Here is a 72,089-nt window from a genome sequence, read left to right on the forward strand (position 1 = left end):
GGGATACTGATCTCTGTGCAGTGATGTAATACTGATCTCTGTGCAGTGATGGGATACTGATCTCTGTGCAGTGATGTAATACTGATCTCTGTGCAGTGATGTAATACTGATCTCTGTGCAGTGATCTAATACTGATCTCTGTGCAGTGATGTAATACTGATCTCTGTGCAGTGATGTAATACTGATCTCTGTGCAGTGATGAGATACTGATCTCTGTGCAGTGATGTAATACTGATCTCTGTGCAGTGATGGGATACTGATCTCTGTGCAGTGATGTAATACTGATCTCTGTGCAGTGATGGGATACTGATCTCTGTGCAGTGATGGGATACTGGGCTCTGTGCAGTGATGGGATACTGATCTCTGTGCAGTGATCTAATACTGATCTCTGTGCAGTGATGTAATACTGATCTCTGTGCAGTGATGTAATACTGATCTCTGTGCAGTGATGAGATACTGATCTCTGTGCAGTGATGTAATACTGATCTCTGTGCAGTGATGGGATACTGATCTCTGTGCAGTGATGTAATACTGATCTCTGTGCAGTGATGTAATACTGATCTCTGTGCAGTAATGGGATACTGATCTCTGTGCAGTGATGGGATACTGATCTCTGTGCAGTGATGGGATACTGATCTCTGTGCAGTGATGTAATACTGATCTCTGTGCAGTAATGGGATACTGATCTCTGTGCAGTGATGTAATACTGATCTCTTTGCAGTGATGAGATACTGATCTCTGTGCAGTGATGTAATACTGATCTCTGTGCAGTGATGTAATACTGATCTCTGTGCAGTAATGGGATACTGATTTCTGTGCAATGATGTAATACTGATCTCTGTGCAGTGATGGGATACTGATCTCTGTGCAGTGATGGGATACTGATCTCTGAGCAGTGATGGGACACTGGGCTCTGTGCAGTGATGGGTTCCTGATCTCTGTGCAGTGATGGGATACTGAACTTTGTGCAGTTTTGGGATACTGATCTCTGTGCAGTAATGGGTTACTGATGTCTGTGCAGTGATGGGATACTCTACTCTGTGCAGTGAGGGGATACTGGGCTCTGTGCAGTGATGGGATACTGATCTCTGTGCACTGATGGGATACTGATCTCTGTGCAGTGATGGGATACTGATCTCTGTGCAGTGAAGGGATACTGATCTCTGTGCAGTGAAGGGATACTGAACTTTGTGCAGTGATGAGATACTGACTTCTGTGCAGTGATGGGTTCCTAACCTCTGTGCAGTGATGTGATACTGATCTCTGTGCACTGATGGGATACTGATCTCTGCGAAGTGAAGGGATACTGGGCTCTGTGCAGTGATGGGATACTGACCTCTGTGCAGTGATGGGATACTGAACTTTGTGCAGTGATGAGATACTGACCTCTGTGCAGTGTTGGGATACTGATCTCCGTGCAGTGATGGGTTACTGATCTCTGTGCAGTGATGGGATACTGATCTCTGTGCAGTGATGGGATTCTGATCTCTGTGTGGGGCTGGGATACTGGGCTCTGTGCAGCGATGGGATACTGGGCTCTGTGCAGTGATGGGATACTGGGCTCTGTGCAGTGATGGGTTACTGATCTCTGTGCAGTGATGGGATACTGATCTCTGTGCAGTGATGGGATACTGAACTCTGTGCAGTGAGGGGATTCTGGGCTCTGTGCAGTAATGGGATACTGATCTCTGTGCAGTGATGGGATACTGATCTCTGGGCAGTTTTGGATACTGGGCTCTGTGCATTGATGGGAGACTGATCTCTGTGCAGTGATGTAATACTGATCTCTGTGCAGTGATGGGATACTGATCTCTGTGCAGTGATGTAATGCTGATCTCTGTGCAGTGATGGGATACTGATCTCTGTGCAGTGATGGGATACTGATCTCTGGGCAGTTGTGGGATACTGGGCTCTGTGCATTGATGGGAGACTGATCTCTGTGCAGTGATGTAATACTGATCTCTGTGCAGTGATGGGATACTGATCTCTGTGCAGTGATGTAATACTGATCTCTGTGCAGTGATGTGACACTGATCTCTGTGCAGTAATGGGATACTGGGCTCTGTGCAGTGATGTAATACTGATCTCTGTGCAGTGATCTAATACTGATCTCTGTGCAGTAATGGGATACTGATCTCTGTGCAGTGATGTAATCCTGATCTCTGTGCAGTAATGGGATACTGATCTCTGTGCAGTGATGGGATACTGATCTCTGTGCAGTGATGTAATACTGATCTCTGTGCAGTGATGGGATACTGATCTCTGTGCAGTGATGGGATACTGATCTCTGTGCAGTGATGTAATACTGATCTCTGTGCAGTGATGAGATACTGATCTCTGTGCAGTGATGTAATACTGATCTCTGTGCAGTGATGGGATACTGATCTCTGTGCAGTGATGGGACACTGGGCTCTGTGCAGTGATGGTTTACTGATCTATGTGCAGTGATGGGTTACTGATCTCTGTGCAGTGATGGGATATTGACCTCTGTGCAGTGATGGGATTCTGAACTCTGTGTGGGGATGGGATACTGGGCTCTGTGCACTGATGGGATACTGATCTCTGTGCAGTGATGGGATACTGATCTCTGGGCAGTTGTGGGATACTGGGCTCTGTGCATTGATGGGATACTGATCTCTGTGCAGTGATGTAATACTGATCTCTGTGCAGTAATGGGATACTGATCTCTGTGCAGTGATGTAATACAGATCTCTGTGCAGTTATGGGATACTGATCTCTGTGCAGTGATCTAATACTGATCTCTGTGCAGTGATGTAATACTGATCTCTGTGCAGTGATGGGATACTGATCTCTGTGCAGTGATGTAATACTGATCTCTGTGCAGTGATGGGATACTGATCTCTGTGCAGTGATCTAATACTGATCTCTGTGCAGTAATGGGATACTGATCTCTGTGCAGTGATGTAATACTGATCTCTGTGCAGTGATGTAATACTGATCTCTGTGCAGTAATGGGATACTGATCTCTGTGCAGTTTTGGGATACTGATCTCTGTGCAGTGATGTAATACTGATCTCTGTGCAGTGATGTAATACTGATCTCTGTGCAGTGATGGGATACTGATCTCTGTGCAGTGATGTAATACTGATCTCTGTGCAGTGATGGGATACTGATCTCTGTGCAGTGATGTAATACTGATCTCTGTGCAGTGATGTAATACTGATCTCTGTGCAGTGATGTAATACTGATCTCTGTGCAGTGATGGGATACTGGGCTCTGTGCAGTGATGGGATACTGATCTCTGTGCAGTGATCTAATACTGATCTCTGTGCAGTGATGTAATACTGATCTCTGTGCAGTGATGGGATACTGATCTCTGTGCAGTGATGTAATACTGATCTCTGTGCAGTGATGTAATACTGATCTCTGTGCAGTGATGGGATACTGATCTCTGTGCAGTGATGTGATACTGATCTCTGTGCAGTGATGTAATGCTGATCTCTGTGCAGTGATGGGATACTGGGCTCTGTGCAGTGATGGGATACTGATCTCTGTGCAGTGATCTAATACTGATCTCTGTGCAGTGATGTAATACTGATCTCTGTGCAGTGATGGGATACTGATCTCTGTGCAGTGATGGGATACTGATCTCTGTGCAGTGATGTAATACTGACCTCTGTGCAGTAATGGGATACTGATCTCTGTGCAGTGAAGGGATACTGATCTCTGTGCAGTGAAGGGATACTGAACTTTGTGCAGTGATGAGATACTGACTTCTGTGCAGTGATGGGTTCCTAACCTCTGTGCAGTGATGTGATACTGATCTCTGTGCACTGATGGGATACTGATCTCTGCGAAGTGAAGGGATACTGGGCTCTGTGCAGTGATGGGATACTGACCTCTGTGCAGTGATGGGATACTGAACTTTGTGCAGTGATGAGATACTGACCTCTGTGCAGTGTTGGGATACTGATCTCCGTGCAGTGATGGGTTACTGATCTCTGTGCAGTGATGGGATACTGATCTCTGTGCAGTGATGGGATTCTGATCTCTGTGTGGGGCTGGGATACTGGGCTCTGTGCAGCGATGGGATACTGGGCTCTGTGCAGTGATGGGATACTGGGCTCTGTGCAGTGATGGGTTACTGATCTCTGTGCAGTGATGGGATACTGATCTCTGTGCAGTGATGGGATACTGAACTCTGTGCAGTGAGGGGATTCTGGGCTCTGTGCAGTAATGGGATACTGATCTCTGTGCAGTGATGGGATACTGATCTCTGGGCAGTTTTGGATACTGGGCTCTGTGCATTGATGGGAGACTGATCTCTGTGCAGTGATGTAATACTGATCTCTGTGCAGTGATGGGATACTGATCTCTGTGCAGTGATGTAATGCTGATCTCTGTGCAGTGATGGGATACTGATCTCTGTGCAGTGATGGGATACTGATCTCTGGGCAGTTGTGGGATACTGGGCTCTGTGCATTGATGGGAGACTGATCTCTGTGCAGTGATGTAATACTGATCTCTGTGCAGTGATGGGATACTGATCTCTGTGCAGTGATGTAATACTGATCTCTGTGCAGTGATGTGACACTGATCTCTGTGCAGTAATGGGATACTGGGCTCTGTGCAGTGATGTAATACTGATCTCTGTGCAGTGATCTAATACTGATCTCTGTGCAGTAATGGGATACTGATCTCTGTGCAGTGATGTAATCCTGATCTCTGTGCAGTAATGGGATACTGATCTCTGTGCAGTGATGGGATACTGATCTCTGTGCAGTGATGGGATACTGATCTCTGTGCAGTGATGTAATACTGATCTCTGTGCAGTGATGGGATACTGATCTCTGTGCAGTGATGGGATACTGATCTCTGTGCAGTGATGTAATACTGATCTCTGTGCAGTGATGAGATACTGATCTCTGTGCAGTGATGTAATACTGATCTCTGTGCAGTGATGGAATACTGATCTCTGTGCAGTGATGGGACACTGGGCTCTGTGCAGTGATGGTTTACTGATCTATGTGCAGTGATGGGTTACTGATCTCTGTGCAGTGATGGGATATTGACCTCTGTGCAGTGATGGGATTCTGAACTCTGTGTGGGGATGGGATACTGGGCTCTGTGCACTGATGGGATACTGATCTCTGTGCAGTGATGGGATACTGATCTCTGGGCAGTTGTGGGATACTGGGCTCTGTGCATTGATGGGATACTGATCTCTGTGCAGTGATGTAATACTGATCTCTGTGCAGTAATGGGATACTGATCTCTGTGCAGTGATGTAATACAGATCTCTGTGCAGTTATGGGATACTGATCTCTGTGCAGTGATCTAATACTGATCTCTGTGCAGTGATGTAATACTGATCTCTGTGCAGTGATGGGATACTGATCTCTGTGCAGTGATGTAATACTGATCTCTGTGCAGTGATGGGATACTGATCTCTGTGCAGTGATCTAATACTGATCTCTGTGCAGTAATGGGATACTGATCTCTGTGCAGTGATGTAATACTGATCTCTGTGCAGTGATGTAATACTGATCTCTGTGCAGTAATGGGATACTGATCTCTGTGCAGTGATGGGATACTGATCTCTGTGCAGTGATGTAATACTGATCTCTGTGCAGTGATGTAATACTGATCTCTGTGCAGTGATGGGATACTGATCTCTGTGCAGTGATGTAATACTGATCTCTGTGCAGTGATGGGATACTGATCTCTGTGCAGTGATGTAATACTGATCTCTGTGCAGTGATGTAATACTGATCTCTGTGCAGTGATGTAATACTGATCTCTGTGCAGTGATGGGATACTGGGCTCTGTGCAGTGATGGGATACTGATCTCTGTGCAGTGATGTAATACTGATCTCTGTGCAGTGATGTAATACTGATCTCTGTGCAGTGATGGGATACTGATCTCTGTGCAGTGATGTGATACTGATCTCTGTGCAGTGATGTAATGCTGATCTCTGTGCAGTGATGGGATACTGATCTCTGTGCAGTGATGGGATACTGATCTCTGTGCAGTGATGTAATACTGACCTCTGTGCAGTAATGGGATACTGATCTCTGTGCAGTGATGTAGTACTGATCTCTGTGCAGTGATGAGATACTGATCTCTGTGCAGTGATGGGATACTGATCTCTGAGCAGTGATGTAATACTGATCTCTGTGCAGTGATGTAATACTGATCTCTGTGCAGTAATGGGATACTGATCTCTGTGCAGTGATGTAATACTGATCTCTGTGCAGTGATGTAATACTGATCTCTGTGCAGTAATGGGATACTGATCTCTGTGCAGTGATGTAATACTGATCACTGTGCAGTGATGTAATACTGATCTCTGTGCAGTGATGTAATACTGATCTCTGTGCAGTAATGGGATACTGATCTCTGTGCAGTGATGTAATACTGATCTCTGTGCAGTGATGGGATACTGATCTCTGTGCAGTGATGGGATACTGATCTCTGAGCAGTGATGGGACACTGGGCTCTGTGCAGTGATGGGTTCCTGATCTCTGTGCAGTGATGGGATACTGAACTTTGTGCAGTTTTGGGATACTGATCTCTGTGCAGTGATGGGTTACTGACCTCTGTGCAGTGGTGGGATACCGAGCTCTGTGCAGTTTTGGGATACTGATCTCTGTGCAGTGATGGGATACTGAACTCTGTGCAGTGAGTGGATTCTGGGCTCTGTGCAGTAATGGGATACTGATCTCTGTGCAGTGATGGGATACTGATCTCTGGGCAGTTGTGGGATACTGGGCTCTGTGCATTGATGGGATACTGATCTCTGTGCAGTGATGTAATACTGATCTCTGTGCAGTAATGGGATACTGATCTCTGTGCAGTGATGGGATACTGATCTCTGTGCAGTGATGTAATACTGATCTCTGTGCAGTGATGAGATACTGATCTCTGTGCAGTGATGTAATACTGATCTCTGTGCAGTGATGTAATACTGATCTCTGTGCAGTAATGGGATACTGATCTCTGTGCAGTGATGTAATACTGATCTCTGTGCAGTGATGGGATACTGATCTCTGTGCAGTGATGGGATACTGATCTCTGAGCAGTGATGGGACACTGGGCTCTGTGCAGTGATGGGTTCCTGATCTCTGTGCAGTGATGGGATACTGAACTTTGTGCAGTTTTGGGATACTGATCTCTGTGCAGTGATGGGTTACTGACCTCTGTGCAGTGGTGGGATACCGAGCTCTGTGCAGTTTTGGGATACTGATCTCTGTGCAGTGATGGGATACTGAACTCTGTGCAGTGAGTGGATTCTGGGCTCTGTGCAGTAATGGGATACTGATCTCTGTGCAGTGATGGGATACTGATCTCTGGGCAGTTGTGGGATACTGGGCTCTGTGCATTGATGGGATACTGATCTCTGTGCAGTGATGTAATACTGATCTCTGTGCAGTAATGGGATACTGATCTCTGTGCAGTGATGGGATACTGATCTCTGTGCAGTGATGGGATACTGATCTCTGTGCAGTGATGTAATACTGATCTCTGTGCAGTAATGGGATACTGATCTCTGTGCAGTGATGTAATACTGATCTCTGTGCACTGATGGGATACTGATCTCTGTGCAGTGATCTAATACTGATCTCTGTGCAGTGATGTCATACTGATCTCTGTGCAGTGATGGGATACTGATCTCTGTGCAGTGATCTAATACTGATCTCTGTGCAGTGATGGGATACTAATCTCTGTGCAGTGATCTAATACTGATCTCAGTGCAGTGATGTAATACTGATCTCTGTGCAGTGATGGGATACTGATCTCTGTGCAGTGATGTAATACTGATCTCTGTGCAGTGATGTAATACTGATCTCTGTGCAGTGATGAGATACTGATCTCTGTGCAGTGATCTAATACTGATCTCTGTGCCGTAATGGGATACTGATCTCTATGCAGTGATGTAATACTGATCTCTGTGCAGTGATGTAATACTGATCTCTGTGCAGTAATGGGTACTGATCTCTGTGCAGTGATGGGATACTGATCTCTGTGCAGTGATGGGATACTGATCTCTGTGCAGTGATGTAATACTGATCTCTGTGCAGTAATGGGATACTGATCTCTGTGCAGTGATGGGATACTGATCTCTGTGCAGTGATGTAATACTGATCTCTTTGCAGTGATGAGATACTGATCTCTGTGCAGTGATGTAATACTGATCTCTGTGCAGTGATGTAATACTGATCTCTGTGCAGTAATGGGATACTGATCTCTGTGCAGTGATGTAATACTGATCTCTGTGCAGTGATGGGATACTGGTCTCTGAGCAGTGATGGGACACTGATCTCTGTGCAGTGATGGGATACTGAACTTTGTGCAGTTTTGGGATACTGATCTCTGTGCAGTAATGGGTTACTGATCTCTGTGCAGTGATGGGATACTCTACTCTGTGCAGTGAGGGGATACTGGGCTCTGTGCAGTGATGGGATACTGATCTCTGTGCACTGATGGGATACTGATCTCTGTGCAGTGATGGGATACTGATCTCTGTGCAGTGAAGGGATACTGATCTCTGTGCAGTGAAGGGATACTGAACTTTGTGCAGTGATGAGATACTGACTTCTGTGCAGTGATGGGTTCCTAACCTCTGTGCAGTGATGTGATACTGATCTCTGTGCACTGATGGGATACTGATCTCTGTGCCGTGAAGGGATACTGGGCTCTGTGCAGTGATGGGATACTGACCTCTGTGCAGTGATGGGATACTGAACTTTGTGCAGTGATGAGATACTGACCTCTGTGCAGTGTTGGGATACTGATCTCCGTGCAGTGATGGGTTACTGATCTCTGTGCAGTGATGGCATACTGATCTCTGTGCAGTGATGGGATTCTGATCTCTGTGTGGGGCTGGGATACTGGGCTCTGTGCAGCGATGGGATACTGATCTCTGTTCACTGATGGGATATTGATCTCTGTGCAGTGATGGGATACTGGGCTCTGTGCAGTGATGGAATACTGGGCTCTGTGCAGTGATGGGTTACTAACATCTGTGCAGTGATGGGATACTGACCTCTGTGCAGTGATGGGATACTGATCACTGTGCACTGATGGGATATTGATCTCTGTGCAGTGATGGGATACTGGGCTCTGTGCAGTGATGGGATACTGGGCTCTGTGCAGTGATGGGTTACTGATCTCTGTGCAGTGATGGGATACTGATCTCTGTGCAGTGATGGGATACTGAACTCTGTGCAGTGAGGGGATTCTGGGCTCTGTGCAGTAATGGGATACTGATCTCTGTGCAGTGATGGGATACTGATCTCTGGGCAGTTGTGGGATACTGGGCTCTGTGCATTGATGGGAGACTGATCTCTGTGCAGTGATGTAATACTGATCTCTGTGCAGTGATGGGATACTGATCTCTGTGCAGTGATGTAATGCTGATCTCTGTGCAGTGATGGGATACTGATCTCTGTGCAGTGATGGGATACTGATCTCTGGGCAGTTGTGGGATACTGGGCTCTGTGCATTGATGGGAGACTGATCTCTGTGCAGTGATGTAATACTGATCTCTGTGCAGTGATGGGATACTGATCTCTGTGCAGTGATGTAATACTGATCTCTGTGCAGTGATCTAATACTGATCTCTGTGCAGTAATGGGATACTGGGCTCTGTGCAGTGATGTAATACTGATCTCTGTGCAGTGATCTAATACTGATCTCTGTGCAGTAATGGGATACTGATCTCTGTGCAGTGATGTAATCCTGATCTCTGTGCAGTAATGGGATACTGATCTCTGTGCAGTGATGGGATACTGATCTCTGTGCAGTGATGGGATACTGATCTCTGTGCAGTGATGTAATACTGATCTCTGTGCAGTAATGGGATACTGATCTCTGTGCAGTGATGGGATACTGATCTCTGTGCAGTGATGTAATACTGATCTCTGTGCAATGATGAGATACTGATCTCTGTGCAGTGATGTAATACTGATCTCTGTGCAGTGATGGGATACTGATCTCTGTGCAGTGATGGGACACTGGGCTCTGTGCAGTGATGGTTTACTGATCTATGTGCAGTGATGGGTTACTGATCTCTGTGCAGTGATGGGATATTGACCTCTGTGCAGTGATGGGATTCTGAACTCTGTGCAGTGATGGGATACTGGGCTCTGTGCACTGATGGGATACTGATCTCTGTGCAGTGATGGGATACTGAACTCTGTGCAGTAAGGGGATTCTGGGCTCTGTGCAGTAATGGGATACTGATCTCTGTGCAGTGATGGGATACTGATCTCTGGGCAGTTGTGGGATACTGGGCTCTGTGCATTGATGGGATACTGATCTCTGTGCAGTGATGTAATACTGATCTCTGTGCAGTAATGGGATACTGATCTCTGTGCAGTGATGTAATACTGATCTCTGTGCAGTGATGTAATACTGATCTCTGTGCAGTGATGGGATACTGATCTCTGTGCAGTGATGTAATACTGATCTCTGTGCAGTGATGGGATACTGATCTCTGTGCAGTGATCTAATACTGATCTCTGTGCAGTAATGGGATACTGATCTCTGTGCAGTGATGTAATACTGATCTCTGTGCAGTGATGTAATACTGATCTCTGTGCAGTAATGGGATACTGATCTCTGTGCAGTGATGTAATACTGATCTCTGTGCAGTGATGTAATACTGATCTCTGTGCAGTGATCTAATACTGATCTCTGTGCAGTGATGGGATACTGATCTCTGTGCAGTGATCTAATACTGATATCTGTGCAGTGATGTAATACTGATCTCTGTGCAGTGATGGGATACTGATCTCTGTGCAGTGATGTAATACTGATCTCTGTGCAGTGATGTAATACTGATCTCTGTGCAGTGATGGGATACTGATCTCTGTGCAGTGATGTGAAACTGATCTCTGTGCAGTGATGTAATACTGATCTCTGTGCAGTGATGGGATACTGGGCTCTGTGCAGTGATGGGATACTGATCTCTGTGCAGTGATGTAATACTGATCTCTGTGCAGTGATGTAATACTGATCTCTGTGCAGTGATGGGATACTGATCTCTGAGCAGTGATGGGACACTGGGCTCTGTGCAGCGATGGGATACTGATCTCTGTGCAGTGATGGGTTACTGATTTCTGTGCAGTGATGGGATACTGAACTCTGTGTGGGGATGGGATACTGGGCTCTGTGCAGCGATGGGATACTGATCTCTGTTCACTGATGGGATATTGATCTCAGTGCAGTGATGGGATACTGGGCTCTGTGCAGTGATGGAATACTGGGCTCTGTGCAGTGATGGGTTACTAACATCTGTGCAGTGATGGGATACTGACCTCTGTGCAGTGATGGGATACTGATCACTGTGCACTGATGGGATATTGATCTCTGTGCAGTGATGGGATACTGGGCTCTGTGCAGTGATGGGATACTGGGCTCTGTGCAGTGATGGGTTACTGATCTCTTTGCAGTGATGGGATACTGATCTCTGTGCAGTGATGGGATACTGAACTCTGTGCAGTGAGGGGATTCTGGGCTCTGTGCAGTAATGGGATACTGATCTCTGTGCAGTGATGGGATACTGATCTCTGGGCAGTTGTGGGATACTGGGCTCTGTGCATTGATGGGAGACTGATCTCTGTGCAGTGATGTAATACTGATCTCTGTGCAGTGATGGGATACTGATCTCTGTGCAGTGATGTAATGCTGATCTCTGTGCAGTGATGGGATACTGATCTCTGTGCAGTGATGGGATACTGATCTCTGGGCAGTTGTGGGATACTGGGCTCTGTGCATTGATGGGAGACTGATCTCTGTGCAGTGATGTAATACTGATCTCTGTGCAGTGATGGGATACTGATCTCTGTGCAGTGATGTAATACTGATCTCTGTGCAGTGATCTAATACTGATCTCTGTGCAGTAATGGGATACTGATCTCTGTGCAGTGATGTAATCCTGATCTCTGTGCAGTAATGGGATACTGATCTCTGTGCAGTGATGGGATACTGATCTCTGTGCAGTGATGGGATACTGATCTCTGTGCAGTGATGTAATACTGATCTCTGTGCAGTAATGGGATACTGATCTCTGTGCAGTGATGGGATACTGATCTCTGTGCAGTGATGTAATACTGATCTCTGTGCAGTGATGGGATACTGATCTCTGTGCAGTGATGGGCCACTGGGCTCTGTGCAGTGATGGTTTACTGATCTATGTGCAGTGATGGGTTACTGATCTCTGTGCAGTGATGGGATATTGACCTCTGTGCAGTGATGTAATACTGATCTCTGTGCAGTGATGTAATACTGATCTCTGTGCAGTAATGGGATACTGATCTCTGTGCAGTGATGGGATACTGATCTCTGTGCAGTGATGTAATACTGATCTCTGTGCAGTGATGTAATACTGATCTCTGTGCAGTGATGGGATACTGATCTCTGTGCAGTGATGTAATACTGATCTCTGTGCAGTGATGGGATACTGATCTCTGTGCAGTGATGTAATGCTGATCTCTGTGCAGTGATGGGATACTGATCTCTGTGCAGTGATGTAATACTGATCTCTGTGCAGTGATGTAATACTGATCTCTGTGCAGTGATGGGATACTGATCTCTGTGCAGTGATGTGATACTGATCTCTGTGCAGTGATGTAATACTGATCTCTGTGCAGTGATGGGATACTGGGCTCTGTGCAGTGATGGGATACTGATCTCTGTGCAGTGATCTAATACTGATCTCTGTGCAGTGATGTAATACTGATCTCTGTGCAGTGATGGGATACTGATCTCTGTGCAGTGATGGGATACTGATCTCTGTGCAGTGATGTAATACTGACCTCTGTGCAGTAATGCGATACTGATCTCTGTGCAGTGATGGGATACTGATCTCTGTGCAGTGATGTAATACTGATCTCTGTGCAGTGATGAGATACTGATCTCTGTGCAGTGATGTAATACTGATCTCTGTGCAGTGATGTAATACTGATCTCTGTGCAGTAATGGGATACTGATCTCTGTGCAGTGATGTAATACTGATCTCTGTGCAGTGATGGGATACTGATCTCTGTGCAGTGATGGGATACTGATCTCTGAGCAGTGATGGGACACTGGGCTCTGTGCAGTGATGGGTTCCTGATCTCTGTGCAGTGATGGGATACTGAACTTTGTGCAGTTTTGGGATACTGATCTCTGTGCAGTGATGGGTTACTGATCTCTGTGCAGTGATGGGATACTCTACTCTGTGCAGTGAGGGGATACTGGGCTCTGTGCAGTGATGGGATACTGATCTCTGTGCACTGATGGGATACTGATCTCGGTGCAGTGATGGGATACTGATCTCTGTGCAGTGAAGGGATACTGATCTGTGTGCAGTGAAGGGATACTGAACTTTGTGCAGTGATGAGATACTGACTTCTGTGCAGTGATGGGTTCCTAACCTCTGTGCAGTGATGTGATACTGATCTCTGTGCACTGATGGGATACTGATCTCTGTGCAGTGAAGGGATACTGGGCTCTGTGCAGTGATGGGATACTGACCTCTGTGCAGTGATGGGATACTGAACTTTGTGCAGTGATGAGATACTGACCTCTGTGCAGTGTTGGGATACTGATCTCCGTGCAGTGATGGGTTACTGATCTCTGTGCAGTGATGGGATACTGATCTCTGTGCAGTGATGGGATTCTGATCTCTGTGTGGGGCTGGGATACTGGGCTCTGTGCAGCGATGGGATACTGATCTCTGTGCAGTGATGGGTTACTGATCCCTGTGCAGTGATGGGATACTGAACTCTGTGTGGGGATGGGATACTGGGCTCTGTGCAGCGATGGGATACTGATCTCTGTTCACTGATGGGATATTGATCTCTGTGCAGTGATGGGATACTGGGCTCTGTGCAGTGATGGGTTACTAACCTCTGTGCAGTGATGGGATACTGACCTCTGTGCAGTGATGGGATACTGATCACTGTGCACTGATGGGATATTGATCTCTGTACAGTGATGGGATACTGGCCTCTGTGCAGTGATGGGATACTGGGCTCTGTGCAGTGATGGGTTACTAACCTCTGTGCAGTGATGTGATACTGATCTCTGTGCACTGATGGGATACCGAGCTCTGTGCAGTTTTGGGATACTGATCTCTGTGCAGTGATGGGATACTGATCTCTGTGCAGTGATGGGATACTGATCTCTGGGCAGTTGTGGGATACTGGGCTCTGTGCATTGATGGGAGACTGATCTCTGTGCAGTGATGTAATACTGATCTCTGTGCAGTGATGGGATACTGATCTCTGTGCAGTGATGTAATACTGATCTCTGTGCAGTGATGTGATACTGATCTCTGTGCAGTAATGGGATACTGGGCTCTGTGCAGTGATGTAATACTGATATCTGTGCAGTGATCTAATACTGATCTCTGTGCAGTAATGGGATACTGATCTCTGTGCAGTGATGTAATCCTGATCTCTGTGCAGTAATGGGATACTGATCTCTGTGCAGTGATGGGATACTGATCTCTGTGCAGTGATGGGATACTGATCTCTGTGCAGTGATGTAATACTGATCTCTGTGCAGTAATGGGATACTGATCTCTGTGCAGTGATGGGATACTGATCTCTGTGCAGTGATGTAATACTGATCTCTGTGCAGTGATGAGATACTGATCTCTGTGCAGTGATGTAATACTGATCTCTGTGCAGTGATGGGATACTGATCTCTGTGCAGTGATGGGACACTGGGCTCTGTGCAGTGATGGTTTACTGATCTATGTGCAGTGGTGGGTTACTGATCTCTGTGCAGTGATGGGATATTGACCTCTGTGCAGTGATGGGATTCTGAACTCTGTGTGGGGATGGATTACTGGGCTCTGTGCACTGATGGGATACTGATCTCTGTGCAGTGATGGGATACTGAACTCTGTGCAGTAAGGGGATTCTGGGCTCTGTGCAGTAATGGGATACTGATCTCTGTGCAGTGATGGGATACTGATCTCTGGGCAGTTGTGGGATACTGGGCTCTGTGCATTGATGGGATACTGATCTCTGAGCAGTGATGTAATACTGATCTCTGTGCAGTAATGGGATACTGATCTCTGTGCAGTGATGGTATACAGATCTCTGTGCAGTTATGGGATACTGATCGCTGTGCAGTGATCTAATACTGATCTCTGTGCAGTGATGTAATACTGATCTCTGTGCAGTGATGGGATACTGATCTCTGTGCAGTGATGTAATACTGATCTCTGTGCAGTGATGGGATACTGATCTCTGTGCAGTGATCTAATACTGATCTCTGTGCAGTAATGGGATACTGATCTCTGTGCAGTGATGTAATACTGATCTCTGTGCAGTGATGTAATACTGATCTCTGTGCAGTAATGGGATACAGATCTCTGTGCAGTGATGGGATACTGATCTCTGTGCAGTGATGTAATACTGATCTCTGTGCAGTGATGTAATACTGATCTCTGTGCAGTGATGGGATACTGATCTCTGTGCAGTGATGTAATACTGATCTCTGTGCAGTGATGGGATACTGATCTCTGTGCAGTGATGTAATACTGATCTCTGTGCAGTGATGTAATACTGATCTCTGTGCAGTGATGGGATACTGGGCTCTGTGCAGTGATGGGATACTGATCTCTGTGCAGTGATCTAATACTGATCTCTGTGCAGTGATGTAATACTGATCTCTGTGCAGTGATGGGATACTGATCTCTGTGCAGTGATGTAATACTGATCTCTGTGCAGTGATGTAATACTGATCTCTGTGCAGTGATGGGATACTGATCTCTGTGCAGTGATGTGATACTGATCTCTGTGCAGTGATGGGATACTGATCTCTGTGCAGTGATGGGATACTGGGCTCTGTGCAGTGATGGGATACTGATCTCTGTGCAGTGATCTAATACTGATCTCTGTGCAGTGATGTAATACTGATCTCTGTGCAGTGATGGGATACTGATCTCTGTGCAGTGATGGGATACTGATCTCTGTGCAGTGATGTAATACTGACCTCTGTGCAGTAATGGGATACTGATCTCTGTGCAGTGATGGGATACTGATCTCTGTGCAGTGATGTAATACTGATCTCTGTGCAGTGATGAGATACTGATCTCTGTGCAGTGATGTAATACTGATCTCTGTGCAGTGATGTAATACTGATCTCTGTGCAGTGATGTAATACTGATCTCTGTGCAGTGATGGGATACTGATCTCTGTGCAGTGATGGGATACTGATCTCTGAGCAGTGATGGGACACTGGGCTCTGTGCAGTGATGGGTTCCTGATCTCTGTGCAGTGATGGGATACTGAACTTTGTGCAGTTTTGGGATACTGATCTCTGTGCAGTGATGGGTTACTGACCTCTGTGCAGTGGTGGGATACCGAGCTCTGTGCAGTTTTGGGATACTGATCTCTGTGCAGTGATGGGATACTGAACTCTGTGCAGTGAGTGGATTCTGGGCTCTGTGCAGTAATGGGATACTGATCTCTGTGCAGTGATGGGATACTGATCTCTGGGCAGTTGTGGGATACTGGGCTCTGTGCATTGATGGGATACTGATCTCTGTGCAGTGATGTAATACTGATCTCTGTGCAGTAATGGGATACTGATCTCTGTGCAGTGATGGGATACTGATCTCTGTGCAGTGATGGGATACTGATCTCTGTGCAGTGATGTAATACTGATCTCTGTGCAGTAATGGGATACTGATCTCTGTGCAGTGATGTAATACTGATCTCTGTGCAGTGATGGGATACTGATCTCTGTGCAGTGATCTAATACTGATCTCTGTGCAGTGATGTCATACTGATCTCTGTGCAGTGATGGGATACTGATCTCTGTGCAGTGATGTAATACTGATCTCCGTGCAGTGATGGGATACTGATCTCTGTGCAGTGATGTAATACTGATCTCTGTGCAGTGATGTAATACTGATCTCTGTGCAGTGATGTGATACTGATCTCTGTGCAGTGATCTAATACTGATCTCTGTGCAGTGATGGGATACTGATCTCTGTGCAGTGATCTAATACTGATCTCTGTGCAGTGATGTAATACTGATCTCTGTGCAGTGATGGGATACTGATCTCTGTGCAGTGATGTAATACTGATCTCTGTGCAGTGATGTAATACTGATCTCTGTGCAGTGATGTAATACTGATCTTTGTGCAGTGATGAGATACTGATCTCTGTGCAGTGATCTACTACTGATCTCTGTGCAGTAATGGGATACTGATCTCTGTGCAGTGATGTAATACTGATCTCTGTGCAGTGATGGGATACTGATCTCTGAGCAGTGATGGGACACTGGGCTCTGTGCAGTGATGGGATACTGATCTCTGTGCAGTGATGGGATACTGATCTCTGAGCAGTGATGGGACACTGGGCTCTGTGCAGTGATGGGTTCCTGATCTCTGTGCAGTGATGGGATACTGAACTTTGTGCAGTTTTGGGATACTGATCTCTGGGCAGTAATGGGTTACTGATCTCTGTGCAGTGATGGGATACTCTACTCTGTGCAGTGAGGGGATACTGGGCTCTGTGCAGTGATGGGATACTGATCTCTGTGCACTGATGGGATACTGATCTCTGTGCAGTGATGGGATACTGATCTCTGTGCAGTGAAGGGATACTGATCTGTGTGCAGTGAAGGGATACTGAACTTTGTGCAGTGATGAGATACTGACTTCTGTGCAGTGATGGGTTCCTAACCTCTGTGCAGTGATGTGATACTGATCTCTGTGCACTGATGGGATACTGATCTCTGTGCAGTGAAGGGATACTGGGCTCTGTGCAGTGATGGGATACTGACCTCTGTGCAGTGATGGGATACTGAACTTTGTGCAGTGATGAGATACTGACCTCTGTGCAGTGTTGGGATACTGATCTCCGTGCAGTGATGGGTTACTGATCTCTGTGCAGTGATGGGATACTGATCTCTGTGCAGTGATGGGATTCTGATCTCTGTGTGGGGCTGGGATACTGGGCTCTGTGCAGCGATGGGATACTGATCTCTGTGCAGTGATGGGTTACTGATTTCTGTGCAGTGATGGGATACTGAACTCTGTGTGGGGATGGGATACTGGGCTCTGTGCAGCGATGGGATACTGATCTCTGTTCACTGATGGGATATTGATCTCAGTGCAGTGATGGGATACTGGGCTCTGTGCAGTGATGGAATACTGGGCTCTGTGCAGTGATGGGTTACTAACATCTGTGCAGTGATGGGATACTGACCTCTGTGCAGTGATGGGATACTGATCACTGTGCACTGATGGGATATTGATCTCTGTGCAGTGATGGGATACTGGGCTCTGTGCAGTGATGGGATACTGGGCTCTGTGCAGTGATGGGTTACTGATCTCTGTGCAGTGATGGGATACTGATCTCTGTGCAGTGATGGGATACTGAACTCTGTGCAGTGAGGGGATTCTGGGCTCTGTGCAGTAATGGGATACTGATCTCTGTGCAGTGATGGGATACTGATCTCTGGGCAGTTGTGGGATACTGGGCTCTGTGCATTGATGGGAGACTGATCTCTGTGCAGTGATGTAATACTGATCTCTGTGCAGTGATGGGATACTGATCTCTGTGCAGTGATGTAATGCTGATCTCTGTGCAGTGATGGGATACTGATCTCTGTGCAGTGATGGGATACTGATCTCTGGGCAGTTGTGGGATACTGGGCTCTGTGCATTGATGGGAGACTGATCTCTGTGCAGTGATGTAATACTGATCTCTGTGCAGTGATGGGATACTGATCTCTGTGCAGTGATGTAATACTGATCTCTGTGCAGTGATCTAATACTGATCTCTGTGCAGTAATGGGATACTGATCTCTGTGCAGTGATGTAATCCTGATCTCTGTGCAGTAATGGGATACTGATCTCTGTGCAGTGATGGGATACTGATCTCTGTGCAGTGATGGGATACTGATCTCTGTGCAGTGATGTAATACTGATCTCTGTGCAGTAATGGGATACTGATCTCTGTGCAGTGATGGGATACTGATCTCTGTGCAGTGATGTAATACTGATCTCTGTGCAGTGATGGGATACTGATCTCTGTGCAGTGATGGGCCACTGGGCTCTGTGCAGTGATATTTTACTGATCTATGTGCAGTGATGGGTTACTGATCTCTGTGCAGTGATGGGATATTGACCTCTGTGCAGTGATGTAATACTGATCTCTGTGCAGTGATGTAATACTGATCTCTGTGCAGTAATGGGATACTGATCTCTGTGCAGTGATGGGATACTGATCTCTGTGCAGTGATGTAATACTGATCTCTGTGCAGTGATGTAATACTGATCTCTGTGCAGTGATGGGATACTGATCTCTGTGCAGTGATGTAATACTGATCTCTGTGCAGTGATGGGATACTGATCTCTGTGCAGTGATGTAATGCTGATCTCTGTGCAGTGATGGGATACTGATCTCTGTGCAGTGATGTAATACTGATCTCTGTGCAGTGATGTAATACTGATCTCTGTGCAGTGATGGGATACTGATCTCTGTGCAGTGATGTGATACTGATCTCTGTGCAGTGATGTAATACTGATCTCTGTGCAGTGATGGGATACTGGGCTCTGTGCAGTGATGGGATACTGATCTCTGTGCAGTGATCTAATACTGATCTCTGTGCAGTGATGTAATACTGATCTCTGTGCAGTGATGGGATACCGATCTCTGTGCAGTGATGGGATACTGATCTCTGTGCAGTGATGTAATACTGACCTCTGTGCAGTAATGCGATACTGATCTCTGTGCAGTGATGGGATACTGATCTCTGTGCAGTGATGTAATACTGATCTCTGTGCAGTGATGAGATACTGATCTCTGTGCAGTGATGTAATACTGATCTCTGTGCAGTGATGTAATACTGATCTCTGTGCAGTAATGGGATACTGATCTCTGTGCAGTGATGTAATACTGATCTCTGTGCAGTGATGGGATACTGATCTCTGTGCAGTGATGGGATACTGATCTCTGAGCAGTGATGGGACACTGGGCTCTGTGCAGTGATGGGTTCCTGATCTCTGTGCAGTGATGGGATACTGAACTTTGTGCAGTTTTGGGATACTGATCTCTGTGCAGTGATGGGTTACTGATCTCTGTGCAGTGATGGGATACTCTACTCTGTGCAGTGAGGGGATACTGGGCTCTGTGCAGTGATGGGATACTGATCTCTGTGCACTGATGGGATACTGATCTCGGTGCAGTGATGGGATACTGATCTCTGTGCAGTGAAGGGATACTGATCTGTGTGCAGTGAAGGGATACTGAACTTTGTGCAGTGATGAGATACTGACTTCTGTGCAGTGATGGGTTCCTAACCTCTGTGCAGTGATGTGATACTGATCTCTGTGCACTGATGGGATACTGATCTCTGTGCAGTGAAGGGATACTGGGCTCTGTGCAGTGATGGGATACTGACCTCTGTGCAGTGATGGGATACTGAACTTTGTGCAGTGATGAGATACTGACCTCTGTGCAGTGTTGGGATACTGATCTCCGTGCAGTGATGGGTTACTGATCTCTGTGCAGTGATGGGATACTGATCTCTGTGCAGTGATGGGATTCTGATCTCTGTGTGGGGCTGGGATACTGGGCTCTGTGCAGCGATGGGATACTGATCTCTGTGCAGTGATGGGTTACTGATCCCTGTGCAGTGATGGGATACTGAACTCTGTGTGGGGATGGGATACTGGGCTCTGTGCAGCGATGGGATACTGATCTCTGTTCACTGATGGGATATTGATCTCTGTGCAGTGATGGGATACTGGGCTCTGTGCAGTGATGGGTTACTAACCTCTGTGCAGTGATGGGATACTGACCTCTGTGCAGTGATGGGATACTGATCACTGTGCACTGATGGGATATTGATCTCTGTACAGTGATGGGATACTGGCCTCTGTGCAGTGATGGGATACTGGGCTCTGTGCAGTGATGGGTTACTAACCTCTGTGCAGTGATGTGATACTGATCTCTGTGCACTGATGGGATACCGAGCTCTGTGCAGTTTTGGGATACTGATCTCTGTGCAGTGATGGGATACTGATCTCTGTGCAGTGATGGGATACTGAACTCTGTGCAGTGAGGGGATTCTGGGCTCTGTGCAGTAATGGGATACTGATCTCTGTGCAGTGATGGGATACTGATCTCTGGGCAGTTGTGGGATACTGGGCTCTGTGCATTGATGGGAGACTGATCTCTGTGCAGTGATGTGATACTGATCTCTGTGCAGTGATGGGATACTGATCTCTGTGCAGTGATGTAATACTGATCTCTGTGCAGTGATGGGATACTGATCTCTGTGCAGTAATGGGATACTGGGCTCTGTGCAGTGATGTAATTCTGATCTCTGTGCAGTGATCTAATACTGATCTCTGTGCAGTAATGGGATACTGATCTCTGTGCAGTGATGTAATACTGATCTCTGTGCAGTGATCTAATACTGATCTCTGTGCAGTAATGGGATACTGATCTCTGTGCAGTGATGTAATACTGATCTCTGTGCAGTGATGTAATACTGATCTCTGTGCAGTGATGGGATACTGATCTCTGTGCAGTGATGGTTTACTGATCTCTGTGCAGTGATGGGATACTGATCTCTGTGCAGTGAAGGGATTCTGAACTCTGTGCGGGGATGGGATACTGGGCTCTGTGCAGCGATGGGATACTGATCTCTGTGCAGTGATGGGATACTGATCTCTGTGGAGTGATGGGATACTGATCTCTGTGCAGTGATCTAATACTGATCTCTGTGCAGTGATGTCATACTGATCTCTGTGCAGTGATGGGATACTGATCTCTGTGCAGTGATGTAATACTGATCTCTGTGCAGTGATGGGATACTGATCTCTGTGCAGTGATGTAATACTGATCTCTGTGCAGTGATGTAATACTGATCTCTGTGCAGTGATGTGATACTGATCTCTGTGCAGTGATCTAATACTGATCTCTGTGCAGTGATGGGATACTGATCTCTGTGCAGTGATGGGATACTGATCTCTGTGCAGTGATGTAATACTGATCTCTGTGCAGTGATGAGATACTGATCTCTGTGCAGTGATCTAATACTGATCTCTGTGCAGTAATGGGATACTGATCTCTGTGCAGTGATGTAATGCTGACCTCTGTGCAGTGATGGGATACTGATCTCTGTGCAGTGATGGGATACTGATCTCTGGGCAGTTGTGGGATACTGGGCTCTGTGCATTGATGGGAGACTGATCTCTGTGCAGTGATGTAATACTGATCTCTGTGCAGTGATGGGATACTGATCTCTGTGCAGTGATGTAATACTGATCTCTGTGCAGTGATGTGATACTGATCTCTGTGCAGTAATGGGATACTGGGCTCTGTGCAGTGATGTAATACTGATCTCTGTGCAGTAATGGGATACTGATCTCTGTGCAGTGATGGGATACTGATCTCTGTGCAGTGATGGGATACTGATCTCTGTGCAGTGATGTAATACTGATCTCTGTGCAGTAATGGGATACTGATCTCTGTGCAGTGATGGGATACTGATCTCTGTGCAGTGATGTAATACTGATCTCTGTGCAGTAATGGGATACTGATCTCTGTGCAGTGATGTAATCCTGATCTCTGTGCAGTAATGGGATACTGATCTCTGTGCAGTGATGGGATACTGATCTCTGTGCAGTGATGGGATACTGATCTCTGTGCAGTGATGTAATACTGATCTCTGTGCAGTAATGGGATACTGATCTCTGTGCAGTGATGGGATACTGATCTCTGTGCAGTGATGTAATACTGATCTCTGTGCAGTGATGAGATACTGATCTCTGTGCAGTGATGTAATACTGATCTCTGTGCAGTGATGGGATACTGATCTCTGTGCAGTGATGGGACACTGGGCTCTGTGCAGTGATGGTTTACTGATCTATGTGCAGTGATGGGTTACTGATCTCTGTGCAGTGATGGGATATTGACCTCTGTGCAGTGATGGGATTCTGAACTCTGTGTGGGGATGGATTACTGGGCTCTGTGCACTGATGGGATACTGATCTCTGTGCAGTGATGGGATACTGAACTCTGTGCAGTAAGGGGATTCTGGGCTCTGTGCAGTAATGGGATACTGATCTCTGTGCAGTGATGGGATACTGATCTCTGGGCAGTTGTGGGATACTGGGCTCTGTGCATTGATGGGATACTGATCTCTGTGCAGTGATGTAATACTGATCTCTGTGCAGTTATGGGATACTGATCTCTGTGCAGTGATGTTATACAGATCTCTGTGCAGTTATGGGATACTGATCGCTGTGCAGTGATCTAATACTGATCTCTGTGCAGTGATGTAATACTGATCTCTGTGCAGTGATGGGATACTGATCTCTGTGCAGTGATGTAATACTGATCTCTGTGCAGTGATGGGATACTGATCTCTGTGCAGTGATCTAATACTGATCTCTGTGCAGTAATGGGATACTGATCTCTGTGCAGTGATGTAATACTGATCTCTGTGCAGTGATGTAATACTGATCTCTGTGCAGTAATGGGATACTGATCTCTGTGCAGTGATGGGATACTGATCTCTGTGCAGTGATGTAATACTGATCTCTGTGCAGTGATGTAATACTGATCTCTGTGCAGTGATGGGATACTGATCTCTGTGCAGTGATGTAATACTGATCTCTGTGCAGTGATGGGATACTGATCTCTGTGCAGTGATGTAATACTGATCTCTGTGCAGTGATGTAATACTGATCTCTGTGCAGTGATGGGATACTGGGCTCTGTGCAGTGATGGGATACTGATCTCTGTGCAGTGATCTAATACTGATCTCTGTGCAGTGATGTAATACTGATCTCTGTGCAGTGATGGGATACTGATCTCTGTGCAGTGATGTAATACTGATCTCTGTGCAGTGATGTAATACTGATCTCTGTGCAGTGATGGGATACTGATCTCTGTGCAGTGATGTGATACTGATCTCTGTGCAGTGATGGGATACTGATCTCTGTGCAGTGATGGGATACTGGGCTCTGTGCAGTGATGGGATACTGATCTCTGTGCAGTGATCTAATACTGATCTCTGTGCAGTGATGTAATACTGATCTCTGTGCAGTGATGGGATACTGATCTCTGTGCAGTGATGGGATACTGATCTCTGTGCAGTGATGTAATACTGACCTCTGTGCAGTAATGGGATACTGATCTCTGTGCAGTGATGGGATACTGATCTCTGTGCAGTGATGTAATACTGATCTCTGTGCAGTGATGAGATACTGATCTCTGTGCAGTGATGTAATACTGATCTCTGTGCAGTGATGTAATACTGATCTCTGTGCAGTGATGGGATACTGATCTCTGTGCAGTGATGTAATCCTGATCTCTGTGCAGTAATGGGATACTGATCTCTGTGCAGTGATGGGATAGTGATCTCTGTGCAGTGATGGTATACTGATCTCTGTGCAGTGATGGGATACTGACCTCTGTGCAGTGATGGGATACTGGGCTCTGTGCAGTGATGGGATACTGATCTCTGTGCACTGATGGGATACTGGGCTCTGTGCAGTGATGGGATAATGGGCTCTGTGCAGTGATGGGATACTGATCTCTGTGCAGCGATGGGATACTGATCTCGGTGCAGTGATGGGATACTGGGATCTGTGCAGTGATGTGATACTGATCTCTGTTCACTGATGGGATACTGATCTCTGTGCAGTGATGGGATACTGGGGTCTGTGCAGTGATGGGATACTGGGCTCTGTGCAGTGATGGGTTTCTAACCTCTGTGCAGTGATGGGATACTGACCTCTGTGCAGTGATGTGATACTGATCTCTGTGCAGTGATATGATACTGATCTCTGTGCAGTGAAGGGACACTGGGCTCTGTGCAGTGATGGGATACTGACCTCTGTGCAGTGATGGGATACTGACCTCTGTGCAGTGATGGGATACTGATCTCTGTGCAGTGATGGGATACTGATCTCTGTGCAGTGATGGGATACTGATCTCTGAGCAGTGATGGGACACTGGGCTCTGTGCAGTGATGGGATACTGATCTCTGTGCAGTGATGGGATACTGAACTTTGTGCAGTTTTGGGATACTGATCTCTGTGCAGTGATGGGTTACTGACCTCTGTGCAGTGGTGGGATACCGAGCTCTGTGCAGTTTTGGGATACTGATCTCTGTGCAGTGATGGGATACTGAACTCTTTGCAGTGAGGGGATTCTGGGCTCTGTGCAGTAATGGGATACTGGGCTCTGTGCAGTGATGGGATACTGATCTCTGGGCAGTTGTGGGATACTGGGCTCTGTGCATTGATGGGATACTGATCTCTGTGCAGTGATGTAATACTGATCTCTGTGCAGTAATGGGATACTGATCTCTGTGCAGTGACGGGATACTGATCTCAGTGCAGTGATGGGATACTGATCTCTGTGCAGTGATGTAATACTGATCTCTGTGCAGTAATGGGATACTGATCTCTGTGCAGTGATGTAATACTGATCTCTGTGCAGTGATGGGATACTGATCTCTGTGCAGTGATCTAATACTGATCTCTGTGCAGTGATGTCATACTGATCTCTGTGCAGTGATGGGATACTGATCTCTGTGCAGTGATGTAATACTGATCTCTGTGCAGTGATGGGATACTGATCTCTGTGCAGTGATGTAATACTGATCTCTGTGCAGTGATGTAATACTGATCTCTGTGCAGTGATGTGATACTGATCTCTGTGCAGTGATCTAATACTGATCTCTGTGCAGTGATGGGATACTGATCTCTGTGCAGTGATCTAATACTGATCTCTGTGCAGTAATGTAATACTGATCTCTGTGCAGTGATGGGATACTGATCTCTGTGCAGTGATGTAATACTGATCTCTGTGCAGTGATGTAATACTGATCTCTGTGCAGTGATGTAATACTGATCTTTGTGCAGTGATGAGATACTGATCTCTGTGCAGTGATCTAATACTGATCTCTGTGCAGTAATGGGATACTGATCTCTGTGCAGTGATGTAATACTGATCTCTGTGCAGTGATGTAATACTGATCTCTGTGCAGTAATGGGATACTGATCTCTGTGCAGTGATGGGATACTGATCTCTGTGCAGTGATGTAATACTGATCTCTGTGCAGTGATGGGATACTGATCTCTGTGCAGTGATGGGATACTGATCTCTGAGCAGTGATGGGACACTGGGCTCTGTGCAGTGATGGGTTCCTGATCTCTGTGCAGTGATGGGATACTGAACTTTGTGCAGTTTTGGGATACTGATCTCTGTGCAGTAATGGGTTACTGATCTCTGTGCAGTGATGGGATACTCTACTCTGTGCAGTGAGGGGATACTGGGCTCTGTGCAGTGATGGGATACTGATCTCTGTGCACTGATGGGATACTGATCTCTGTGCAGTGATGGGATACTGATCTCTGAGCAGTGAAGGGATACTGATCTCTGTGCAGTGAAGGGATACTGAACTTTGTGCAGTGATGAGATACTGACTTCTGTGCAGTGATGGGTTCCTAACCTCTGTGCAGTGATGTGATACTGATCTCTGTGCACTGATGGGATACTGATCTCTGTGCAGTGAAGGGATACTGGGCTCTGTGCAGTGATGGGATACTGACCTCTGTGCAGTGATGGGATACTGAACTTTGTGCAGTGATGAGATACTGACCTCTGTGCAGTGTTGGGATACTGATCTCCGTGCAGTGATGGGTTACTGATCTCTGTGCAGTGATGGGATACTGATCTCTGTGCAGTGATGGGATTCTGATCTCTGTGTGGGGCTGGGATACTGGGCTCTGTGCAGCGATGGGATACTGATCTCTGTGCAGTGATGGGTTACTGATTTCTGTGCAGTGATGGGATACTGAACTCTGTGTGGGGATGGGATACTGGGCTCTGTGCAGCGATGGGATACTGATCTCTGTTCACTGATGGGATATTGATCTCAGTGCAGTGATGGGATACTGGGCTCTGTGCAGTGATGGAATTCTGGGCTCTGTGCAGTGATGGGTTACTAACATCTGTGCAGTGATGGGATACTGACCTCTGTGCAGTGATGGGATACTGATCACTGTGCACTGATGGGATATTGATCTCTGTGCAGTGATGGGATACTGGGCTCTGTGCAGTGATGGGATACTGGGCTCTGTGCAGTGATGGGTTACTGATCTCTGTGCAGTGATGGGATACTGATCTCTGTGCAGTGATGGGATACTGAACTCTGTGCAGTGAGGGGATTCTGGGCTCTGTGCAGTAATGGGATACTGATCTCTGTGCAGTGATGGGATACTGATCTCTGGGCAGTTGTGGGATACTGGGCTCTGTGCATTGATGGGAGACTGATCTCTGTGCAGTGATGTAATACTGATCTCTGTGCAGTGATGGGATACTGATCTCTGTGCAGTGATGTAATGCTGATCTCTGTGCAGTGATGGGATACTGATCTCTGTGCAGTGATGGGATACTGATCTCTGGGCAGTTGTGGGATACTGGGCTCTGTGCATTGATGGGAGACTGATCTCTGTGCAGTGATGTAATACTGATCTCTGTGCAGTGATGGGATACTGATCTCTGTGCAGTGATGTAATACTGATCTCTGTGCAGTGATCTAATACTGATCTCTGTGCAGTAATGGGATACTGATCTCTGTGCAGTGATGTAATCCTGATCTCTGTGCAGTAATGGGATACTGATCTCTGTGCAGTGATGGGATACTGATCTCTGTGCAGTGATGGGATACTGATCTCTGTGCAGTGATGTAATACTGATCTCTGTGCAGTAATGGGATACTGATCTCTGTGCAGTGATGGGATACTGATCTCTGTGCAGTGATGTAATACTGATCTCTGTGCAGTGATGAGATACTGATCTCTGTGCAGTGATGTAATACTGATCTCTGTGCAGTGATGGGATACTGATCTCTGTGCAGTGATGGGCCACTGGGCTCTGTGCAGTGATGGTTTACTGATCTATGTGCAGTGATGGGTTACTGATCTCTGTGCAGTGATGGGATATTGACCTCTGTGCAGTGATGTAATACTGATCTCTGTGCAGTGATGTAATACTGATCTCTGTGCAGTAATGGGATACTGATCTCTGTGCAGTGATGGGATACTGATCTCTGTGCAGTGATGTAATACTGATCTCTGTGCAGTGATGTAATACTGATCTCTGTGCAGTGATGGGATACTGATCTCTGTGCAGTGATGTAATACTGATCTCTGTGCAGTGATGGGATACTGATCTCTGTGCAGTGATGTAATACTGATCTCTGTGCAGTGATGGGATACTGATCTCTGTGCAGTGATGTAATACTGATCTCTGTGCAGTGATGTAATACTGATCTCTGTGCAGTGATGGGATACTGATCTCTGTGCAGTGATGTGATACTGATCTCTGTGCAGTGATGTAATACTGATCTCTGTGCAGTGATGGGATACTGGGCTCTGTGCAGTGATGGGTTACTGATCTCTGTGCAGTGATCTAATACTGATCTCTGTGCAGTGATGTAATACTGATCTCTGTGCAGTGATGGGATACTGATCTCTGTGCAGTGATGGGATACTGATCTCTGTGCAGTGATGTAATACTGACCTCTGTGCAGTAATGCGATACTGATCTCTGTGCAGTGATGGGATACTGATCTCTGTGCAGTGATGTAATACTGATCTCTGTGCAGTGATGAGATACTGATCTCTGTGCAGTGATGTAATACTGATCTCTGTGCAGTGATGTAATACTGATCTCTGTGCAGTAATGGGATACTGATCTCTGTGCAGTGATGTAATACTGATCTCTGTGCAGTGATGGGATACTGATCTCTGTGCAGTGATGGGATACTGATCTCTGAGCAGTGATGGGACACTGGGCTCTGTGCAGTGATGGGTTCCTGATCTCTGTGCAGTGATGGGATACTGAACTTTGTGCAGTTTTGGGATACTGATCTCTGTGCAGTGATGGGTTACTGATCTCTGTGCAGTGATGGGATACTCTACTCTGTGCAGTGAGGGGATACTGGGCTCTGTGCAGTGATGGGATACTGATCTCTGTGCACTGATGGGATACTGATCTCGGTGCAGTGATGGGATACTGATCTCTGTGCAGTGATGGGATACTGAACTTTGTGCAGTGATGAGATACTGACTTCTGTGCAGTGATGGGTTCCTAACCTCTGTGCAGTGATGTGATACTGATCTCTGTGCACTGATGGGATACTGATCTCTGTGCATTGAAGGGATACTGGGCTCTGTGCAGTGATGGGATACTGACCTCTGTGCAGTGATGGGATACTGAACTTTGTGCAGTGATGAGATACTGACCTCTGTGCAGTGTTGGGATACTGATCTCCGTGCAGTGATGGGTTACTGATCTCTGTGCAGTGATGGGATACTGATCTCTGTGCAGTGATGGGATTCTGATCTCTGTGTGGGGCTGGGATACTGGGCTCTGTGCAGCGATGGGATACTGATCTCTGTGCAGTGATGGGTTACTGATCCCTGTGCAGTGATGGGATACTGAACTCTGTGTGGGGATGGGATACTGGGCTCTGTGCAGCGATGGGATACTGATCTCTGTTCACTGATGGGATATTGATCTCTGTGCAGTGATGGGATACTGGGCTCTGTGCAGTGATGGGTTACTAACCTCTGTGCAGTGATGGGATACTGACCTCTGTGCAGTGATGGGATACTGATCACTGTGCACTGATGGGATATTGATCTCTGTACAGTGATGGGATACTGGCCTCTGTGCAGTGATGGGATACTGGGCTCTGTGCAGTGATGGGTTACTAACCTCTGTGCAGTGATGTGATACTGATCTCTGTGCACTGATGGGATACCGAGCTCTGTGCAGTTTTGGGATACTGATCTCTGTGCAGTGATGGGATACTGATCTCTGTGCAGTGATGGGATACTGAACTCTGTGCAGTGAGGGGATTCTGGGCTCTGTGCAGTAATGGGATACTGATCTCTGTGCAGTGATGGGATACTGATCTCTGGGCAGTTGTGGGATACTGGGCTCTGTGCATTGATGGGAGACTGATCTCTGTGCAGTGATGTAATACTGATCTCTGTGCAGTGATGGGATACTGATCTCTGTGCAGTGATGTAATACTGATCTCTGTGCAGTGATGGGATACTGATCTCTGTGCAGTAATGGGATACTGGGCTCTGTGCAGTGATGTAATACTGATCTCTGTGCAGTGATCTAATACTGATCTCTGTGCAGTCATGGGATACTGATCTCTGTGCAGTGATGTAATACTGATCTCTGTGCAGTGATCTAATACTGATCTCTGTGCAGTAATGGGATACTGATCTCTGTGCAGTGATGTAATACTGATCTCTGTGCAGTGATGTAATACTGATCTCTGTGCAGTGATGGGATACAGATCTCTGTGCAGTGATGGTTTACTGATCTCTGTGCAGTGATGGGATACTGATCTCTGTGCAGTGAAGGGATTCTGAACTCTGTGCGGGGATGGGATACTGGGCTCTGTGCAGCGATGGGATACTGATCTCTGTGCAGTGATGGGATACTGATCTCTGTGGAGTGAAGGGATACTGAACTTTGTGCAGTGATGAGGTACTGATCTCTGTGCAGTGTTGGGATACTGACCTCTGTGCAGTGATGTGATACTGATCTCTGTGCACTCATGGGATACTGCTCTCTGTGCAGTGAAGGGATACTGGGCTCTGTGCAGTGATGGGTTACTGACCTCTGTGCAGTAATGGGATACTGACCTCTGTGCAGTAATGGGATACGGAACTTTGTTCAGTGATGAGATACTGACCTCTGTGCAGTGTTGGGTAACTGATCTCTGTGCAGTGATGGGATACTGGGATCTGTGCAGTGATGTGACACTGATCTCTGTGCACTGATGGGATACTGATCTCTGTGCAGTGATGCGATACTGGGCTCTGTGCAGTGATGAGATACTGACCTCTGTGCAGTGTTGGGATACTGATCTCTGTGAAGTGATGCGTTACTGATCTCTGTGCAGTGATGGAATTCTGAACGCTGTGTGGGGCTGGGATACTGGGCTCTGTGCAGCGATGGGATACTGATCTCTGTGCAGTGATGGGATACTGGGCTCTGTGCACTGATGGGATACTGACCTCTGTGCAGCGTTGGGATACTGATCTCTGTGCAGTGATGGGATACTGGGCTCTGTGCAGTGATGGGTTACTAACCTCTGTGCAGTGATGGGATACTGACCTCTGTGCAGTGGTGGGATACCGAGCTCTGTGCAGTTTTGGGATACTGATCTCTGTGCAGTGATGGGATACTGAACTCTGTGCAGTGAGGGGATTCTGGGCTCTGTGCAGTAATGGGATACTGATCTCTGTGCAGTGATGGGATACTGATCTCTGGGCAGTTGTGGGATACTGGGCTCTGTGCATTGATGGGATACTGATCTCTGTGCAGTGATATAATACTGATCTCTGTGCAGTAATGGGATACTGATCTCTGTGCAGTGATGGGATACTGATCTCTGTGCAGTGATGGGATACTGATCTCTGTGCAGTGATGTAATACTGATCTCTGTGCAGTAATGGGATACTGATCTCTGTGCAGTGATGTAATACTGATCTCTGTGCAGTGATGTCATACTGATCTCTGTGCAGTAATGGGATACTGATCTCTGTGCAGTGATGTAATACTGATCTCTGTGCAGTAATGGGATACTGATCTCTGTGCAGTGATGCAATACTGATCTCTGTGCAGTGATGTGATACTGATCTCTGTGCAGTGATCTAATACTGATCTCTGTGCAGTGATGGGATACTGATCTCTGTGCAGTGATCTAATACTGATCTCTGTGCAGTGATCTAATACTGATCTCTGTGCAGTGATGTAATACTGATCTCTGTGCAGTGATGGGATACAGATCTCTGTGCAGTGATGTAATACTGATCTCTGTGCAGTGATGTAATACTGATCTCTGTGCAGTGATGTAATACTGATCTCTGTGCAGTGATGAGATACTGATCTCTGTGCAGTGATCTAATACTGATCTCTGTGCAGTAATGGGATACTGATCTCTGTGCAGTGATGTAATACTGATCGCTGTGCAGTGATGTAATACTGATCTCTGTGCAGTAATGGGATACTGATCTCTGTGCAGTGATGGGATACTGATCTCTGAGCAGTGATGGGACACTGGGCTCTGTGCAGTGATGGGTTCCTGATCTCTGTGCAGTGATGGGATACTGAACTTTGTGCAGTTTTGGGATACTGATCTCTGTGCAGTGATGGGTTACTGATCTCTGTGCAGTGATGGGATACTCTACTCTGTGCAGTGATGGGATACTGGGCTCTGTGCAGTGATGGGATACTGATCTCTGTGCACTGATGGGATACTGATCTCTGTGCAGTGATGGGATACTGATCTCTGTGCAGTGAAGGGATACTGATCTCTGTGCAGTGAAGGGATACTGAACTTTGTGCAGTGATGAGATACTGACTTCTGTGCAGTGATGGGTTCCTAACCTATGTGCAGTGATGTGATACTGATCTCTGTGCACTGATGGGATACTGATCTCTGTGCAGTGAAGGGATACTGGGCTCTGTGCAGTGATGGGATACTGACCTCTGTGCAGTGATGGGATACTGAACTTTGTGCAGTGATGAGATACTGACCTCTGTGCAGTGTTGGGATACTGATCTCCGTGCAGTGATGGGTTACTGATCTCTGTGCAGTGATGGGATACTGATCTCTGTGCAGTGATGGGATTCTGATCTCTGTGTGGGGCTGGGATACTGGGCTCTGTGCAGCGATGGGATACTGATCTCTGTGCAGTGATGGGTTACTGATTTCTGTGCAGTGATGGGATACTGAACTCTGTGTGGGGATGGGATACTGGGCTCTGTGCAGCGATGGGATACTGATCTCTGTTCACTGATGGGATATTGATCTCTGTGCAGTGATGGGATACTGGGCTCTGTGCAGTGATGGAATACTGGGCTCTGTGCAGTGATGGGTTACTAACCTCTGTGCAGTGATGGGATACTGACCTCTGTGCAGTGATGGGATACTGATCACTGTGCACTGATGGGATATTGATCTCTGTGCAGTGATGGGATACTGGGCTCTGTGCAGTGATGGGATACTGGGCTCTGTGCAGTGATGGGTTACTGATCTCTGTGCAGTGATGGGATACTGATCTCTGTGCAGTGATGGGATACTGAACTCAGTGCAGTGAGGGGATTCTGGGCTCTGTGCAGTAATGGGATACTGATCTCTGTGCAGTGATGGGATACTGATCTCTGGGCAGTTGTGGGATACTGGGCTCTGTGCATTGATGGGAGACTGATCTCTGTGCAGTGATGTAATACTGATCTCTGTGCAGTGATGGGATACTGATCTCTGTGCAGTGATGTAATGCTGATCTCTGTGCAGTGATGGGATACTGATCTCTGTGCAGTGATGGGATACTGATCTCTGGGCAGTTGTGGGATACTGGGCTCTGTGCATTGATGGGAGACTGATCTCTGTGCAGTGATGTAATACTGATCTCTGTGCAGTGATGGGATACTGATCTCTGTGCAGTGATGTAATACTGATCTCTGTGCAGTGATGTGATACTGATCTCTGTGCAGTAATGGGATACTGGGCTCTGTGCAGTGATGTAATACTGATCTCTGTGCAGTGATCTAATACTGATCTCTGTGCAGTAATGGGATACTGATCTCTGTGCAGTGATGTAATCCTGATCTCTGTGCAGTAATGGGATACTGATCTCTGTGCAGTGATGGGATAGTGATCTCTGTGCAGTGATGGGATACTGATCTCTGTGCATGTGATGTAATACTGATCTCTGTGCAGTAATGGGATACTGATCTCTGTGCAGTGATGGGATACTGATCTCTGTGCAGTGATGTAATACTGATCTCTGTGCAGTGATGAGATACTGATCTCTGTGCAGTGATGTAATACTGATCTCTGTGCAGTGATGGGATACTGATCTCTGTGCAGTGATGGGACACTGGGCTCTGTGCAGTGATGGTTTACTGATCTATGTGCAGTGATGGGTTACTGATCTCTGTGCAGTGATGGGATATTGACCTCTGTGCAGTGATGGGATTCTGAACTCTGTGCAGTGATGGGATACTGGGCTCTGTGCACTGATGGGATACTGATCTCTGTGCAGTGATGGGATACTGAACTCTGTGCAGTAAGGGGATTCTGGGCTCTGTGCAGTAATGGGATACTGATCTCTGTGCAGTGATGGGATACTGATCTCTGGGCAGTTGTGGGATACTGGGCTCTGTGCATTGATGGGATACTGATCTCTGTGCAGTGATGTAATACTGATCTCTGTGCAGTAATGGGATACTGATCTCTGTGCAGTGATGTAATACTGATCTCTGTGCAGTTATGGGATACTGATCTCTGTGCAGTGATCTAATACTGATCTCTGTGCAATGATGTAATACTGATCTCTGTGCAGTGATGGGATACTGATCTCTGTGCAGTGATGTAATACTGATCTCTGTGCAGTGATGGGATACTGATCTCTGTGCAGTGATCTAATACTGATCTCTGTGCAGTAATGGGATACTGATCTCTGTGCAGTGATGTAATACTGATCTCTGTGCAGTGATCTCATACTGATCTCTGTGCAGTGATGGGATACTGATCTCTGTGCAGTGATCTAATACTGATCTCTGTGCAGTAATGGGATACTGATCTCTGTGCAGTGATGTAATACTGATCTCTGTGCAGTGATGTAATACTGATCTCTGTGCAGTAATGGGATACTGATCTCTGTGCAGTGATGGGATACTGATCTCTGTGCAGTGATGTAATACTGATCTCTGTGCAGTGATGGGATACTGATCTCTGTGCAGTGATGTAATACTGATCTCTGTGCAGTGATGGGATACTGACCTCTGTGCAGTAATGGGATACTGACCTCTGTGCAGTAATGGGATACTGAACTTTGATCAGTGATGAGATACTGACCTCTGTGCAGTGTTGGGATACTGATCTCTGTGCAGTGATGGTTTACTGATCTCTGTGCAGTGATGGGATACTGATCTCTGTGCAGTGAAGGGATTCTGAACTTTGTGGAGTGATGAGATACTGACCTCTGTGCAGTGTTGGGATACTGATCTCTGTGCAGTGATGGGTTACTGATCTCTGTGCAGTGATGTGATACTGATCTCTGTGCAGTGAAGGGATACTGATCTCTGTGCAGTGAAGGGATACTGGGCTCTGTGCATTAATGGGATACTGATCTCTGTGCAGTGAAGGGATACTGGGCTCTGTGCAGTGATGGGATACTGACCTCTGTGCAGTAATGGCATACTGACCTCTGTGCAGTGATGGGTTACTGATCTCTGTGGTGTGAAGGGATACTGAACTTTCTGCAGTGATGAGATACTGATCTCTGTGCCCTGATGGGATACTTACCTCTGTGCAGTGATGGGATACTGGGCTCTGTGCAGTGATGGGATACTGGGCTCTGTGCAGTGATGGGATACTGGGCTCTGTGCACTGATGGGATGCTGACCTCTGTGCAGCGTTTGGATACTGATCTCTGTGCAGTGATGGGTTACTAACCTCTGTGCAGTGATGGGATACTGGGATCTGTGCAGTGATGTGATACTGATCTCTGTGCAGTGATGGGATACTGATCTCTGTGCAGTGATGGGATACTGATCTCTATGCAGTAATGGGATACTGGTCTCTGTGCACTGATGGGATACTGACCTCTGTGCAGTGTTGGGATACTGATCTCTGTGCAGTGATGGGTTACTGATCTCTGTGCAGTGATGGGATACTGAACTCTGTGTGGGGATGGGATACTGGGCTCTGTGCAGCGATGGTTTACTAACCTCTGTGCAGTTTTGGGATACTGATCTCTGTGCAGTGATGGGATTCTGATCTCTGTGCAGTGATGGGATACTGGGCTCTGTGCAGTGATGGGATACTGATCTCTGTTCACTGATGGGATATTGATCTCTGTGCAGTGATGGGATACTGGGCTCTGTGCAGTGATGGGATACTGGGCTCTGTGCAGTGATGGGTTACTAACCTCTGTGCAGTGATGGGATACTGACCTCTGTGCAGTGATGGGATACTGATCACTGTGCACTGATGGGATATTGATCTCTGTGCAGTGATGGGATACTGGGCTCTGTGCAGTGATGGGATACTGGGCTCTGTGCAGTGATGGGTTACTAACCTCTGTGCCGTGATGTGATACTGATCTCTGTGCAGTGGTGGGATACCGAGCTCTGTGCAGTTTTGGGTACTGATCTCTGTGCAGTGATGGGATACTGACCTCTGTGCAGTGATGAGATACTGATCTCTGGGCAGTTGTGGGATACTGGGCTCTGTGCTTTGATGGGAGACTGATCTCTGTGCAGTGATGTAATACTGATCTCTGTGCAGTGATGGGATACTGATCTCTGTGCAGTGATGGGATACTGATCTCTGTGCAGTGATGTAATACTGATCTCTGTGCAGTGATGGGATACTGATCTCTGTGCAGTGATGGGATACTGATCTCTGTGCAGTGATGTAATACTGATCTCTGTGCCGTGATGTGATACTGATCTCTGTGCAGTGGTGGGATACCGAGCTCTGTGCAGTTTTGGGATACTGATCTCTGTGCAGTGATGGGATACTGATCTCTGTGCAGTGATGGGATACTGATCTCTGTGCAGTGATGAGATACTGATCTCTGGGCAGTTGTGGGATACTGGGCTCTGTGCTTTGATGGGAGACTGATCTCTGTGCAGTGATGTAATACTGATCTCTGTGCAGTGATGGGATACTGATCTCTGTGCAGTGATGGGATACTGATCTCTGTGCAGTAATGGGATACTGGGCTCTGTGCAGTGATGTAATACTGATCTCTGTGCAGTGATGGGATACTGGGCTCTGTGCAGTGATGGGATACTGATCTCTGTGCAGTAATGGGATACTGGGCTCTGTGCAGTGATGTAATACTGATCTCTGTGCAGTGATGGGATACTGATCTCTGTGCACTGATGGGATACTGATCTCTGTGCAGTGATGGGATACTGATCTCTGTGCAGTGATGTAATACTGATCTCTGTGCAGTGATGGGATACTGATCTCTGTGCAGTGATGGGATACTGATCTCTGTGCAGTGATGTAATACTGATCTCTGTGCCGTGATGTGATACTGATCTCTGTGCAGTGGTGGGATACCGAGCTCTGTGCAGTTTTGGGATACTGATCTCTGTGCAGTGATGGGATACTGATCTCTGTGCAGTGATGGGATACTGATCTCTGTGCAGTGATGAGATACTGATCTCTGGGCAGTTGTGGGATACTGGGCTCTGTGCTTTGATGGGAGACTGATCTCTGTGCAGTGATGTAATACTGATCTCTGTGCAGTGATGGGATACTGATCTCTGTGCAGTGATGGGATACTGATCTCTGTGCAGTGATGGGATACTGATCTCTGTGCAGTAATGGGATACTGGGCTCTGTGCAGTGATGTAATACTGATCTCTGTGCAGTGATGGGATACTGGGCTCTGTGCAGTGATGGGATACTGATCTCTGTGCAGTAATGGGATACTGGGCTCTGTGCAGTGATGTAATACTGATCTCTGTGCAGTGATGGGATACTGATCTCTGTGCACTGATGGGATACTGATCTCTGTGCAGTGATGGGATACTGATCTCTGTGCAGTGATGTAATACTGATCTCTGTGCAGTGATGGGATACTGATCTCTGTGCAGTGATGGGATACTGATCTCTGTGCAGTGATGTAATACTGATCTCTGTGCAGTGATGGGATACTGATCTCTGTGCAGTAATGGGATACGGGGCTCTGTGCAGTGATGTAATACTGATCTCTGTGCAGTGATCTAATACTGATCTCTGTGCAGTAATGGGACACTGATCTCTGTGCAGTGATGTAATACTGATCTCTGTGCAGTGATGTAATACTGATCTCTGTGCAGTGATGGGATACTGATCTCTGTGCAGTGATGAGATACTGATCTCTGTGCAGTAATGGGATACTGATCTCTGTGCAGTGATGGGATACTGATCTCTGTGCAGTGATGGGATACTGATCTCTGTGCAGTAATGGGATACTGATCTCTGTGCAGTGATGGGATACTGATCTCTGTGCAGTGATGTAATACTGATCTCTGTGCAGTGATGAGATACTGATCTCTGTGCAGTGATGTAATACTGATCTCTGTGCAGTGATGGGATACTGATCTCTGTGCAGTGATGTAATACTGATCTCTGTGCAGTAATGGGATACTGATCTCTGTGCAGTGATGGGATACTGATCTCTGTGCAGTGATGTAATACTGATCTCTGTGCAGTGATGAGATACTGATCTCTGTGCAGTGATGTAATACTGATCTCTGTGCAGTGATGGGATACTGATCTCTGTGCAGTGATCTAATACTGATCTCTGTGCAGTAATGGGATACTGATCTCTGTGCAGTGATGTAATACTGATCTCTGTGCAGTGATGTAATACTGATCTCTGTGCAGTAATGGGATACTGATCTCTGTGCAGTGATGGGATACTGATCTCTGTGCAGTGATGTAATACTGATCTCTGTGCAGTGATGGGATACTGATCTCTGTGCAGTGATGTAATACTGATCTCTGTGCAGTGATGGGATACTGACCTCTGTGCAGTAATGGGATACTGACCTCTGTGCAGTAATGGGATACTGAACTTTGATCAGTGATGAGATACTGACCTCTGTGCAGTGTTGGGATACTGATCTCTGTGCAGTGATGGTTTACTGATCTCTGTGCAGTGATGGGATACTGATCTCTGTGCAGTGAAGGGATTCTGAACTTTGTGGAGTGATGAGATACTGACCTCTGTGCAGTGTTGGGATACTGATCTCTGTGCAGTGATGGGTTACTGATCTCTGTGCAGTGATGTGATACTGATCTCTGTGCAGTGAAGGGACACTGATCTCAGTGCAGTGAAGGGATACTGGGCTCTGTGCATTAATGGGATACTGATCTCTGTGCAGTGAAGGGATACTGGGCTCTGTGCAGTGATGGGATACTGACCTCTGTGCAGTAATGGCATACTGACCTCTGTGCAGTGATGGGTTACTGATCTCTGTGGTGTGAAGGGATACTGAACTTTCTGCAGTGATGAGATACTGATCTCTGTGCACTGATGGGATACTGATCTCTGTGCAGTGATGGGATACTGGGCTCTGTGCAGTGATGGGATACTGGGCTCTGTGCAGTGATGGGATACTGGACTCTGTGCAGTGATGTGATACTGATCTCAGTGCACTGATGGGATACTGATCTCTGTGCAGTGATGGGATGCTGGGCTCTGTGCAGTGATGGGATACTGACCTCTGTGCAGTGATGGGATACTGATCTCTGTGCACTGATGGGATACTGGGATCTGTGCAGTGATGTGACACTGAACTCTGTGCAGTGATGGGTTACTGATCTCTGTGCAGTGATGGGATTCTGAACTCTGTGTGGGGATGGGATACTGGGCTCTGTTCATTGATGGGATACTGAACTCTGTGCAGTGATGGGATACTGGGTCCTGCGCAGTGTTGTGATACTGATCTCTGTGCACTGATGGGATACTGATCTCTGTGCAGTGATGGGATACTGGGTGCTGCGTAGTGATGGGATACTGATCTCTGTGCAGTGGTGGGACACTGATCTCTGTGCAGTGGTGGGATACTGGGTGCTGCGCAGTGTTGGGATAGTGATCTCTGTGCAGTGATGGGATACTGATCTCTGTGCAGTGATGGGATACTGATCTCTGTGCAGTGGTGGGATACTGGGTGCTGCGCAGTGATGTGATACTGATCTCTGTGCACTGATGGGATACTGATCTCTGTGCAGTGATGGGATACTGGGCTCTGTGCAGTGATGGGATACTGGTCTCTGTGCAGTGATGGGATACTGATCTCTGGGCAGTGATGGGATACTGATTTCTGTGCACTGATGGGATCCTGATCTCTGTGCAGTGATGGGATACTGGGATCTGTGCTGTGATGTGATACTGATCTCTGTGCACTGATGGGATACTGATCTCTGTGCAGTGAAGGGACACTGGGCTCTGTGCAGTGATGGGATACTGACCTCTGTGCAGTAATGGGATACTGACCTCTGTGCAGTAATGGGATACTGAACTTTGATCAGTGATGAGATACTGACCTCTGTGCAGTGTTGGGATACTGATCTCTGTGCAGTGATGGTTTACTGATCTCTGTGCAGTGATGGGATACTTATCTCTGTGCAGTGAAGGGATTCTGAACTTTGTGCAGTGATGAGATACTGACCTCTGTGCAGTGTTGGGATACTGATCTCTGTGAAGTGATGGGTTACTGATCTCTGTGCAGTGATGTGATACTGATCTCTGTGCAGTGAAGGGATACTGATCTCTGTGCAGTGAAGGGATACTGGGCTCTGTGCATTAATGGGATACTGATCTCTGTGCAGTGAAGGGATACTGGGCTCTGTGCAGTGATGGGATACTGACCTCTGTGCAGTAATGGCATACTGACCTCTGTGCAGTGATGGGTTACTGATCTCTGTGGTGTGAAGGGATACTGAAATTTCTGCAGTGATGAGATACTGATCTCTGTGCACTGATGGGATACTGATCTCTGTGCAGTGTTGGGATACTGGGCTCTGTGCAGTGATGGGATACTGGGCTCTGTGCAGTGATGGGATACTGGGCTCTGTGCAGTGATGTGATACTGATCTCAGTGCACTGATGGGATACTGATTTCTGTGCAGTGATGGGATACTGATCTCTGTGCACTGATGGGATACTGGGATCTGTGCAGTGATGTGACACTGAACTCTGTGCAGTGATGGGTTACTGATCTCTGTGCAGTGATGGCATACTGATCTCTGTGCAGTGATGGGATTCTGAACTCTGTGTGGGGATGGGATACTGGGCTCTGTTCATTGATGGGATACTGAACTCTGAGCAGTGATGGGATACTGGGCTCTGTGCAGTGATGGGATACTGATCTCTGTGCAGTGGTGGGATACTGATCTCTGTGCAGTGGTGGGATACTGGGAGCTGCGTAGTGATGTGATACTGATCTCTGTGCAGTGGTGGGATACTGATCTCTGTGCAGTGGTGGGATACTGGGTCCTGCGCAGTGATGTGATACTGATCTCTGTGCACTGATGGGATACTGATCTCTGTGCAGTGATGGGATACTGGGTGCTGCGTAGTGATGGGATACTGATCTCTGTGCAGTGGTAGGACACTGATCTCTGTGCAGTGGTGGGATACTGGGTGCTGTGCAATGTTGGGATACTGATCTCTGTGCAGTGATGGGATACTGATCTCTGTGCAGTGATGGGATACTGATCTCTGTGCAGTGGTGATATACTGGGTGCTGCGCAGTGATGTGATACTGATCTCTGTGCACTGATGGGATACTGATCTCTGTGCAGTGATGGGATACTGGGCTCTGTGCAGTGATGCTATACTGACCTCTGTGCAGCAATGGGATACTGAACTTTGTGCAGTGATGAGATACTGACCTCTGTGCAGTGATGGGATACTGATCTCTGTGCAGTGATGGGATACTGATCTCTGGGCAGTTGTGGGATACTGAGCTCTGTGCAGTGATGGGAGACTAATCTCTGTGCACTGATGTGATACTGATCTCTGTGCAGTGATGGGATACTGATCTCTGTGCAGTGATGGGATACTGATCTCTGTGCAGTGATGGGATACTGATCTCTGTGCAGTGATGGGATACTGATCTCTGTGCACTGATGGGATACTGATCTCTGTGCAGTGATGGGATACTGGGATCTGTGCAGTAATGTGATACTGATCTCTGTGCACTGATGGGATACTAATCTCTGTGCAGTGAAGGGACACTGGGCTCTGTGCAGTGATGGGATACTGACCTCTGTGCAGTGATGGTTTACTGATCTCTGTGCAGTGATGGGATACTGATCTCTGTGCAGTGAAGGGATTCTGAACTCTGTGCGGGGATGGGATACTGGGCTCTTTGCAGCGATGGGATACTGCTCTCTGTGCAGTGATGGGATACTGATCTCTGTGGAGTGTTGGGATACTGACCTCTGTGCAGTGATGTGATACTGATCTCTGTGCACTCATGGGATACTGATCTCTGTGCAGTGAAAGGATACTGGGCTCTGTGCAGTGATGGGATACTGACCTCTGTGCAGTAATGGGATACTGACCTCTGTGCAGTAATGGGATACGGAACTTTGTTCAGTGATGAGATACTGACCTCTGTGCAGTGTTGGGATACTGATCTCTGTGCAGTGATGGGTTACTGATCTGTGTGCAGTGATGGGATTCTGAACGCTGTGTGGGGCGGGGATACTGGGCTCTGTGCAGCGATGGGATACTGATCTCTGTGCAGTGATGGGATACTGATCTCTGTGCAGTGATGGGATACTGGGCTCTGTGCACTGATGGGATACTGACCTCTGTGCAGAGTTGGGATACTGATCTCTGTGCAGTGATGGGTTACTAACCTCTGTGCAGTGATGGGATACTGACCTCTGTGCAGTGATGTGACACTGATCTCTGTGCAGTGATGGGATACTGATCTCTGTGCAGTGATGGGATACTGATCTCTATGCAGTAATGGGATACTGGGCTCTGTGCACTGATGGGATACTGGGCTCTGTGCAGTGATGGGTTACTAACCTCTGTGCAGTGATGGGATACTGACCTCTGTGCAGTGATGTGATACTGATCTCTGTGCACTGATGGGATACTGATGGGATACTGATCTCTGTGCATTGATGTGGAACTTGTTCAAGGGGCAACTATTGAGTGTCCTTGATAATTATGTACCTGTCAGGCAGGAAGGAAAGGGTCGTGCGAGGGAGCCGTGGTTTAATAAGGAATTGGAATCCCTTGTTAAATGGAAGAGGGCGGCCTATCTCAAGATGAGACGTGAAGGTTCAATTGGGGCGATTGAGAGTTATAGGGTAGCCAGGAAGGACCTGAAGAGAGAGCTAAAAGCAGCAAGGAGGGGACATGAAAGGTCCTTAGTCGATAGGATTAGGGAAAACCCTAAGGCTTTCTATAGGTATGTTAGGAATAAAAGAATGACTAGGGTAGGTATAGGTCCAGTCAAGGATAGTAGGGGGAAGTTGCGTGTGGAGGCGGAAGAGATTGGGGAGACACTGAATGAATACTTTTCTTCAGTATTTACTCAGGAACAGGGCATTGTTGTCGATGAGAATACTGAGTCACAAATAAGTAGAATGGATGGCTTTGAGGTATGTAGAGAAGAGGTGTTGGAAATCCTGGAAAAGGTGAAAATAGATAAGTCCCCTGGGCCTGATGGCATTTATCCTAGGATTCTCTGGGAAGCAAGGGAGGAGATTGCAGAGCCATTGGCCTTGATTTTTATGTCCTCTTTGTCTACTGGAGTAGTGCCAGAGGACTGGAGGATAGCAAATGTGGTTCCCTTGTTCAAAAAGGGGAGTAGGGATAGCCCTAGTAACTATAGGCCGGTGAGTCTCACTTCTGTTGTGGGCAAAGTCTTAGAGAGAATTGTAAGGGATAGGATTTATGCACATCTGGATAGGAATAATGTGATCAAGGATAGTCAGCATGGTTTTGTGAAGGGCAAGTCGTGCCTCACAAACCTTATTGAATTCTTTGAAAAGGTGACGAAGGAGGTTGATGAGGGGAAAGCGGTAGATGTGGTATATATGGATTTTAGTAAGGCGTTTGATAAGGTTCCCCATGGTAGGCTACTGCAGAAAATAAGGAGATATGGCATTGAGGGTGAGTTGGAGGTTTGGATTAGGAATTGGCTGGATGGAAGAAGACAGAGGGTAGTAGTTGATGGCAAAGTTTCTTCATGGAGTGCCGTCACTAGCGGTGTTCCGCAAGGATCTGTTTTGGGACCATTGCTGTTTGTCATTTTTATAAATGACCTGGAAGAGGGGTTAGAAGGTTGGGTGAGCAAGTTTGCAGATGATACGAAAGTCGGAGGAGTTGTTGACAGTGAGGAAGGATGTGGCAGGTTACAGCAGGATATAGAGAAGCTGCAGAGCTGGGCAGAAAGGTGGCAGATGGAATTCAATGTAGCTAAGTGCGAGGTGATTCACTTTGGGAAGAATAACAAAAAGATGGGGTACTGGGCTAATGGTCGGATACTTGGTAGTGTGGATGAGCAGAGGGATCTTGGTGTCCATGTACACAGATCTCTGAAAGTTGCCACCCAGGTAAATAGTGCGGTGAGGAAGGCATATGGCGTACTGGCTTTTATTGGTAGAGGAATTGAGTTCCGGAGTCCTGAGGTCATGATGCAGTTGTATAAGACTCTGGTACGGCCGCATCTGGAATATTGTGTGCAGTTTTGGTCGCCATACTATAGGAAGGATGTGGAGGCATTGGAACGGGTGCAGAGGAGGTTTACCAGGATGTTGCCTGGTATGGAAGGAAAATCGTATGAGGAAAGACTGAGGCACTTGGGGCTGTTTTCACTAGAGAAAAGAAGGTTTGGGGGGGCTTGATTGAGGTGTACAAGATGATTAGGGGGTTAGATAGGGTCGACAGTATGAACCTTTTCCCGCGTATTGAGTCGGGTATTACAAGGGGGCATAGCTTTAAATTAAGGGGGGGTAGATATAGGACTGATGTTAGGGGTAGGTTCTTCACTCAGCGAGTCGTTAGTTCATGGAATGCCCTGCCAGTAACAGTGGTGGACTCTCCCTCTTTATGGGCATTTAAGAGGGCATTGGATAGGTATATGGAGGATAGTGGGTTAGTGTAGTTTAGGTGGGCTTGGATCGGCGCAACATCGAGGGCCAAAGGGCCTGTACTGCGCTGTATTCTTCTATGTTCTATGTTCCATGTTCTACTGATCTCTGTGCAGTGATGTAATACTGATCTCTGTGCAGTGATGGGATACTGATCTCTGTGCAGTGATGGGATACTGATCTCTGTGCAGTAATGGGATACTGGGCTCTGTGCAGTGATGGGATACTGATCTCTGTGCAGTAATGGGATACTGATCTCTGTGCAGTGTTGGGATACTGATCTCTGTGCAGTAATGGGATACTGGGCTCTGTGCAGTGATGGGATACTGATCTCTGTGCAGTAATGGGATACTGATCTCTGTGCAGTGATGTAATACTGATCTCTGAGCAGTGATGGGATACTGATCTCTGTGCAGTAATGGGATACTGGGCTCTGTGCAGTGATGTAATACTGATCTCTGTGCAGTGATGTAATACTGATCTCTGTGCAGTGATGTAATACTGATCTCTGTGCAGTAATGGGATACTGATCTCTGTGCAGTGATGGGATACTGGGCTCTGTGCAGTGATGGGATACTGGGCTCTGTGCAGTGATGGGATACTGGGCTCTGTGCAGTGATGTGATACTGATCTCAGTGCACTGATGGGATACTGATCTCTGTGCAGTGATGGGATACTGGGATCTGTGCAGTGATGTGACACTGAACTCTGTGCAGTGATGGGTTACTGATCTCTGTGCAGTGATGGGATACTGATCTCTGTGCAGTGATGGGATTCTGAACTCTGTGTGGGGATGGGATACTGGGCTCTGTTCATTGATGGGATACTGAACTCTGTGCAGTGATGGGATACTGGGCTCTGTGCAGTGATGGGATACTGATCTCTGTGCAGTGATGGGATTCTGAACTCTGTGTGGGGATGGGATACTGGGCTCTGTTCATTGATGGGATACTGAACTCTGTGCAGTGATGGGATACTGGGCTCTGTGCAGTGATGGGATACTGATCTCTGTGCAGTGGTGGGATACTGGGTGCTGCGCTGTGATGTGATACGGATCTCTGTGCAGTGATGGGATACTGATCTCTGTGCAGTGGTGGGATACTGATCTCTGTGCAGTGGTGGGATACTGGGTGCTGCGCAGTGATGTGATACTGATCTCTGTGCACTGATGGGATACTGATCTCTGTGCAGTGATGGGATACTGAGCTCTGTGCAGTGATGCTATACTGACCTCTGTGCAGCAATAGGATACTGAACTTTGTGCAGTGATGAGATACTGACCTCTGTGCAGTGATGTGATACTGATCTCTGTGCAGTGATGGGATACTGATCTCTGTGCAGTGATGTAATACTGATCTCTGTGCAGTGATGGGATACTGATCTCTGTGCAGTAATGGGACACTGATCTCTGTGCAGTGATGGGATACTGACCTCTGTGCACTGATGGGATACTGATCTCTGTGCAGTGAAGGGATACTGGGCTCTGTGCAGTGATGAGATACTGATCTCTGTGCAGTGATGTAATACTGATCTCTGTGCAGTGATGGGATACTGACCTCTGTGCAGTGATGGGATACTGATCTCTGTGCAGTGACGGGATACTGATCTCTGTGCAGTAATGGGATACTGATCTCTGTGCAGTGATGGGATACTGATCTCTGTGCAGTGTTGGGACACTGGGCTCTGTGCAGTGATGGGTTACTGATCTCTGTGCAATGATGGAATACTGAACTTTGTGCAGTTTTGGGATACTGATCTCTGTGCAGTGATGGGTTACTGATCTCTGTGCAGTGATGGGATACTCTACTCTGTGCAGTGAGGGGATACTGGGCTCTGTGCAGTGATGGGATACTGATCTCTGTGCACTGATGTAATACTGATCTCTGTGCAGTGATGGGATACTGATCTCTGTGCAGTGATGAGATACTGACTTCTGTGCAGTGACGGGTTACTAACCCCTGTGCAGTGATGTGATACTGATCTCTGTGCACTGATGGGATACTGATCTCTGTGCAGTGAAGGGATACTGGGCTCAGTACAGTGATGGGATACTGACCTCTGTGCAGTGATGGGATACTGAACTTTGTGCAGTGATGAGATACTGACCACTGTGCAGTGTTGGGATACTGATCTCCGTGCAGTAATGGGATACTGAACTTTGATCAGTAATGAGATACTGACCTCTGTGCAGTGATGGGATACTGATCTCTGTGCACTGATGGGATACTGATCTCTGTGCAGTGATGGGATACTGATCTCTGTGCAGTGAAGGGATACTGATCTCTGTGCAGTGAAGGGATACTGAACTTTGTGCAGTGATGAGATACTGACCTCTGTGCAGTGTTGGGATACTGATCTCCGTGTAGTAATGGGATACTGAACTTTGATCAGTGATGAGATACTGACCTCTGTGCAGTGTTGGGATACTGATCTCTGTGCAGTGATGGGTTACTGATCTCTGTGCAGTGATGTGATACTGATCTCTGTGCAGTGAAGGGATACTGATCTCTGTGCAGTGAAGGGATACTGGGCTCTGTGCATTAATGGGATACTGATCTCTGTGCAGTGAAGGGATAATGGGCTCTGTGCAGTAATGGGATACTGATCTCTGTGCAGTGATGGGATACTGGGCTCTGTGCAGTGATGTAATACTGATCTCTGTGCAGTGATGTAATACTGATCTCTGTGCAGTGATGGGATACTGATCTCTGGGCAGTGATGGGATACTGATCTCTGTGCAGTGATCTAATACTGATCTCTGTGCAGTGATGGGATACTGATTTCTGTGCAGTGATGGGATACTGATCTCTGTGCAGTGATGAGATACTGATCTCTGTGCAGTGATTGGATACTGATCTCTGTGCAGTGATGTAATACTGATCTCTGTGCAGTGATGGGATACTGGGCTCTGTGCAGTGATGTGATACTGATCTCTGTGCAGTGATGTAATACTGATCTCTGTGCAGTAATGGGATACTGATCTCTGTGCAGTGATGGGATACTGATCTCTGTGCAGTGATGGGATACTGATCTCTGTGCAGTGATGTAATACTGATCTCTGTGCAGTGATGGGATACTGATCTCTGTGCAGTGATGGGATACTGATCTCTGTGCAGTGATGGGATACTGATCTCTGTGCAGTGATGTAATACTGATCTCTGTGCAGTGATGAGATACTGATCTCTGTGCAGTGATGTAATACTGATCTCTGTGCAGTGATGTAATACTGATCTCTGTGCAGTAATGGGATACTGGGCTCTGTGCAGTGATGTAATACTGATCTCTGTGCAGTGATGAGATACTGATCTCTGTGCAGTGATGTAATACTGATCTCTGTGCACTGATGGGATACTGATCTCTGTGCAGTGATGGGATACTGATCTCTGTGCAGTGATGGGATACTGATCTCTGTGCAGTGATGGGATACTGATCTCTGTGCAGTGAAGGGATACTGATCTCTGTGCAGTGAAGGGATACTGAACTTTTGCAGTGATGAGATACTGACTTCTGTGCAGTGATGGGTTACGAACCCCTGTGCAGTGATGTGATACTGATCTCTGTGCACTGATGGGATACTGATCTCTGTGCAGTGAATGGATACTGGGCTCAGTGCAGTGATGGGATACTGACCTCTGTGCAGTGATGGGATACTGAACTTTGTGCAGTGATGGGATACTGAACTTTGTGCAGTGATGAGATACTGACCTCTGTGCAGTGTTGGGATACTGATCTCCGTGCAGTAATGGGATACTGAACTTTGATCAGTGATGAGATACTGACCTCTGTGCAGTGTTGGGATACTGATCTCTGTGCAGTGATGGGTTACTGATCTCTGTGCAGTGATGTGATACTGATCTCTGTGCAGTGAAGGGATACTGATCTCTGTGCAGTGAAGGGATACTGGGCTCTGTGCATTAATGGGATACTGAACTCTGTGCAGTGAAGGGATACTGGGCTCTGTGCAGTAATGGGATACTGACCTCTGTGCAGTGATGGGATACTGGGCTCTGTGCAGTGATGTGATACTGATCTCTGTGCAGTGATGTGATACTGATCTCTGTTCACTGATGGGATACTGAACTCTGTTCACTGATGGGATACTGAACTCTGTGCGGGGATGGGATACTGGGCTCTTTGCAGTAATGGGATACTGATCTCTGTGCAGTGATGTAATACTGATCTCTGTGCAGTGATGTAATACTGATCTCTGTGCAGTGATGGGATACTGATCTCTGTGCAGTGATGGGATACTGATTTCTGTGCAGTGATGGGATACTGATCTCTGTGCAGTGATGAGATACTGATCTCTGTGCAGTGATTGGATACTGATCTCTGTGCAGTGATGTAATACTGATCTCTGTGCAGTGATGGGATACTGGGCTCTGTGCAGTGATGTGATACTGATCTCTGTGCAGTGATGTAAGACTGATCTCTGTGCAGTAATGGGAGACTGATCTCTGTGCAGTGATGGGATACTGATCTCTGTGCAGTGATGGGATACTGATCTCTCTGCAGTGATGTAATACTGATCTCTGTGCAGTGATGGGATACTGATCTCTGTGCAGTGATGGGATACTGATCTCTGTGCAGTGATGGGATACTGATCTCTGTGCAGTGATGGGATACTGATCTCTGTGCAGTGATGAGATACTGATCTCTGTGCAGTGATGTAATACTGATCTCTGTGCAGTGATGTAATACTGATCTCTGTGCAGTGATGTAATACTGATCTCTGTGCAGTGATGTAATACTGATCTCTGTGCAGTAATGGGATACTGGGCTCTGTGCAGTGATGTAATACTGATCTCTGTGCAGTGATGGGTTACTGATCTCTGTGCAGTGATGTAATACTGATCTCTGTGCAGTGATGGGATACTGATATCTGTGCAGTGATGGGATACTGATCTCTGTGCAGTGATATAATACTGATCTCTGTGCAGTGATGGGATACTGATCTCTGTGCAGTGATGGGATACTGATCTCTGTGCAGTGTTGGGACACTGGGCTCTGTGCAGTGATGGGTTACTGATCTCTGTGCAATGATGGAATACTGAACTTTGTGCAGTTTTGGGATACTGATCTCTGTGCAGTGATGGGTTACTGATCTCTGTGCAGTGATGGGATACTCTACTCTGTGCAGTGAGGGGATACTGGGCTCTGTGCAGTGATGGGAGACTGATCTCTGTGCACTGATGTAATACTGATCTCTGTGCAGTGATGGGATACTGATCTCTGTGCAGTGATGGGATACTGATCTCTGTGCAGTGATGGGATACTGATCTCTGTGCAGTGATGGGATACTGATCTCTGAGCAGTGAAGGCATACTGATCTCTGTGCAGTGAAGGGATACTGAACTTTGTGCAGTGATGGGATACTGAACTTTGTGCAGTGATGAGATACTGACCTCTGTGCAGTGTTGGGATACTGATCTCCGTGCAGTGATGGGTTACTGATCTCTGTGCAGTGATGGGATACTGATCGCTGTGCAGTGATGGGATTCTGATCTCTGTGTGGGGCTGGGATACTGGGCTCTGTGCAGCGATGGGATACTGATCTCTGTGGAGTGAAGGGATACTGAACTTTGTGCAGTGATGAGATCCTGACCTCTGTGCAGTGATGGGTTACTAACGTCTGTGCAGTGATGGGATACTGGTTTCTGTGCACTGATGGGATACTGATCTCTGTGCAGTGATGGGATACTGGGATCTGTGCAGTGATGTGATACTGATCTCTGTGCACTGATGGGATACTGATCTCTGTGCAGTGAAGGGACATTGGGCTCTGTGCAGTAATGGGATACTGACCTCTGTGCAGTAATGGGATTCTGAACTTTGTTCAGTGATGAGATACTGACCTCTGTGCAGTGTTGGGATACTGATCTCTGTGCAGTGATGGGTTACTGATCTCTGTGCAGTGATGGGATACTGATCTCTGTGCAGTGATGGGTTACTGACCTCTGTGCAGTGTTGGGATACTGATCTCTGTGCAGTGATGGGTTACTGATCTCTGTGCAGTGATGGGATACTGAACTCTGTGTGGGGATGGGATACTGGGCTCTGTGCAGCGATGGGATACTGATCTCTGTTCACTGATGGGATATTGATCTCTGTGCAGTGATGGGATACTGGGCTCTGTGCAGTGATGGGATACTGGGCTCTGTGCAGTGATGGGTTACTAACCTCTGTGCAGTGATGGGATACTGACCTCTGTGCAGTGATGGGATACTGATCTCTATGCAGTGATGGGATACTGAACTCTGTGCAGTGAGGGGATACTGGGCTCTGTGCAGTGATGGGATACTGATCTCTGTGCAGTGATGTAATACTGATCTCTCTGCAGTGATGGGATACTGATCTCTGTGCAGTGATGAGATACTGATCTCTGTGCAGTGATGGGATACTGATCTCTGTGCAGTGATGTAATACTGATCTCTGTGCAGTAATGGGATACTGATCTCTGTGCAGTGATGGGATACTGATCTCTGTGCAGTGATGTAATACTGATCTCTGTGCAGTAATGGGATACTGATCTCTGTGCAGTGATCTAATACTGATCTCTGTGCAGTAATGGGATACTGATCCCTGTGCAGTGATGTAATACTGATCTCTGTGCAGTGATGTAATACTGATCTCTGTGCAGTAATGGGATACTGATCTCTGTGCAGTGATGGGATACTGATTTCTGTGCAGTGATGGGATACTGATCTCTGTGCAGTGATGTAATACTGATCTCTGTGCAGTGATGAGATACTGATCTCTGTGCAGTGATGTAATACTGATCTCTGTGCAGTGATGGGATACTGATCTCTGTGCAGTGATGGGACACTGGGCTCTGTGCAGTGATGGGTTACTGATCTCTGTGCAATGATGGAATACTGAACTTTGTGCAGTTTTGGGATCCTGATCTCTGTGCAGTGGTGGGTTACTGATCTCTGTGCAGTGATGGGATACTCTACTCTGTGCAGTGAGGGGATACTGATCTCTGTGCACTGATGTAATACTGATCTCTGTGCAGTGATGAGATACTGATCTCTGTGCAGTGATGGGATACTGATCTCTGTGCAGTGATGGGATACTGATCTCTGTGCAGTGAAGTGATACTGATCTCTGTGCAGTGAAGGGATACTGAACTTTGTACAGTAATGAGATTCTGACTTCTGTGCAGTGATGGGTTACTAACCTCTGTGCAGTGATGAGATACTGATCTCTGTGCACTGATGGGATACTGATCTCTGTGCAGTGAAGGGATGCTGGGCTCTGTGCAGTGATGGGATACTGACCTCTCTGCAGTGATGGGATACTGAACTTTGTGCAGTGATGAGATACTGACCTCTGTGCAGTGTTGGGATACTGATCTCCGTGCAGTGATGGGTTACTGATCTCTGTGCAGGGACGGGATACTGATCGCTGTGCAGTGATGGGATTCTGATCTCTTTGTGGGGCTGGGATACTGGGCTCTGTGCAGCGATGGGATACTGATCTCTGTGCAGTGATGGGATACTGATCTCTGTGGAGTGAAGGGATACTGAACATTGTGCAGTGATGAGATCCTGACCTCTGTGCAGTGATGGGTTACTAACCTCTGTGCAGTGATGTGATACTGACCTCTGTGCAGTGATGTGATACTGATCTCTGTGCAGTGATGGGATACTGGTTTCTGTGCACTGATGGGATACTGATCTCTGTGCAGTGATGGGATACTGGGATCTGTCCAGTGATGTGATACTGATCTCTGTGCAGTGAAGGGACACTGGGCTCTGTGCAGTGATGGGATACTGACCTCTGTGCAGTAATGGGATACTGACTTCTGTGCAGTAATGGGATACTGAACTTTGTTCAGTGATGAGATACTGACCTCTGTGCAGTGTTGGGATACTGATCTCTGTGCAGTGATGTGATACTGATCTCTGTGCACTGATGGGATACTGATCTCTGTGCAGTGATAGGATACTAACCTCTGTGCATTGGTGGGATGCTGGGTTCTGTGCAGTGATGGTATACTGACCTCTGTGCAGTGATGGGATACTGACCTCTGTGCAGTCATGGGATTCTTAAATCTGTGTGGGGATGGGATACTGGGCTCTGTGCAGCGATGGGATACTGATCTCTGTGCAGTGATGGGATACTGGGATCTGTGCAGTGATGTGATACTGAACTCTGTGCACTGATGGGATACTGATCTCTGTGCAGTGATGGGATACTGGGATCTGTGCAGTGATGAGATACTGATCCCTTTGCAGTGATGGTATACTGACTTCTGTGCAGTAATGGGATACTGGGTTCTGTGCAGTGATGCGATACTGATCTCTGTGCAGTGATGGGATACTGACCTCTGTGCAGTCATGGGATTCTTAAATCTGTGTGGGGATGGGATACTGGGCTCTGTGCAGCGATGGGATACTGATCTCTGTGCAGTGATGGGATACTGGGATCTGTGCAGTGATGTGATACTGATCTCTGTGCAGTGATGGGATACTGATCTCTGTGCAGTGATGGGATACTGGGCTCTGTGCAGTGATGGGATACTGACCTCTGTGCAGTGATGGGATACTGACCTCTGTGCAGTGATGGGATTCTTAAATCTGTGTGGGGATGGGATACTGGGCTCCGGGCAGCGATGGGATATTGATCTCTGTGCAGTGATGGGATACTGGGATCTGTGCAGTGATGTGATACTGATCTCTGTTCACTGATGGGATACTGATCTCTGTGCAGTGATGGGATACTGGGCTCTGTGCAGTGATGGGATACTGGGCTCTGTGCAGTGATGGGTTACTGATCTCTATGCAGTGACGGGATACTGATCTCTATGCAGTAATGGGATTCTGATCTCTGTGCAGTGATGAGATACTGAACTCTGTGCAGTGATGGGATACTGATCCCTGTGCAGTGATGGGATACTAATCTCTGTGCAGTGATGGGATACTGGGATCTGTGCAGTGATGTGATACTGAACTCTGTGCACTGATGGGATACTGATCTCTGTGCAGTGATGGGATACTGATCTCTGTGCAGTGATGGGATTCTTAACTCTGTGTGGGGATGGGACACTGGGCTCTGTGCAGCGATGGGATACTGATCTCGGTCCAGTGATGGGATACTGGGATCTGTGCAGTGATGTGATACTGATCTCTGTTCACTGATGGGATACTGATCTCTGTGCACTGATGGGATACTGGGCTCTGTGCAGTGATGGGATACTGGGCTCTGTGCAGTGATGGGATACTGGGCTCTGTGCAGTGATGGGATACTGGGCTCTGTGCAGTGATGGGTTTCTAACCTCTGTGCAGTGATGGGATACTGACCTCTGTGCAGTGATAGAACATAGAACATAGAAGAATACAGCGCAGTACAGGCCCTTTGGCCCTCGATGGTGCGTCGATCCAAGCCCACCTAACCTATACTAACCCACTATCCTCCATATAGCGATCCAATGCCCGCTTAAATGCCCATAAAGAGGGAGAGTCCACCACTGCTACTGGCATGGCATTCCATGAACTTACGCCTCGCTGAGTGAAGAACCTACCCCTAACTTCAGTCCTATATCTACCCCCCCTTAATTTAAAGCTTTGCCCCCTTGTAATACCCGACTCCATACGCGGGAAAAGGTTCACACTGTCAACCCTATCTAATCCCCTAATCATCTTGTACACCTCAATCAAGTCACCCCTAAACCTTCTTTTCTCTAATGAAAACAGCCCCAAGTGTCTCAGTCTTTCCTCATACGATCTTCCTTCCATACCAGGCAACATCCTGGTAAACCTCCTCTGCACCCGTTCCAGTGCCTCCACATCCTTCCTACAGTATGGCAACCAAAATGGCACACAATATTCCAGATGCGGCCGCACCAGAGTCTTATACAACTGCATCATGACCTCAGGACTCCGGAACTCAATTCCTCTACCAATAAAAGCCAGTACGCCATATGCCTTCCTCACTGCACTATTTACCTGGGTGGCAATGTGATACTGATCTCTGTGCACTGATGGGATACTGATCTCTGTGCAGTGAAGGGACACTGGGCTCTGTGCAGTGATGGGATACTGACCTCTGTGCAGGAATGGGATACTGACTTCTGTGCAGTAATGGGATACTGCACTTTGTTCAGTGATGAGATACTGACCTCTGTGCAGTGTTGGGATTCTGATCTCCATGCAGTGATGGGTTACTGATCTCTGTGCAGTGATGGGATATTGACCTCTGTGCAGTGATGGGATACTGACCTCTGTGCAGTGATGGGATACTGACCTCTGTGCAGTGATGTGATACTGATCTCTGTGCAGGGATGGGATACTGGGCTCTGTGCAGTGATGTGATACTGATCTCTGTGCAGTGATGGGATACTGGGCTCTGTGCAGTGATGGGATACTGATCTCTGTGTAGTGATGGGTTACTGATCTCTGTGCACTGATGGGATACTGATCTCTGTGCAGTGATGGGATACTGGGCTCTGTGCAGTGATGGGATACTGATCTCTGTGCAGTGATGGGATACTGACCTCTGTGCAGTGATGGGATACTGACCTCTGTGCAGTGATGGGATACTGATCTCTGTGCAGTGATGGGATACTGGGATCTGTCCAGTGATGTGATACTGAACTCTGTGCACTGATGGGATACTGATCTCTGTGCAGTGATGGGATACTGACCTCTGTGCAGTGATGGGATACTGGGCTCTGTGCAGTGATGGGTTACTGATCTCTCTGCAGTGACGGGATACTGATCTCTGTGCAGTGATGGGATACTGGGCTCTGTGCAGTGATGTGATACTGATCTCTGTGCAGTGATGGGATACTGGGCTCTGTGCAGTGATGGGATACTGATCTCTGTGTAGTGATGGGTTACTGATCTCTGTGCACTGATGGGATACTGATCTCTGTGCAGTGATGGGATACTGGGCTCTGTGCAGTGATGGGATACTGATCTCTGTGCAGTGATGGGATACTGACCTCTGTGCAGTGATGGGATACTGACCTCTGTGCAGTGATGGGATACTGATCTCTGTGCAGTGATGGGATACTGGGATCTGTGCAGTGATGTGATACTGAACTCTGTGCACTGATGGGATACTGATCTCTGTGCAGTGATGGGATACTGACCTCTGTGCAGTGATGGGATACTGGGCTCTGTGCAGTGATGGGTTACTGATCTCTCTGCAGTGACGGGATACTGATCTCTGTGCATGTGATGAGATACTGAACTCTGTGCAGTGATGGGTTACTGTTCTCTGTGCAGTAATGGGATTCTGATCTCTGTGCAGTGATGAGATACTGGGCTCTGTGCAGTGATGGGATACTGGGCTCTGTGCAGTGATGGGTTACTGATCTCTATGCAGTGACGGGATACTGATCTCTATGCAGTAATGGGATTCTGATCTCTGTGCAGTGATGAGATACTGAACTCTGTGCAGTGATGGGATACTGATCCCTGTGCAGTGATGGGATACTAATCTCTGTGCAGTGATGGGATACTGGGATCTGTGCAGTGATGTGATACTGAACTCTGTGCACTGATGGGATACTGATCTCTGTGCAGTGATGGGATACTGATCTCTGTGCAGTGATGGGATTCTTAACTCTGTGTGGGGATGGGACACTGGGCTCTGTGCAGCGATGGGATACTGATCTCGGTCCAGTGATGGGATACTGGGATCTGTGCAGTGATGTGATACTGATCTCTGTTCACTGATGGGATACTGATCTCTGTGCAGTGATGGGATACTGGGCTCTGTGCAGTGATGGGATACTGGGCTCTGTGCAGTGATGGGTTTCTAACCTCTGTGCAGTGATGGGATACTGACCTCTGTGCAGTGATAGAACATAGAACATAGAAGAATACAGCGCAGTACAGGCCCTTTGGCCCTCGATGGTGCGCCGATCCAAGCCCATCTAACCTATACTAACCCACTATCCTCCATATAGCGATCCAATGCCCGCTTAAATGCCCATAAAGAGGGAGAGTCCACCACTGCTACTGGCATGGCATTCCATGAACTTACGCCTCGCTGAGTGAAGAACCTACCCCTAACTTCAGTCCTATATCTACCCCCCTTAATTTAAAGCTTTGCCCCCTTGTAATACCCGACTCCATACGCGGGAAAAGGTTCACACTGTCAACCCTATCTAATCCCCTAATCATCTTGTACACCTCAATCAAGTCACCCCTAAACCTTCTTTTCTCTAATGAAAACAGCCCCAAGTGTCTCAGTCTTTCCTCATACGATCTTCCTTCCATACCAGGCAACATCCTGGTAAACCTCCTCTGCACCCGTTCCAGTGCCTCCACATCCTTCCTACAGTATGGCAACCAAAATGGCACACAATATTCCAGATGCGGCCGCACCAGAGTCTTATACAACTGCATCATGACCTCAGGACTCCGGAACTCAATTCCTCTACCAATAAAAGCCAGTACGCCATATGCCTTCCTCACTGCACTATTTACCTGGGTGGCAATGTGATACTGATCTCTGTGCACTGATGGGATACTGATCTCTGTGCAGTGAAGGGACACTGGGCTCTGTGCAGTGATGGGATACTGACCTCTGTGCAGGAATGGGATACTGACTTCTGTGCAGTAATGGGATACTGCACTTTGTTCAGTGATGAGATACTGACCTCTGTGCAGTGTTGGGATTCTGATCTCCATGCAGTGATGGGTTACTGATCTCTGTGCAGTGATGGGATATTGACCTCTGTGCAGTGATGGGATACTGACCTCTGTGCAGTGATGGGATACTGACCTCTGTGCAGTGATGTGATACTGATCTCTGTGCAGGGATGGGATACTGGGCTCTGTGCAGTGATGTGATACTGATCTCTGTGCAGTGATGGGATACTGGGCTCTGTGCAGTGATGGGATACTGATCTCTGTGTAGTGATGGGTTACTGATCTCTGTGCACTGATGGGATACTGATCTCTGTGCAGTGATGGGATACTGGGCTCTGTGCAGTGATGGGATACTGATCTCTGTGCAGTGATGGGATACTGACCTCTGTGCAGTGATGGGATACTGACCTCTGTGCAGTGATGGGATACTGATCTCTGTGCAGTGATGGGATACTGGGATCTGTCCAGTGATGTGATACTGAACTCTGTGCACTGATGGGATACTGATCTCTGTGCAGTGATGGGATACTGACCTCTGTGCAGTGATGGGATACTGGGCTCTGTGCAGTGATGGGTTACTGATCTCTCTGCAGTGACGGGATACTGATCTCTGTGCAGTGATGGGATACTGGGCTCTGTGCAGTGATGTGATACTGATCTCTGTGCAGTGATGGGATACTGGGCTCTGTGCAGTGATGGGATACTGATCTCTGTGTAGTGATGGGTTACTGATCTCTGTGCACTGATGGGATACTGATCTCTGTGCAGTGATGGGATACTGGGCTCTGTGCAGTGATGGGATACTGATCTCTGTGCAGTGATGGGATACTGACCTCTGTGCAGTGATGGGATACTGACCTCTGTGCAGTGATAGGATACTGATCTCTGTGCAGTGATGGGATACTGGGATCTGTCCAGTGATGTGATACTGAACTCTGTGCACTGATGGGATACTGATCTCTGTGCAATGATGGGATACTGACCTCTGTGCAGTGATGGGATACTGGGCTCTGTGCAGTGATGGGTTACTGATCTCTCTGCAGTGACGGGATACTGATCTCTGTGCATGTGATGAGATACTGAACTCTGTGCAGTGATGGGTTACTGTTCTCTGTGCAGTAATGGGATTCTGATCTCTGTGCAGTGATGAGATACTGAACTCTGTGCAGTGATGGGATACTGATCCCTGTGCAGTGATGGGATACTAATCTCTGTGCAGTGATGGGATACTGGGCTCTGTGCAGTGATGGGTTACTGATCTCTATGCAGTGACGGGATACTGATCTCTATGCAGTAATGGGATTCTGATCTCTGTGCAGTGATGAGATACTGAACTCTGTGCAGTGATGGGATACTGATCCCTGTGCAGTGATGGGATACTAATCTCTGTGCAGTGATGGGATACTGGGATCTGTGCAGTGATGTGATACTGAACTCTGTGCACTGATGGGATACTGATCTCTGTGCAGTGATGGGATACTGATCTCTGTGCAGTGATGGGTTTCTTAACTCTGTGTGGGGATGGGACACTGGGCTCTGTGCAGCGATGGGATACTGATCTCGGTCCAGTGATGGGATACTGGGATCTGTGCAGTGATGTGATACTGATCTCTGTTCACTGATGGGATACTGATCTCTGTGCAGTGATGGGATACTGGGCTCTGTGCAGTGATGGGATACTGGGCTCTGTGCAGTGATGGGTTTCTAACCTCTGTGCAGTGATGGGATACTGACCTCTGTGCAGTGATAGAACATAGAACATAGAAGAATACAGCGCAGTACAGGCCCTTTGGCCCTCGATGTTGCGCCGATCCAAGCCCACCTAACCTATACTAACCCACTATCCTCCATATAGCGATCCAATGCCTGCTTAAATGCCCATAAAGAGGGAGAGTCCACCACTGCTACTGGCATGGCATTCCATGAACTTACGCCTCGCTGAGTGAAGAACCTACCCCTAACTTCAGTCCTATATCTACCCCCCCTTAATTTAAAGCTTTGCCCCCTTGTAATACCCGACTCCATACGCGGGAAAAGGTTCACACTGTCAACCCTATCTAATCCCCTAATCATCTTGTACACCTCAATCAAGTCACCCCTAAACCTTCTTTTCTCTAATGAAAACAGCCCCAAGTGTCTCAGTCTTTCCTCATACGATCTTCCTTCCATACCAGGCAACATCCTGGTAAACCTCCTCTGCACCCGTTCCAGTGCCTCCACATCCTTCCTACAGTATGGCAACCAAAATGGCACACAATATTCCAGATGCGGCCGCACCAGAGTCTTATACAACTGCATCATGACCTCAGGACTCCGGAACTCAATTCCTCTACCAATAAAAGCCAGTACGCCATATGCCTTCCTCACTGCACTATTTACCTGGGTGGCAATGTGATACTGATCTCTGTGCACTGATGGGATACTGATCTCTGTGCAGTGAAGGGACACTGGGCTCTGTGCAGTGATGGGATACTGACCTCTGTGCAGGAATGGGATACTGACTTCTGTGCAGTAATGGGATACTGCACTTTGTTCAGTGATGAGATACTGACCTCTGTGCAGTGTTGGGATTCTGATCTCTGTGCAGTGATGGGTTACTGATCTCTGTGCAGTGATGGGATATTGACCTCTGTGCAGTGATGGGATACTGACCTCTGTGCAGTGATGGGATACTGACCTCTGTGCAGTGATGTGATACTGATCTCTGTGCAGTGATGGGATACTGGGCTCTGTGCAGTGATGTGATACTGATCTCTGTGCAGTGATGGGATACTGGGCTCTGTGCAGTGATGGGATACTGATCTCTGTGTAGTGATGGGTTACTGATCTCTGTGCACTGATGGGATACTGATCTCTGTGCAGTGATGGGATACTGGGCTCTGTGCAGTGATGGGATACTGATCTCTGTGCAGTGATGGGATACTGACCTCTGTGCAGTGATGGGATACTGACCTCTGTGCAGTGATGGGATACTGATCTCTGTGCAGTGATGGGATACTGGGATCTGTCCAGTGATGTGATACTGAACTCTGTGCACTGATGGGATACTGATCTCTGTGCAGTGATGGGATACTGACCTCTGTGCAGTGATGGGATACTGGGCTCTGTGCAGTGATGGGTTACTGATCTCTCTGCAGTGACGGGATACTGATCTCTGTGCAGTGATGGGATACTGGGCTCTGTGCAGTGATGTGATACTGATCTCTGTGCAGTGATGGGATACTGGGCTCTGTGCAGTGATGGGATACTGATCTCTGTGTAGTGATGGGTTACTGATCTCTGTGCACTGATGGGATACTGATCTCTGTGCAGTGATGGGATACTGGGCTCTGTGCAGTGATGGGATACTGATCTCTGTGCAGTGATGGGATACTGACCTCTGTGCAGTGATGGGATACTGACCTCTGTGCAGTGATGGGATACTGATCTCTGTGCAGTGATGGGATACTGGGATCTGTGCAGTGATGTGATACTGAACTCTGTGCACTGATGGGATACTGATCTCTGTGCAGTGATGGGATACTGATCTCTGTGCAGTGATGGGATTCTTAACTCTGTGTGGGGATGGGACACTGGGCTCTGTGCAGCGATGGGATACTGATCTCTGTGCAGTGATGGGATACTGATCTCTGTGCAGTGATGGGATTCTTAACTCTGTGTGGGGATGGGATACTGGGATCTGTGCAGTGATGTGATACTGATCTCTGTTCACTGATGGGATACTGATCTCTGTGCAGTGATGGGATACTGGGCTCTGTGCAGTGATGGGTTTCTAACCTCTGTGCAGTGATGGGATACTGACCTCTGTGCAGTGATAGAACATAGAACATAGAAGAATACAGCGCAGTACAGGCCCTTTGGCCCTCGATGGTGCGCCGATCCAAGCCCACCTAACCTATACTAACCCACTATCCTCCATATAGCGATCCAATGCCCGCTTAAATGCCCATAAAGAGGGAGAGTCCACCACTGCTACTGGCATGGCATTCCATGAAATTACGCCTCGCTGAGTGAAGAACCTACCCCTAACTTCAGTCCTATATCTACCCCCCCTTAATTTAAAGCTTTGCCCCCTTGTAATACCCGACTCCATACGCGGGAAAAGGTTCACACTGTCAACCCTATCTAATCCCCTAATCATCTTGTACACCTCAATCAAGTCACCCCTAAACCTTCTTTTCTCTAATGAAAACAGCCCCAAGTGTCTCAGTCTTTCCTCATACGATCTTCCTTCCATACCAGGCAACATCCTGGTAAACCTCCTCTGCACCCGTTCCAGTGCCTCCACATCCTTCCTACAGTATGGCAACCAAAATGGCACACAATATTCCAGATGCGGCCGCACCAGAGTCTTATACAACTGCATCATGACCTCAGGACTCCGGAACTCAATTCCTCTACCAATAAAAGCCAGTACGCCATATGCCTTCCTCACTGCACTATTTACCTGGGTGGCAATGTGATACTGATCTCTGTGCACTGATGGGATACTGATCTCTGTGCAGTGAAGGGACACTGGGCTCTGTGCAGTGATGGGATACTGACCTCTGTGCAGGAATGGGATACTGACTTCTGTGCAGTAATGGGATACTGCACTTTGTTCAGTGATGAGATACTGACCTCTGTGCAGTGTTGGGATTCTGATCTCCATGCAGTGATGGGTTACTGATCTCTGTGCAGTGATGGGATATTGACCTCTGTGCAGTGATGGGATACTGACCTCTGTGCAGTGATGGGATACTGACCTCTGTGCAGTGATGTGATACTGATCTCTGTGCAGTGATGGGATACTGGGCTCTGTGCAGTGATGTGATACTGATCTCTGTGCAGTGATGGGATACTGGGCTCTGTGCAGTGATGGGATACTGATCTCTGTGTAGTGATGGGTTACTGATCTCTGTGCACTGATGGGATACTGATCTCTGTGCAGTGATGGGATACTGGGCTCTGTGCAGTGATGGGATACTGATCTCTGTGCAGTGATGGGATACTGACCTCTGTGCAGTGATGGGATACTGACCTCTGTGCAGTGATGGGATACTGATCTCTGTGCAGTGATGGGATACTGGGATCTGTCCAGTGATGTGATACTGAACTCTGTGCACTGATGGGATACTGATCTCTGTGCAGTGATGGGATACTGACCTCTGTGCAGTGATGGGATACTGGGCTCTGTGCAGTGATGGGTTACTGATCTCTCTGCAGTGACGGGATACTGATCTCTGTGCATGTGATGAGATACTGAACTCTGTGCAGTGATGGGTTACTGTTCTCTGTGCAGTAATGGGATTCTGATCTCTGTGCAGTGATGAGATACTGAACTCTGTGCAGTGATGGGATACTGATCTCTGTGCAGTGATGTGATACTGATCTCTGTGCAGTGATGGGTTACTGATCTCTCTGCAGTGACGGGATACTGATCTCTGTGCATGTGATGAGATACTGAACTCTGTGCAGTGATGGGTTACTGTTCTCTGTGCAGTAATGGGATTCTGATCTCTGTGCAGTGATGAGATACTGAACTCTGTGCAGTGATGGGTTGCTGATCTCTGTGCAGTGATGGGATACTGCCGTCTGTGCAGTGATGGGATACCGATCTCTGTGCAGTGATGGGATACTGATCTCTGTGCAGTGATGGGATACTGGGCTCTGTGCAGTGATGCGATACTGATCTCTGTGCAGTGATGGGATACTGATCTCTGTGCAGTGATGGGATACTGGGATCTGTGCAGTGATGGGATACTGATCTCTGTGCAGTGATAGGATACTAACCTCTGTGCATTGGTGGGATACTGGTCTCTGTGCAGTGATGGGATACTGGGCTCTGTGCAGTGATGGGATACTGATCTCTGTGCAGTGATGGGATACTGGGATCTGTGCAGTGATGTGATACTGAACTCTGTGCGCTGATGGGATACTGATCTCTGTGCAGTGATGGGATACTGGGCTCTGTGCAGTGATGGGATACTGGGCTCTGTGCAGTGATGTGATACTGATCTCTGTGCACTGATGGGATACTGATCTCTGTGCAGTGATGGGATACTGACTTCTGTGCAATGATGGGTTACTGACCTCTGTGCAGTGATGTGATACTGATCTCTGTGCACTGATGGGATACTGATCTCTGTGCAGTGATCGGATACTGACCTCTATGCAGTGATGGGATACTGACCTCTGTGCAGTGATGGGATACTGATCTCTGTGCAGTGATGGGATACTGGGATCTGTGCAGTGATGTGATACTGATCTCTGTGCAGTGATGGGATACTGGGCTCTGTGCAGTGATGGGATACTGATCTCTGTGCAGTGATGGGATACTGGGCTCTGTGCAGTGATGGGATACTGATCTCTGTGCAGTGATGGGTTACTGATCTCTGTGCACTGATGGGATACTGATCTCTGTGCAGTGATGGGATACTGGGCTCTGTGCAAGTGATGGGATACTGATCTCTGTGCAGTGATGGGATACTGACCTCTGTGCAGTGATGGGATACTGACCTCTGTGCAGTGATGGGATACTGATCTCTGTGCAGTGATGGGATACTGGGATCTGTCCAGTGATGTGATACTGAACTCTGTGCACTGATGGGATACTGATCTCTGTGCAGTGATGGGATACTGGGATCTGTGCAGTGATGGGATACTGGGCTCTGTGAAGTGATGTGATACTGATCTCTGAGCAGTGATGGGTTACTGATCTCTCTGCAGTGACGGGATACTGATCTCTGTGCATGTGATGAGATACTGAACTCTGTGCAGTGATGGGATACTGATCTCTATGCAGTAATGGGATTCTGATCTCTGTGCAGTGATAAGATACTGAACTCTGTGCAGTGATGGGTTGCTGATCTCTGTGCAGTGATGGGATACAGCCGTCTGTGCAGTGATGGGATACTGATCTCTGTGCAGTGATGGGATACCGAGCTCTGTGCAGTGATGGGATACTGATCCCTGTGCAGTGATGTTATACTGACCTCTGTGCAGTGATGGGATACTGGGCTCTGTGCAGTGATGCGATACTGATCTCTGTGCAGTGATGTGATACTGATCTCATGTGCAGTGATGGGATACTGATCTCTGTGCAGTGATACGATACTAACCTCTGTGCATTGGTGGGATACTGGGCTCTGTGCAGTGATGGGATACTGGGCTCTGTGCAGAGATGGGATACTGATCTCTGTGCAGTGATGGGATACTGGGATCTGTGCAGTGATGTGATACTGAACTCTGTGCACTGATGGGATACTGATCTCTGTGCAGTGATGGGATACTGATCTCTGTGCAGTGATGGGATACTGGGCTCTGTGCCGTGATGTGATACTGATCTCTGTGCACTGATGGGATACTGATCTCGGTGCAGTGATGGGATACTGACTTCTGTGCAATGATGGGTTACTGACCTCTGTGCAGTGATGGGATACTGGGCACTGTGCAGTGATGTGATACTGATCTCTGTGCACTGATGGGATACTGATCTCTGTGCACTGATCGGATACTGGGCTCTGTGCAGTGATGGGATACTGGGGTCTGTGCAGTGATGGGATACTGACCTCTGTGCAGTGATGGGATACTGGGCTCTGTGCAGTGATGTGATACTGATCTCAGTGCACTGATGGGATACTGGGCTCTGTGCAGTGATGGGATACTTGGCTCTGTGCAGTGATGGGATACTGATCTCTGTGCAGTGATGGGATACTGGGATCTGTGCAGTGATGTGACACTGAACTCTGTGCACTGATGTGATACTGATCTCTGTGCAGCGATGGGATACTGATCTCGGTGCAGTGATGGGATACTGGGATCTGTGCAGTGATGTGATACTGATCTCTGTTCACTGATGGGATACTGATCTCTGTGCAGTGATGGGATACTGGGGTCTGTGCAGTGATGGGATACTGGGCTCTGTGCAGTGATGGGTTTCTAACCTCTGTGCAGTGATGGGATACTGACCTCTGTGCAGTGATGTGATACTGATCTCTGTGCAGTGATGTGATACTGATCTCTGTGCAGTGAAGGGACACTGGGCTCTGTGCAGTGATGGGATACTGACCTCTGTGCAGTGATGGGATACTGACCTCTGTGCAGTGATGGGATACTGATCTCTGTGCAGTGATGGGATACTGGGATCTGTGCAGTGATGTGATACTGATCTCTGTGCAGTGATGGGATACTGGGCTCTGTGCAGTGATGTGATACTGATCTCTGTGCAGTGATGGGATACTGGGCTCTGTGCAGTGATGGGATACTGATCTCTGTGCAGTGATGGTTTACTGATCTCTGTGCACTGATGGGATACTGATCTCTGTGCAGTGATAGGATACTGGGCTCTGTGCAGTGATGGGATACTAATCTCTGTGCAGTGATGGGATACTGACCTCTGTGCAGTGATGGGATACTGACCTCTGTGCAGTGATGGGATACTGATCTCTGTGCAGTGATGGGATACTGGGATCTGTCCAGTGATGTGATACTGAACTCTGTGCACTGATGGGATACTGATCTCTGTGCAGTGATGGGATACTGACCTCTGTGCAGTGATGGGATACTGGGCTCTGTGCAGTGATGTGATACTGATCTCTCTGCAGTGACGGGAGACTGATCTCTGTGCATGTGATGAGATACTGAACTCTGTGCAGTGATGGGTTACTGATCTCTATGCAGTAATGGGATTCTGATCTCTGTGCAGTGATGAGATACTGAACTCTGTGCAGTGATGGGTTGCTGTTCTCTGTGCAGTGATGGGATACTGATCTCTGTGCAGTGATGGGATACCGAGCTCTGTGCAGTGATGGGATACTGATCTCTGTGCAGTGATGGGATACTGGGATCTGTGCAGTGATGCGATACTGATCTCTGTGCAGTGATGTGATTCTGATCTCTGTGCAGTGATGGGATACTGATCTCTGTGCCGTGATGTGATACTGATCTCTGTGCAGTGATGGGATACTGATCTCTGTGCAGTGATAGGATACTAACCTCTGTGCATTGGTGGGATACTGGGCTCTGTGCAGTGATGGGACACTGGGCTCTGTGCAGTGATGGGATACTGATCTCTGTGCAGTGATGGGATACTGGGATCTGTGCAGTGATGTGATACTGAACTCTGTGCACTGATGGGATACTGATCTCTGTGCAGTGATGGGATACTGGCCTCTGTGCAGTGATGTGATACTGATCTCTGTGCACTGATGGGATACTGATCTCTGTGCAGTGATGGGATACTGACTTCTGTGCAATGATGGGTTACTGACCTCTGTGCAGTGATGGGATACTGGGCTCTGTGCAGTGATGGGATACTGGGATCTGTGCAGTGATGGGATACTGACCTCTGTGCAGTGATGGGATACTGGGCTCTGTGCAGTGATGGGATACTGATCTCTGTGCACTGATGGGATACTGGGCTCTGTGCAGTGATGGGATAATGGGCTCTGTGCAGTGATGGGATACTGATCTCTGTGCAGCGATGGGATACTGATCTCGGTGCAGTGATGGGATACTGGGATCTGTGCAGTGATGTGATACTGATCTCTGTTCACTGATGGGATACTGATCTCTGTGCAGTGATGGGATACTGGGGTCTGTGCAGTGATGGGATACTGGGCTCTGTGCAGTGATGGGTTTCTAACCTCTGTGCAGTGATGGGATACTGACCTCTGTGCAGTGATGTGATACTGATCTCTGTGCAGTGATGTGATACTGATCTCTGTGCAGTGAAGGGACACTGGGCTCTGTGCAGTGATGGGATACTGACCTCTGTGCAGTGATGGGATACTGACCTCTGTGCAGTGATGGGATACTGATCTCTGTGCAGTGATGGGATACTGGGATCTGTGCAGTGATGTGATACTGATCTCTGTGCAGTGATGGGATACTGGGCTCTGTGCAGTGATGTGATACTGATCTCTGTGCAGTGATGGGATACTGGGCTCTGTGCAGTGATGGGATACGGATCTCTGTGCAGTGATGGGTTACTGATCTCTGTGCACTGATGGGATACTGATCTCTGTGCAGTGATAGGATACTGGGCTCTGTGCAGTGATGGGATACTAATCTCTGTGCAGTGATGGGATACTGACCTCTGTGCAGTGATGGGATACTGACCTCTGTGCAGTGATGGGATACTGATCTCTGTGCAGTGATGGGATACTGGGATCTGTCCAGTGATGTGATACTGAACTCTGTGCACTGATGGGATACTGATCTCTGTGCAGTGATGGGATACTGACCTCTGTGCAGTGATGGGATACTGGGCTCTGTGCAGTGATGTGATACTGATCTCTCTGCAGTGACGGGATACTGATCTCTGTGCATGTGATGAGATACTGAACTCTGTGCAGTGATGGGTTACTGATCTCTATGCAGTAATGGGATTCTGATCTCTGTGCAGTGATGAGATACTGAACTCTGTGCAGTGATGGGTTGCTGTTCTCTGTGCAGTGATGGGATACTGATCTCTGTGCAGTGATGGGATACCGAGCTCTGCGCAGTGATGGGATACTGATCTCTGTGCAGTGATGGGATACTGGGATCTGTGCAGTGATGCGATACTGATCTCTGTGCAGTGATGTGATTCTGATCTCTGTGCAGTGATGGGATACTGATCTCTGTGCAGTGATGTGATACTGATCTCTGTGCAGTGATGGGATACTGATCTCTGTGCAGTGATAGGATACTAACCTCTGTGCATTGGTGGGATACTGGGCTCTGTGCAGTGATGGGACACTGGGCTCTGTGCAGTGATGGGATACTGATCTCTGTGCAGTGATGGGAAACTGGGAACTGTGCAGTGATGTGATACTGAACTCTGTGCACTGATGGGATACTGATCTCTGTGCAGTGATGGGATACTGGGCTCTGTGCAGTGATGTGATACTGATCTCTGTGCACTGATGGGATACTGATCTCTGTGCAGTGATGGGATACTGACTTCTGTGCAATGATGGGTTACTGACCTCTGTGCAGTGATGGGATACTGGGCTCTGTGCAGGGATGTGATACTGATCTCTGTGCACTGATGAGATTCTGATCTCTGTGCACTGATCGGATACTGGGCTCTGTGCAGTGATGGGATCCTGGGCTCTGCGCAGTGATGTGATACTGATCTCTGTGCAGTGATGTGATACTGATCTCTGTGCAGTGATGGGATACTGATCTCTGTGCAGTGATGGGATACTGACCTCTGGGCAGTGGTGGGATACTGATCTCTGTGCAGTGATGGGATACCGGGATCTGTGCAGTGATGTGATACTGATCTCTGTGCAGTGATTGGATACTGACCTCTGTGCAGTGATGGGATACTGACCTCTGTGCAGTGTTGGGATACTGATCTCTGTGCAGAGATGGGATACTGGGATCTGTGCAGTGATTTGATACTGATCTCTGTGCAGTGATGGGATACTGGGCTCTGTGCAGTGATGGGATACTGATCTCTGTGCAGTGATGGGATACTGGGCTCTGTGCAGTGATGGGATACTGATCTCTGTGCAGTGATGGGTTACTGATCTCTGTGCACTGATGGGATACTGATCTCTGTGCAGTGATGGGATACTGGGCTCTGTGCAAGTGATGGGATACTGATCTCTGTGCAGTGATGGGATACTGACCTCTGTGCAGTGATGGGATACTGACCTCTGTGCAGTGTTGGGATACTGATATCTGTGCAGTGATGGGATACTGGGATCTGTCCAGTGATGTGATACTGAACTCTGTGCACTGATGGGATACTGATCTCTGTGCAGTGATGGGATACTGACCTCTGTGCAGTGATGGGATACTGACCTCTGTGCAGTGATGGGATACTGATCTCTGTGCAGTGATGGGATACTGGGATCTGTGCAGTGATGGGATACTGGGCTCTGTGCAATGATGTGATACTGATCTCTGAGCAGTGATGGGTTACTGATCTCTCTGCAGTGACGGGATACTGATCTCTGTGCATGTGATGAGATACTGAACTCTGTGCAGTGATGGGTTACTGATCTCTATGCAGTAATGGGATTCTGATCTCTGTGCAGTCATAAGATACTGAACTCTGTGCAGTGATGGGTTGCTGATCTCTGTGCAGTGATGGGATACTGCCGTCTGTGCAGTGATGGGATACTGATCTCTGTGCAGTGATGGGATACCGAGCTCTGTGCAGTGATGGGATACTGATCCCTGTGCAGTGATGGTATACTGACCTCTGTGCAGTGATGGGATACTGGGCTCTGTGCAGTGATGCGAGACTGATCTCTGTGCAGTGATGTGATACTGATCTCTGTGCAGTGATGGGATACTGATCTCTGTGCAGTGATAGGATACTAACCTCTGTGCATTGGTGGGATACTGGGCTCTGTGCAGTGATGGGATACTGGGCTCTGTGCAGGGATGGGATACTGATCTCTGTGCAGTGATGGGATACTGGGATCTGTGCAGTGATGTGATACTGAACTCTGTGCACTGATGGGATACTGATCTCTGTGCAGTGATGGGATACTGGGCTCTGTGCAGTGATGTGATACTGATCTCTGTGCACTGATGGGATACTGATCTCTGTGCAGTGATGGGATACTGACTTCTGTGCAATGATGGGTTACTGACATCTGTGCACTGATGGGATACTGGGATCTGTGCAGGGATGTGATACTGATCTCTGTGCACTGATGGGATACTGATCTCTGTGCACTGATCGGATACTGGGCTCTGTGCAGTGATGGGATACTGGGGTCTGTGCAGTGATGGGATACTGACCTCTGTGCAGTGATGGGATACAGGGCTCTGTGCAGTGATGTGATACTGATCTCTGTGCACTGATGGGATACTGGGCTCTGTGCAGTGATGGGATACTGGGCTCTGTGCAGTGATGGGATACTGATCTCTGTGCAGTGATGGGATACTGGGATCTGTGCAGTGATGTGACACTGAACTCTGTGCACTGATGTGATACTGATCTCTGTGCAGTGATGGGATACTGATCTCTGTGCAGTGATGGGATACTGACCTCTGTGCAGTGATGGGATACTGACCTCTGTGCAGTGATGGGATACTGATCTCTGTGCAGTGATGGGATACTGGGATCTGTGCAGTGATGTGATACTGATCTCTGTGCAGTGATGGGATACTGGGCTCTGTGCAGTGATGGGATACTGAACTCTGTGCAGTGATGTGATACTGATCTCTGTGCAGTGATGGGATACTGATCTCTGTGCAGTGATGGGATACTGACCTCTGTGCAGTGATGGGATACTGACCTCTGGGCAGTGGTGGGATACTGATCTCTGTGCAGTGATGGGATACCGGGATCTGTGCAGTGATGTGATACTGATCTCTGTGCAGTGATGGGATACTGGGCTCTGTGCAGTGATGGGATACTGGGCTCTGTGCAGTGATGGGATACTGATCTCTGTGTAGTGATGGGATACTGATCTCTGTGCAGTGATGTGATACTGATCTCTGTGCACTGATGGGATGCTGATCTCTGTGCAGTGATGGGATACTGACTTCTGTGCAATGATGGGTTACTGACCTCTGTGCAGTGATGGGATACTGGGCTCTGTGCAGGGATGTGATACTGATCTCTGTGCACTGATGGGATACTGATCTCTGTGCACTGATCGGATACTGGGCTCTGTGCAGTGATGGGATACTGGGGTCTGTGCAGTGATGGGATACTGACCTCTGTGCAGTGATGGGATACTGGGCTCTGTGCAGTGATGTGATACTGATCTCTGTGCACTGATGGGATACTGGGCTCTGTGCAGTGATGGGATACTGATCTCTGTGCAGTGATGGGATACTGACCTCTGTGCAGTGATGGGATACTGGGCTCTGTGCAGTGATGGGATACTGATCTCTGTGCACTGATGGGATACTGGGCTCTGTGCAGTGATGGGATACTGGGCTCTGTGCAAGTGATGGGATACTGATCTCTGTGCAGTGATGGGATACTGACCTCTGTGCAGTGATCGGATACTGATCTCTGTGCAGTGATGGGATACTGGGATCTGTCCAGTGATGTGATACTGAACTCTGTGCACTGATGGGATACTGATCTCTGTGCAGTGATGGGATACTGGGATCTGTGCAGTGATGTGATACTGAACTCTGTGCACTGATGGGATACTTATCTCTGTGCAGTGATGGGATACTGGGCTCTGTGCAGTGATGTGATACTGATCTCTGTGCACTGATGGGATACTGATCTCTGTGCAGTGATGGGATACTGACTTCTGTGCAATGATGGGTTACTGACATCTGTGCACTGATGGGATACTGGGATCTGTGCAGGGATGTGATACTGATCTCTGTGCACTGATGGGATACTGATCTCTGTGCACTGATCGGATACTGGGCTCTGTGCAGTGATGGGATACTGGGGTCTGTGCAGTGATGGGATACTGACCTCTGTGCAGTGATGGGATACAGGGCTCTGTGCAGTGATGTGATACTGATCTCTGTGCACTGATGGGATACTGGGCTCTGTGCAGTGATGGGATACTGGGCTCTGTGCAGTGATGGGATACTGATCTCTGTGCAGTGATGGGATACTGGGATCTGTGCAGTGATGTGACACTGAACTCTGTGCACTGATGTGATACTGATCTCTGTGCAGTGATGGGATACTGATCTCTGTGCAGTGATGGGATACTGACCTCTGTGCAGTGATGGGATACTGACCTCTGTGCAGTGATGGGATACTGATCTCTGTGCAGTGATGGGATACTGGGATCTGTGCAGTGATGTGATACTGATCTCTGTGCAGTGATGGGATACTGGGCTCTGTGCAGTGATGGGATACTGAACTCTGTGCAGTGATGTGA

Source organism: Chiloscyllium plagiosum, unplaced genomic scaffold (assembly GCF_037043375.1).
Source record: "Chiloscyllium plagiosum isolate Xiang-an unplaced genomic scaffold, Cpla_swu_hap1 HiC_scaffold_8, whole genome shotgun sequence".
Lineage (NCBI taxonomy): Eukaryota > Metazoa > Chordata > Chondrichthyes > Orectolobiformes > Hemiscylliidae > Chiloscyllium > Chiloscyllium plagiosum.